The 72,089-nt window shown below is 40.5% G+C and overlaps 1 protein-coding gene and 1 long non-coding RNA gene across 3 annotated transcripts; both read left to right on the top strand.

The window, feature by feature from the left end:
• The first annotated feature begins 42,809 nt into the window (after positions 1–42,809).
• Positions 42,810–56,525, top strand: LOC138882328 (uncharacterized). Of its 2 annotated transcripts, XR_011403885.1 has the most exons (4): positions 42,810–43,341; positions 48,126–48,243; positions 48,758–50,285; positions 56,281–56,525. It is a non-coding gene; the product is annotated as an uncharacterized lncRNA (long non-coding RNA). The 2 variants fall into 2 exon arrangements; XR_011403884.1 differs by lacking the exons at positions 48,758–50,285; positions 56,281–56,525 and having other exon boundaries at positions 48,126–48,477.
• Positions 56,526–67,449: 10,924 nt separating this feature from the next.
• Positions 67,450–69,169, top strand: LOC138880704 (uncharacterized). The gene is made up of 3 exons (XM_070160879.1): positions 67,450–67,983; positions 68,137–68,368; positions 69,120–69,169. The coding sequence occupies exons 1-3, from the start codon at positions 67,450–67,452 to the stop codon at positions 69,167–69,169; spliced, it is 816 nt and encodes a 271-aa protein (XP_070016980.1).
• The last annotated feature ends 2,920 nt before the right edge of the window (positions 69,170–72,089 follow it).

Below are 72,089 nucleotides of genomic sequence, written 5' to 3'. Positions count from 1 at the left end.
GCAAATGCGACATCTACAACTGATCAAAACATCACTTGGATGGGATTTTGAACTCATTTCTCAAATTTCAAACCCTAAGCTCTCATATGCGATTTTCCAAAGGAGAGTTCTTCCCCAAATCATAGGTAAATGATTCTAACTCATTTTATTCAATCTATTCCATCTTTTTACATGATTTCATCTCAAAATATAGAGCTTTTCATGGGAAATTGGTGTTTTTTGGTAGAATTAGGAATTTCAAAATTTGGGGATTTGGACCTCAAATTGAGGTTGTATTTCAAAACTAATTGCATATTTGGATTCGTGGGTGAATGGGTAGTCGGGTTTGTGTTCGAACTTCGAGTTTTGAGCAAGTGGGCCCGGGGTTAGTTTTTGACTTTTTGGGGAAAACATTGGAAAATCTATATGCATGCATTAGAATTGGTTTATTTAGCGTTAATTGATGTTAATTAGTTAATTATGCATAGATTCGGGCGGTTTGGAAGTGGAAATCAAAGGAAAAGTGGTAATTGAGGCTTGACTTTTGGTCGTGGAATCGAGGTAAGTGTTTGGTCTAACCTTAGATTGAGGGAGTATGTGTTGTTGTTTTATTTGATATGTGTTAGTGTTGAGTACGACATATAGGTGTGGTGACGAGTATCATACGTTGGTGTCGAGCATGCAAGTAAGTCTTATATTGTGACTGTTGTAACTCCTATTATGTACTATTTATGCTTAAATTGATGATTATCCTGTTGAACAAGACTTATGATATTTTCCTGGCAATTGACCATTGTTGAGTATTGACTCAAGTCGAGACTTATTTTGTGAAGTTAACCGTTGAAACGAGATTGGTTATAGCTGATTCCCTTGTCGGGATGTTATAGTTTCTATTGTTTATTCCCTTGCCGGGATGTTATTATTTCTATTATTTGGGTGAGGAAGAGTGTAAAGCACGAAGGGTGATACCGTGCACGATATTGTGAGAGAGTGTTAATGCACGAAGGGTGATACCGTGCCATATTTAGTGAGTGTTAATACACGAAGTGTGATGTCGTGCCATATTTTTGTGAGTGTTAATGCACGAAGGGTGATGTCGTGCCATGATTATGAGAGAGTAAAAGCACGAAGGGTGATATCGTGCTGTTTTTTGTTTATTTCTTTAGTGAGGACGAGAGTAAAAGAACGAAGGGTGATGCCGTGCACCTGATACCATGTTGTCACGACCCAAAATCCACTAAGAGTTGTGATGGCTCCGAACTCCACTGTCAGGCAAGCCAACCATAAATTCTTAATTTAATTATTGTTTCAATAATTTTGAAAACTATGATTTTCTTTCAATTCAACTAGTAAAAGATAATCCTTACAAAATAAATAAAAGAATGTTAAGAAGTAAATACGGAATACCCCATAATCATCCCAGAACCTAGTGCCACAAGTGCATGAGCAGTTTCTAGAAAATAAGGTAATACATCAACTGTCCGGAATACAATTTGGATAGAAAAGAAAATACAGTACAATACTCTGAAGGAAACTCTGCTAGCTGCGGGCTGTCTCGAGAAATGTAGCTCACCTAAATCCCCGTATCAACCATGTCGTGGCGCCAAACTAGGCCACAAGACCAACATGTTCCTATGCAACAAAAATGGGTAGCAAGCGTAGTATGAGTACAAAGACATCGTGCACCCAGTAAATATCCCGTCTAACCTCAAAGAAATAGCGACAAGAGGTCGACTTCGACACTTACTAGTGATCCAATAATATAATCAGTCATGGATTTATTAAAACAACAGTAAACTCAAGGGAATAATATGAAATTCTAAATAGACATGTTTTATTGAAATAACAACAAACTCGGAAAATGAACATAGCTGAACAATTCTTTTGTTAATATTAAAGGACACCAAAACACTTTCTTCATCTAAAACGGGTGATCTCTCAACAATGAATTTATACAAGTCATAAGAAGGAATTCTATTTATATTATCACACATAACATCCACCGGGGACGTTCGTCCCGATCCAACATAAATGTAAATTGTGCATTGCCGAGGGTCGAACGACGCGAACCATAGATGCATCTATTTCCCTGCTTGCGAATCATACATGCGACGTAGTCCCCGCTCGCGAATCATACATGCACGGTCAAATATAAAATTATGAAAATACCCCTCTCGCAAATCATACTTGTAACGCGATCAAATATAAATTTAAGAAAATACCCCGCTAGCGAATCATACCTGCGACGCGGTCACATATATATTTAATATTAAAAATCATATCTCTTTCTTAATTCTTTTCAAAATATTGGAAATTCGACTTGGAAATTTGTAAGGAATTTACCCCGCTCGCGAAACGTACATGCGACGCAGTTAAACATAAATTTCTTGAGTTATTATAATATATCTCAATTCTTTCGAAAATACGAAGTTTAATGGAAACCTTTAAAATCTTAAATACCTCAATTCAAACCCCTTTCAACACAATTATTACGCAACCCTGATCTTGTTTCTTCTCAAGGCAAACACTAGCATAATTTAACAATAAGATTAACAAGGCATGGTGTAAGCCTAAAACTACTCGGACATAAGCATGATAGTAGCTACACACGGACTCTCTCCACTTCGTGCGTATGTAGCCCCCACAAATAGTAGCACATAACCAATTATTTTACCTATGGGGACAATTCCCTCTTACAAGGTTAGAAAGGAGACTTACCTCGCTTCGAAGTTCCATAACCGACATTCCACGACCTTTCGAAGACTCAAATCGATGCACAACACTTCAAAACTAGCCAATAATTATGTACACCCATTAATATATGTTCAATTACTCATTATAACCCAATTCATAACAATTCTTAACCCATGATCGAAAAGTTGACAAAATTTCCCTCGGGCCCACTTGCTCGGATTCCGAAATTTTTCGAAGATAAAGTTTACTCATAACCTCACGAACTCAAATATATAATTTACTCTCAATTTCATGCCTCAATTCGTGATAAAAATCCAAAATATAAATTTCTAGGTTTTACCTTTAAAACCCCAAATTTCTACTAATTTTTCTTGACTAAATCCATATATAAACCTTGTATTTACTCAAAACTAGTAGAAATCACTTATCTCATGCTTGGTGGTGAAAGTGGCACTCCAAAGTTGCTCCAAAAATCGGCTCCCATGGAAGAAATGAAGTGAAAATGAGCCAAAACTCCGATTTTAAAAAACACTGCCCAAGCGACCCTTTATCGCGAACGCGGAACATCCCTCGCGTTCGCGAAGCTCCGAAACCTCACGCCCAGAAAATCCTTCTCCGCGTTCGCGACCCGTTGATCGCGTTTGGGAAAGCCAGCTGCCCAGACCCATCGCATTCGTGTTATCCTCTATGCGTTCGCGTAGGCCAAATGGCCTTGGGCCCAGCTCTCCCTTACCTTCTTCGCATTCGCGTAGCCTGGCCGCTTTCGCGAAGGGTTAACCAACTATTGCCTCGTGTTTCCATCTTCTACCTCGTGTTGACGAAGTCCAAACTCACTAGCCCCATTAACTCCTCTTCACAAACGCGGTACTTCCTCCGCTTCGCGAAGAAAGAAACCAGACACTAGCAAAAAATAGTTACAAAACAGCCCGAAATGCTCCGAAACCACCCCGAAACACACACGAAGCCCCAGGGACTCCATCTAATCACACCAACCAGTTCCAAAAAATAATGCGGACCTACTTGAGGTCTCAAATCACATCAAACAACGCCGAATTCATGGATTGCACCCCATTCCGAGCTTAATGAACTTTAGAATTTCCAACTTCTACATTCGATGCCGAAACCTATCAAATCACGTCCGATTGATCTCAAATTTTGCACACAAGTCATATTTGACATTACGAACCTACTCCAACTTCCGGAATCAAATTCTGACCCCAATATCAAAAAGTCCACTTCCGGTCAAACTTCTCAAAAACCTTCAAATTTCTATCTTTAGCCAAATGACTCCAACACGACCCACAGACCTCTGAATTCACTTCCGATCGAGCTCCCAACACCAGAATCACCATACGGAGCTATTCCCAGACTCGGAATCCCAAACGGACATTGATAACACTGAAATGCACTTCAACCCGAACTTATGAAATTCCTCCAAAAATGCTAACTTACACAATATGTGCCGAAACGTTCCCGGATCATCTAAAATCTGATCCGGACATACGCCCAAGTCCAAAATCATCATACGAACCTGTTGAAACCTTAAATTCCTAATTCCGAGGTCGTTTACTCAAAAATCCAATCTTAGTCAATTCGTTCAACTTAAAGCTTCTAAAATGAGTATTCTCTTTCCAAATCAACTCCAAACTTTCCAGAATTCAATTCCGATCGTGCGTTCAAGTCATAATACCTGAAGTGAAGTTACTCATGGACTCAAACTGCTGAACGACCCGCTAGAGCTCAAAATGATTGGTCGGGTTGTTACATTCTCTCCAACTTAAACATACGTTTGTCCTCGAACGTGCTAAGAACTGCGTTGGAGTTGTCCGAAATCACTTTTTAACACCTCGTGCACCTACCCGTGCTACTATAACCCAGTTGAGCACATTAGCTCGATCAATTCTGAAGATATTCCCTTTTTATTCAACAAATAAGCTTAGAGCCCAATTCCAACATCTGGAATTCTCTGCTAGGCCTGCTTCCAATATATGAACACCGTATCAATCACCACACGAGGTACCAGAACATGACTGCATACCTTTGTTGAATTCTCACCATGCACCGCATCATTCACAAGACCATAATGAAATTCTCTGATCATAATAACCAATATTTCCCGAATCTGATGCTCACAATGTACCTCATGATATATATAAGTCTTGTTCCAACTCTCGCAATACCACCACGATGGAAGAGATGTGTAGAAATTTATAACCAACTGTCGAGTCAACAAATCATTGAGTCTATACTTCTGACAAGAACCATCACCTCTTTCTCAACCAACTAATGATCTTTGCTCTCTAATATACTTCATATAATCCGACTGCACTGATCCTAGATCCAATAATCTCGTCTCACCCAGTACGAACTGCTCAGGCAACAAGCCACCCCTTACATGACCAAAAGTCTCATATGATGCCACAATGTGCCAATAGGCTACCAACTTGAATGTGATACATAAAGAAAACAAACTTTGGAAGGGAATACTCAACTCACACAACTAATATGAACTTTCCTCAGAAAATGGGAAACAAAACACACAAAAACAGATATAAGGAACTGTACTCAACATCACACTGTCGCGGCGTGCAACCTGATCCAAACAACATACCCGTGGCGGCGTGCCACCCGATCCATACATGAAATTCACATAAGAGGATACACACCAAGCTAAATTGCTCATTACTACAAAATACCGAATATCGGCCACAAGCACGCTAAGTGCATAATACCATCCCTGGGGAGATAGATAGCGCCATAAGATACAAAACTCAAGCACAACTGAAGTGCGATATGTGATCTGAATCTCAAGAGCCATCTTGCTGACATAATACCATCGCTACGCGGAACCTCAACACATAACAAATTTATCAAGCCGTTTCGCAACTCACACGACATAATATAGATTACATGAAATAGCCGATGACGAAATAACATCCAATGTTCGAATACTCCTCCATAAGGAGCGCTATGCTGAAATGAACACATTTGACCTTATATATTGAGCCCATAACACATAAGAACAACCATCATAACAGGAGCAATCCTCCACAGTCCACAACCCAACAATCGAGTGCCCTCCAAGCATAAATTCTCAAATTAGTGATATTGCCACCATCTTCATACTTGGTTTAAATTTTTAATCAATCACGTGACTGCATGTCACACTTATACAATCTTCCCGTGAGATACACTTCCACGATCTCATGTATTAGGTAACAAGTCTGCACTTCCATACCACCGGCCGCACTAACGCTGAAAAGCGATCAAGAATCTATAACCAGGATGCAAAGCCTTTTTCATAAAACACTTATCTCAGGTGATGCTGGAGACAATGCCAGCTTACTCTAAACATTCAAATCCCTTTCCTGCTCATCCGAGCTCATGACATCCTTGCCAACAACGAACCGCAACCTTGATCCTCACTTTCAAATTCCATACCACTCGCTGCACCTAACATGCCAATATGTGATAGTACAAGATTTTTCATCATACTCTGGAACCACTAATAGATTAATATTTTATCATATATAAGCTTTTCACTTAACTCATTTCAGGAGAACGATAGCAACACACAAGTGAATTCACATAACCGTAGAATATGAAAATCTCAAGTAGTGGTCTAAGCCACCATAGCCCTTCCGGGATCCGCCTACACATAACAGGCCATAACACTAGAATACTTCCGAATAAAATCAATTACAGTGGCCGACAAGCCTCACACGTACCGTCACAAATCACTTGCATAACTTAATCACACTGAAGGAACTGATCACTGCCACCAGTATGACAATTCAACCATGGCTAACCAACCCCATCCTTTTCCGATTTATCCTTAATTGCCTTAGAATAATAATAACTTCATTAAACACATAACACACTCAACCCGCACTCATCCCGAGTGGACTTATAACACGAGATCATGCTGATTCAAATCCCACCAAGCCTTCTTTATGCGCATATTTGCATCTCAACTGGTACATCCATTCTGATAATTCCTCAACAAATCCAAAGTCATTTTCTCTCATTCCCCCCAAATGTTACACTGCAAGCCGAAGATATCATAGAACATTCTCTCCTCTTTTCATAATCTGCTGCAAAAGCTCGATTCTTAACCATACTTATGGCTCGAAATCATTAGGCACCACACTTTAACTTTTGAACCCACTAGGACCGTTTTTGAGAGCCACCCACTCTGACTTGGTCCCGAATATAATCAACTCCATGAATTTTCTAGCACATGAACACCCTCTCGACGAAGCACCCGACCGAACCACTACCTTGAAACCCGCATCTATACAAGGTGTAAATCCTGAATCCTTCCCCAAATCTGAACATGAGTCAATAATGCCAACTACAAAACACCTTTAACAATTCCTCTGCTCAAATTACCTCTTATGTTCCTTTCCTTTAGCTGAAATAACGTATCAATATGATAATAACCGGAAATCTCACAAATAGATGACCATGCAATCCAACCGTAGGTGTGGGACTCTCCCACTTAGCTTGAAGCCACTATTACATAACTCTGGAACCCACCAAGATTCTTTATCTCTTATCGACATGACCTCGCGCAATTAAACTGCCAGATTCCTCGAAATTCGTCTGTTAGCGTTTCACAAACACTCTGAATCTCTAGAAACATTCCCATATTAGACCTCTTACCGAATAGCCAGTAAAATCCTTCGCATGAGCTTCACCATTCACGTGACCACTGACCTGCTCACAGGAGATAACCCACCTGAGCCTGTGCTCATTCACCAACTACACAAGTCCATTCACTCCTTGTGGACATCCACAAAATATGCGACAATATCTTCCAATTCAAAGTTATGTTGTATCCTTCTTTATATCAAGCAGCTCCCTTCCGCCATACCAAATCTCCTGCCATATGCTAGCAAATATCTCAAATTAAGCTCGTAGACCCATTCATCATCCACTAAAATTCCAAAATCACTCCAAACTTTCCTTAAGGGTGTAGTTATCCTGCCACTGAATCCACGTGCTACTCTACCACTCTCTCAGCTTGGCCAAACCCTCTTCTTTAAGCAACTATTCGACTTCCGCTTCTTACACCTGGCTTTCTTAAAAATTTAACCGTTGCATGACACTTCCCACTTGTCCTTCCCCCATCTTTTGCTATCTAGTTGTTGCCATAATTAAATATGTATCTCTGAAACATTTGAACCAACAGATCGTCACTAACTTTAAACATTTTAATCTTTCTCGAGTCGTCCACTTTAGAAACACCGATTCAATCATGAACCACTGCACCCTACGATCTCTAACAATCGCTCCTCCAATACTAATTCATAATATCCTGCCCCATAGGTGAATCATAGAAGATCATAACACCGGCAAACTTAACCCATCCAATCGATGACGACGATACCACGTCACAGATGAAAACCCCACCACACTTACCAAGTCTCGTTACACCATCGATCCAAATCTGGACATTCATGGCCAATTGCTTTTCTCCACCGAAAATGAAATACCAGACCTCTGAATCACGCACTGAGTAGACCTCCTTTCAAGTCATTCACTGCCCCAACACATAGTCAAGTATCATATCATCACGTCAATACCGTGCGACAACCAATCATGAGCAATCATAGCAATCCGCGCATAGCCTCAAGCTCTCAAAAGTGCAGCTACCGAGCTAAGATGACAGAATATCCTTTTGCAAGGCAACGACAATAGCCCAACCAACTATGCCGGGAGAAACATCCCGCACCACATCTATAGTACCATTACAATTCCTCAATTCTCGATTTATAATAAGCGCTTTGCGTTACATAAGATTGAATAGGAAGGAAACAAGGGCATAAGCCTCAAAGGAATCAAACTGCACGATGAGGAATCAAGAAGGGAAGTGCTCCTAACAACCTTGTAGCCTCTCAAAGATAAGTACAGACGTCTCCGTACCGATCCGCAAGACTCTACTAGACTCGCTCAAGACTCGTGAGACCTAAAGGAACCTAGTGCTCTGATACCATGTTGTCACGACCCAAAATCCACTAAGAGTCGTGATGGTGCCGGACTCTACTATCAGGCAAGCCAACCATAATTTCTTAATTTAATTCTTGTTTCAATAATTTTGAAAACTATGATTTTCCTTCAATTCAACTAGTAAAAGATAATCCTTACATAATAAATAAAAGAATATTTAGAAGTAAATACAGAATACCCCATAATCATCCCATAATCCGGTGTCACAAGTGCATGAGCAGTTTCTAGAAAATAAGGTAATATATCAACTGTCCGGAATACAATTTGGACAGAAAAGAAAATACAGTACAATACTCTGGAGGAGACTCTGCTAGATGTGGGCCATCTCGAGATATGCAGCTCACCTAAGTCCCCGTATCAACCATGTTGCAGCACCAAACTAGGCCACAAGACCAATATGTGCCTATGCAACAAAAATGCACAACAAGCGTAGTATGAGTACAAAGACAACATGTACCCAGTAAGTATCTCGTATAGCCTCAAAGAAGTAGTGATAAGAGGTCGACTTCAACACTTACTAGTGGTCCAACAATATGATAATATGAAATTCCAAATAGACATGTTTTATATAAGTAACAACAAACTCGGAATAGGAACATAGATGAACAATTCTTTTGTTAATATTAAAGGACACCAAAACACTTTCTTCATCTAAAACGGGTGATCTCTCAACAATGAATTTATACAAGTCATAAGAAGGATTTCCATTTATATTATCACACATAATTTCCACCGAGGACGTTCGGTCCGATCCAACATAAATGTAAATTGTGCACTACCGAGGGTCGAACGGCGCGAACCATAGATGCTTCTGTTTCCCTGCTCGCGAATCATACATGCAACGCGGTCAAATATAAACTTAAGAAAATACCCCGCTCACGAATCATACCTACGATGTTGTCAAATATAAATTTAAGAAAATACCCCGCTTGCGAATCATACTTGCGACGCGGTCACATACATATTTAATATTAAAAATCATATCTCTTTCTTAATTCTTTTCAAAATATTGGAAATTCGACTAGCAACTTTTTAAGGAATTTACCCCGCTCGCAAAACGTACATGCGGCACGGTTACACATAGATTATTTAAGTTATTATAATATATCTCAATTCTTTCTAAAATACGAAGTTTAATGGAAACCTTTACGATCTTAAATTCCTCAATTCAAACCCCTTTCAACACAATTATTACGCAATCATAGTCTTGCTTCTTCTCAAGTCAAAAAATAACATAATTTAACAATAAGATCAACAAGGCATGATGTAAGCCTAAAACTACTCGGACATAAGCATGATAGTAGCTACGCACAGACTCTCGTCACCTCGTGCGTACGTAGCCCCCACAAATAGTAGCACATAATCAATTATTTCACCTATGGGACAATTCCCTCTTACAAGGTTAGAAATGAGACTTACCTCGCTCCGAAGTTCCATAACAGACATTCCACGCCCTTCCGAAGACTTAAATCGATGCACAACACTCCAAAACTAGCCAATAATTGTGTAAACACATTAATATATGTTCAATTACTCATTATAATCCAATTCATAACAATTCCTAACCCCGATAGAAAAGTTGACAAAATTGCCCTCAGGCCCACGTGCCCGGATCCCGAAATTTTTTGAAGATAAAGTTTACCCATAAACTCACGAACTCAAATATATAATTTACTGTCAATTTCATGCCCCAATTCGTGATAAAAATCCAAAATATCAATTTCTAGGTTTTTCCTTTAAAACCCCAAATTTCTACTATTCTTTCTTGCCTAAATCCATATATAAACCTTGTAATTACTCAAAACTAGTAGAAATCACTTACCTCATGCTTGGTGGTGAAAGTGGCACTCCAAAGTTGCTCCAAAATTGGTTCCCATGGAATAAATGAAGTGAAAATGAGCCAAAACTCCAATTTTAAAAGAACACTGCCCAGGCGACCCTTCATCGCGAAGGCGGAACATCCCTCGCTTTCGCGAAGCTCAGAAATCTCACGCCCATAAAATCCTTATCCACGTTCGCGACCTGTTGATCGCATTCGTGAAAGCCAGCTGCCCAGACCCATCGCGTTCGCGTTATCCTCTAGGTGTTCGCGTTCGCATAGGCCAAATGGCCTTGGGCCCAACACTCCCTTACCTTCTTCGTGTTCGCGTAGCCTTGGCCGCGTTCGCGAAGGATTAACCAACTACTGCCTCGTGTTCGTGTCAGCTGCCTCGCATTCGCGAAGGACAAACTCAATAGCCCCATCCACTCCTCTTCGTGACGCGGTACTTCCTTCGCGTTCGCGAAGAAAGAAACCAGACACCAGCAACTAGCAGTTCCAAAACAGCCCGAAATGCTCCGAAACCACCCCGAAACACACCCGAAGCCCCGGGACCCCGTCTAATCACATTAACCAGTTCCAAAGCATAATACGGACCTACTCGAGGTCTCAAATCACATCAAACAATGTCGAATTCATGGATTGCACCCCATTTCGAGCTTAATGAACTTTAGAATTTCCAACTTCTACATTCGATGCCAAAACCTATCAAATCACGTCCGATTGTCCTCAAATTTTGCACACAAGTTATATTTGACATTACAGACCTACTCCAACTTTCGGAATCAGGTTTCGACCCAGATATCAAAAAGTCCACTTCCGGTCAAACTCCTCAAAAACCTTCAAATTTCTATCTTTAGCCAAATGACTCCAACATGACCCACGAACCTCCGAATTCACTTCCGATCGCGCTCCTAATACCAGAATCACCATACGGAGCTATTCCCAGACTCGGAATCCCAAACGGACATTGATAACACTAAAATGTACTTCAACCCAAACTTATGAAATTCTTCCAAAAATGTTAACTTCCACAATAGGTGTTGAAATGTTCCCGGGTCATCCAAAACCCAATCCGGACATATGCCCAAGTCCAAAATCATCATACAAACCTGTTTGAACCTTTAATTCCCGATTCCGATGTCTTTTACTCAAAAATCCAATCTTAGTCAATTCTTTCAACTTAAAGCTTTCGAAATGAGTACTCTCTTTCCAAATCAACTCCGAACTTCCCGGAATTCAATTTCGACCGTGCGTACAAGTCATAATACCTAAAGTGAAGCTGCTCATAGAGGCAAACTGCTGAACGACATGCTAGAGCTCAAAATAACCGGTCGCGTCGTTACACTGTGTTATCCTTTCCGTTGGTTCAAAGTTGATATTTACCTTGCTTCTTTACTCTATAACTGTCAGAATTTGATATTCCCCTCAGCATGTTCCTATTTCCCATCTTTATTTGTTCAATTCTGTTATTACTATTTCTCGTATATGATTTAACTACATAGGTTTATATGGTTATCGTGTCCTATCCTCGTAACTACTTCACTGAGGTTAGGCTCGACACTTACCAGTATATGGGGTAGGTTGTACTGATACTGCACTCTGCACTTTCTGTGCAAATTTCGGTGTTTGACCATGTGAGTAGTGTTGAGGTTGTTTCCTTCAGCCCACGGGAGACCCAAGGTAGATCTGACGGCATCCGCAGACCCTACAGTCCCCCATCCCTCTATTTTGGATTATCTGTCTCTTTCCATTTCGAGGACAATTTAATTCTTTTAAACCAGTATTTGTAGAACTTCTTAGACGTTTATGAATTGTGACGCCAGATCATAGGGGTAGACATTTATTGGAGTATCTTGAATTGTTATAACACTCCCGCATCTTATATCTGTTTAGCTTTAGTTAATATTTATTTCTATTTGGGTTAATTGTTAATGTGTTAAAAACCGTAATCGTTGGATTTCCTATCATTCAAGAGTTAGGCGCTATCATGATCCCGACGGCGGAAAATTCGGGTCGTGACAGTACAACAGGTACGTGCGGTAATGATCTTTATGCCACAAAAATAATATTTATATCCTCTGTTATTCTACCTCTTCAGGAGGTGAGTTGTGGTATTTACACCGCTTTATAATATTTTCCAGCTTCAGGAGGAAATTTCAATTGTTTACTACTTCAGAGGAAAATTTGAAGTACGAAATATTGAGTATATATTCTCTCAATTGTATTACCTCTTCTGGAGGTGAGTTGTGATATCTTCACAACCAAGAACGCGTTCATATTTACTAACTTTATTAATATTATCATATTCACTTCATGGAATGGATTAATATTTATAAAAAATTCTCATCCTTTAGAAAATCGAACATAATTATCTGAACGCGCATTAATCACAACAAATTGTGATGCTTCAACCTATTTTAAAATATTTGCTACTTCAGGAGCAAATCGAGGTATGCATGTAATATAGAGAATTTTTCTCTAACTTATCTTCAATTGTAATCATAACAACCCTAAATTATCACTTCTGATAGTCATAGGCATATACCACTTTTAGTGGTTACCAAAATTTAGTTACAATGAGATATGCCAATCACTGTCCACTAAAAATTCCCAAATCACTCCAACTTTCCTCAAGGGTGTAGTTATACTTCCACTGAATCCACGTGTTGCTCTACCACTCTCCCTCATATTTAAGCAACTATTCGAGTTTCGCTTCTTACACTTGGCCTTCTAGAAATTTAATCACCGCCCGACACTTCCCAGATGTCTTTCCTCATCCTTTGCTACTAGCTGATGCCTTACATCAAAGTCTAATTCAGTAGCACTTGAACCAATAGACCGCTACTAACTTTTAAACCTTTCTGAAGATCATATTTCTCGAGCCTTCAGCATTAGAAATACACATTAAATCCCGAACCACCACACCCCGCGATCTCTGATAGCCACTTCTCCAATACTATCTTACAATATCTTGCCCCAAAGGCGAATTGTTGAAGGTCTTAACACCCGCGAACTTAGTACATTCAACAAGGACAACGACACCTCATCACAGGTGAAAATTCCACCACACTTGCAAATACCAAGGCTCGTTACTCCATCAACCCAAATCTGAACATCCTTAGCCTGATTTCTTTTCCCCCGCCGGGAATAAAATATCGAATTTCTAAATCATGCACTGAGTAAACCTCTCTTCAAGTCATTCACTGACACGACACATAGGCTAGTATCCTACCATTACATCAACACTGCACGACAATCGTTCATAAGCATCATGGCAGCTTGTGCCTAGCCTCAGAGCTCTCAGAAGTACAGATACTAAGCTGAAATGACAGAATATCCTTCCACGAGGCGACGACAATAGTCAAATCAACTACGCCGGAAGAAGCATCACGTACCACCTCTGTAGTACCTTTAAAATTTCTCAATTCCTAATTTATAATAAGCGTTCCACGTCGCATAAGATTGAATATGAAGGAAATAAAGGCATACGCCTCAAAGGAATCAAACCGCACGATGAGGAATCAAGAAGGGAAGTACTCCTAACAGCCATGTAGCCTCCAGAAGATAAGTACAGACGTCTCCGAACCGATCCACGAGACTCTACTAGGCTTGCTCATGACTCGTGATACCTAAGGGAACCTAGTGCTCTGATACCATGTTGTCACTATCCAAATTCCACTAAGGGTCATGATGGCGCCGGACACCGCTGTCAGGCAAGCCAACCAAAATACTTAATTAAATTCTTATCTTAATAATTTTGAAAATCGAAATTTTCCTTCAACTCAGATAGTAAAAGATAATCTTTACAAAAATAAGTAAAATAATGTTTAGAAGTAAATATAGAATACCCCAAAATCATCCTAGAACCCGGTGTCACAAGCGCATGAGCAATTTCTAGGAAATAATGTTATACAACAACCGTCCGGAATACAATATTGGACAGAAAGTAAATACAGAAATCTGAAAGAGACTCTACTGGTTGCGGGTCGTCTTGAAAAGTGCAGTTCACCTAAGTCTCCATATCAACCATGCTGCTATGCCCACTAGGCCACTAGAGATGCATGTGCCTGTGCAACAAAAATGCACAGCAAGTGTAGTATGAGTACGAAAACAACATGTACCAGTGAGTATCCCGTCTAATCTCGAAGTAGTAGAGACGAGATGTAAACTTCGACACTTACTAGTAGTCCAATAATAATATTTGTAGAAATGGGAGGAGATCATGGATTTTATAAAGCAATTATAAACTCATAAAGCCGGATTACAGGTAAACAACTTCTCAAATAATAATGGATTCTAAGGATTTACTTTTCAGCATCTTTTATTAATTTATCTCCGGCCAGCAAAGGCAAATATCAACATATAAATCTCACGCAAACATTACAAGCATGCGCATATCATGTCGAGGTCGTACGGCCCGATCCAACATAAATGTAAAATGTGCACTGCCGAGGGTCGAACGGTGCGAATCATAGATGCATCTATTACCCCACTCGCGAATCATACATACGACGTGGTCAACATAAATAAACAAACACCCCGCGCGCGAATCATACGAGCAACGCAGACACACATAGATACACACAGTCAAACAGCCAATTAAGAATTTATCGGGGAACATTTATACAAATAAAAGTCAATGCTTTTTTTAATGATTTAAGAAAAAAATATGAAGTTTAGTCCTTTTAGAAATTCATTTACTAATTCGATAGGATTTAAGCAAATCAACTGTCAATAAGATTACAAATATTCCAAGTATAGCATATTTTTGGGTCCTAGACTACCCGAACTTAAACATCATAGTAGCTACGCACGGACTCTCGTCACCTCGTGCATACATAGCCCCCACAAATAGGAGCACATAACCAATTAATTCACCTATGGGGACAATTCCCTCTTACAAGGTTAGAAAGGAGACTCATCTCGCTCCGAAAATCCATAACCGGCATTCCACGCCCTTCCGAAAACTCGAATCGATGCACAATGCTCCAAAACTAGACAATAATTATGCAAATCCATTAATATCTGTTAAATTACTCATTACAATCAAATTTATAACAATTCCTAACCCCGATCGAAAAGTTGACAAAATTACCCTCGGGCCCACGTGCCCGAATTCTGAAATTTTTCGAAGTAACGTTTACCCATAACCTCACGAACTCAAATATATAATTTACTTTCAATTTTATGCCTAAAATCGCGGTCAAAATTCAAAAATATCAAATTTCTAGGTCTTCCTCAAAACCCCAAATTTCTACAAATTTCCTTGACCAAATCCACATACAACCATTGTATTTAGCTTGTAATGAGTAGGAACAACTTAACTTGACATAGATGACGAAAATACCCACTTGAAGCTCTCCAAAGAACGACCCCCATGAAAGATTTGAGATAAAAATGAGCCAAAACCCATTTTAAAACACTTCACTGCCAGGCGATCCTTCTATGCGATCGCATTCCTCTGACCGCGATCGCATAAGCCAAATCCCAGCGGCCTCCAAAATGCACTATGCGATCGCACACTCTTCCCCTCGATCGCATAAGCCAAAAAATCCAGCAACCCCTAAAATGCACTATGCGATCGCACTTCTCTCCATGAGTTCGCATAAGCCAAAACAGCAGCCTCCAGATTTTGCACTATGCGATCGCACTCCTCTCCATGCGATCGCATAGAGTAAAAATCTGCTGCAATAACACTAGAAAACCAGCAATCCCACAAGGCTAAAAATGCCCGTTGAGCATCCGAAACATACCCGAGGCCTCCGGGACCTCAACCAAACCTACCAACCAGTCCCATAACATAATACGGACCTGCTCGAGGCCTCAAATCACATCAAACAATGTCGAATTCATGGATTGCACCGCATTCCAAGCTTAATGAACTTTAGAATTTTCAACTTCTACATTCGATGTCGAAACCTATCAAATCATGTCTGATTGGCCTCAAATTTTACACACAAGTTACATTTGACATTATGGACCTACTCCAACTTCCGGAATTATATTCTGACCCTGATATCAAAAAGTCCACTTCCGGTCAAACTCCTCAAAAACCTTCAAATTTCTATCTTTAACCAAATGACTCCAACATGACCCACGGACCTCCGAATTCACTTCCGATCGCGCTCCCAACACCAGAATCACCTTATGGAGCTATTCCCAGACTCGGAATCCCAAACAGACATTGATAACACTGAAATGCACTTCAACCCAATTTTATGAAATTCTTCCAAATATGTTAACTTCCATATTAGGTGCCGAAACGCTCCCCGGGTCTTCCAAAGCCCGATCCAGACATACGCCCAAGTCCGAAATCATCATACGAACCTGCTGGAACCTTCGAATCCCGAATCCGAGGTCGTTTACTCAAAAATTCAATCTTAGTCAATTCTTCCAACTTAAAGCTTCCAAAATGAGAATTCTCTTTCCAAATCAACTCCGAACTTCCCGGAATTCAGTTCCGACCATGCGTACAAGTCATAATACCTGAAGTGAAGCTGTTCATGGCCTCAAACTGCTGAACGGCACGCTAGAGCTCAAAATGATCGGTCGGGTCATTACAGAACTGAAAACTCTTCTATTTATAAAAGAAAGGAAGCAGCTGCGAGGCTTTTCAGGAAGCAGCTGCGAGGCTTTTCAGGAAGCAGTTGCAAGGCTTTTCAGGAAGCAGCTGCGAGACTTTTCAGGAAGCTGCTTGTAAGCGTCTGCATGAGCTGCTTGCAACCTGCATGTTTAATAAGAAGTTGCTGCAAATCATTTCATTGAGTTGTTTGCAACCTGCCTGCATCAGTTGCTTGTAGATAAACTTCAAGGGAGTACTAAATGGATAATCTTCTTCAGGAAGATTATCTATAACAGAGTATTAAATGAACATCCAATATAATATTTTCATAACACTTGGTGATTTTTTTTTGGCAAAATACAAAATTGGTCGGTCAGTCAAAACTAACCGCATTCGTTAGCCAAAAGGTATATAAAATATGCATATATGTATATATATTATAGTTGTATAACTTACACACACACACTCTCTCTCACACACACACATATATATATATATATATATATATATAGTCAACTATTAATTTTGGGAGTGACTAAAAATTGTATCCAACTCTGAATTAGTCTTCCAATACTATAATACATCTGTCAATTTTTTGTTGTTGTCTACCACTGGTATATTTTTCAGCATTAACAGCCAGAGAATACAAAAGTTTTAAGAAAAGAATATAGAAATAAGAAATTGTTTCTTATAAAATAATTACTAGTAGTATATATCATTTTCCTTTTTTCGCCTCTCATTTCTTTTCTTTTTTTGGGGTCTTTCCAAGTTGAAAACCACTAGAGCACTACGAAAACGGTTAGGCCAAAAGTCTCAAACAAATCCTATTTTAATGCTCTCTCACGAAGATTAATCCTCACAAATCCATTAACCATTTGTCAACCATTTCTCCATTCAATGTCTTTCTACCACTTGTCAAAATTTACACTCTCATTTCCCCACTATTTAAACTCTTAAACATATCCAAAAATCATTATAAATTAAGAAAAATAACTTTTCAATACGTTACGTACTTAAACAAAAATGGTTGGACAAGGAAACGTGAAGTCAGCCGGAGTAAGGGCAGCACCACCACCAGGGCAGCCGCATACCACCATCAAGGCGGGCGGGGTGGCGGCGTCGCCAATGGGGCAACAAGTTTCTGGGGCGGCTACCGCAGCAGCCGCCGGCAACCAGACATCTCCAAAGTTGCCTTCAGCAACCCACATGAACACTGAAGTACTTAACCAGACACGTAAGATGTCGTTTTGCCCGGCAAAAGCCGCCATCGGCGGCTTCGCCGTGGCCATGACTCTTGCATATTTCACGTTGTATTCCAAGAAAAAGCCCGAAGCAACTGCCATGGATGTTGCTAGAGTTGCCACCGGAACTTCTACAACAGAACATACTCGTCCTCGTAATTAATTGGATTTAAGTTATATACGCTGATAATGCATTGAATTAAGTTATATACACTGATAATGCATTGAATTTTTACACTAGTAAATTAAGTTTCTTGATAGGTAATATTCTTGGTGTTACGTACTAGGTTTGTCAGTTACGTGCATGGTAACTGTTTAAGAATTTTTTGCTTTCTTTTGTTTTTTCTTTTAGTTTTTGTTTTAGGATACAATAATTCCCTTTGTATATCGTGCATGGCACGATTTATGATAGTGGATTTAGTGTTAATTATAAATAAATAATGTCTGACCTTGGAATTGTTTATAATCTGTTCCATCTTTTCACGATCAATTTTTCTTCACTTACCATTTCTTGCAAATGTTTAATTAAGTTCTTCTTCTTTAATTTTGTTGTAAATGTCCTTAGTGAAAGGAAAAAAGATCCCGATGGATGGCCAAACAAGTTGCAGAAACAACGATAAAGGGTACCGGCCTCTTGACCAATGACACAATTGCTTTAAAATTTTAGATTTTAGATATTTAATTATTTTTAATTCAAATTCAAAAAGAGTAAGTAATTATTAACTAATCTAACTAATCTTGTCTTAATATTTGACATTTATTAAATTTCTTTTTATAATACTTGGCATCATCACATTGATTTGCTTCTCCTATTCTATATACAGTCATGCCTTTCTATAACTGCATCCCTATATAACATCCATTCACTATAAAACCCAAGTTTTCCTCAGAACCGATTTTTAAAGTTATATTTAACTCTCTATAACACTTTTTTTTACTTATAACAGTAACAACCATATTTATAGCAGAACGCTCTTTGTAAAATTACTCATCTATAATGGTCATATAGAATATTTAAGATTACTATAGTAATTGTAAAATACACACAATTTTTTTCATTAAACAAAGTTTTTATCTTGCATAAGATATAAGATTTGAAGATTTGCACATGATATCTTTCCCGTTGGACAAATTCTAAAAAATATTCAGATAGAAAATTTAACTGATAAGCTCTTAGATTGTCTTCAAGGGAAATCTATTGAATACCTTTTTTCCTGAAAATGTGGACACGAACCTTCACCAATTCAAGTGTTATATCGTTAGTAAGAGAATGAAATCTACGAAACAAGTTACAATTATAAAGTTTTTTCATCAATCTTGAAAGAGTTTCTTTTTCTATGTAGCTTTAAAATGTCTGCCTTAGAGTTTAAATCATTATACATTTAGTTATGAATTTATTAATAATGTATTAGCTTTCTTCAACATTAAACTACTGAAATATACATATATTTTGAGATTTTAAATTTCAATCATTTTCTTATCTATTATATGTAATATTAAAAAAGGAAAAATAATTAATTTTTGAATAATTTTTCTATAACAGCCAAAAAATATTTAAACGTCAAATGTTGTTATAGGTATATAATAACCATTCACTATAAAGCCAAAAGATATCGTAACAAACGAGGTTGTTATAGAAAGGGTTGACTGTAGATAGATTTATGTAGTGATTTTATTAAAATTACTACACAATAAGTTAAACTATATCTTTATATATTTCATTTATTTTTTGAAATTATTGTTTATGATTTTGTCTTAGTTACCGATAATCCTTTTAATGTCCAAATTGGATTCGAAACTTCCTATTCTATTATAATATTTTTAGTTACATGATCTTATCTATATAGCATGGCCATATGAATTATTATTCAAAAACTTTCTCATCTCAAAAGACAAATTAGTCTAATCATTTTATATATATTTAATTATTTTTATTTTTAATTCAACAATAGTAACTAATTATTAACTAACCAATCTAATTTTGTCCTAAAATTTGACATTTGTTGAATTTTTGTTGTCACACTTGGTATCATCACATTAATTTGCTTCTCCTATATGTAGATAGATTTATACATTAGTTTTTGTTCTAAAATATTTTAATTTTTTTATTTAGTATTTATCTACGATACACGAATATTGTTGTACTATTTTTTCTAAATAAATGGTGTTGAATTAGTTCAAAGGTTAAACAGAGAAGTTCTTTTATTATGTGTCATAAAACTACTAATAATTGCAACAGTTATTTTTTTTTTTTTGTATTATTGTCAATAAGGAATTAAATTGAATTTTTCTTCTCGTTTGTATTTTTCTTCTCAGGCCCACGTGCCCGGATTCCAAATTTTTTTTGAAGATAAAGTCTACTCATGACCTCACGAACTCATATATATAATTTATTCTCAATTCCATGCCCAAAATCTTGGTCAAAATCCAAAAATCTCAATTTCTATGTTTTTCTTCAAAATCCCTAAATTTTCACAATTTTACATGTTTAAATCCATATATAATCCTTGCATTTAACCTATAACTAGAGGAAATCACTTACCTCTTTGATGATGGTGGAACCCCTTCTCAAATGCTCTCAAAAATCGCCTAAGACCAAGTGGGAAATGAGGGAAATGGGCTAAGTCTCGGAATAAAAAGTCATTGCACCAGACGCAGAAGTCGCATTTGCGACCTCTGGCTCGCAATTGCGATGATCGCATTTGCGACAAAGGCATCGCAAATACGGAGCCCAGCTTCCCCCTGCCATGGTCGCATTTGCGACAAAAATCCTCACAAATGCGAAGAGGACAACATCGCAAAAGCGATGATCCCCTTGCAAATGCGATCTCCCCTCAGTAGCCCCAGGTTCGCAAATGCGAGCCTACCTTCGCAAAATGAGGTGATCGCATTTGCGACCAATTCCTTGCAAATGCGATCATACCAGAACCAGAAATTCTAACTCCTTCACAAAATACTCTGAAGCTACTCTGAAACTCACCCGAGCCCTCGAGGATCCAAACCAAACACTCGCACAAGTCTAAAAATATAATACGGACTTGCTCGAAGGCTCAAATCACATCAAACAACATCAAAATCATGAATCGCACTCCAATTCAAGCTTAAGGACCTTTAAATTTTCAACCTCTACTTTCGATGTTTAATCCTATCAAATCGCGTCCGATTAACCTCAAATTTTGCACACAAGTCATATTCGACATTACGGACCTACTCCAACTTCCCGAATCGGAATTCGACCCCGATATCAAAAGGTCCACTTCCGGTCAAACTTCTCAAAAACCTTCAAATTTCTATCTTTAGCCAAATGACTCCAAAATGACCCACGAACCTCTGAATTCACTTCCGATTGCGGTCCCAACACCAGAATCACCATACAAAGCTATTATCAGACTCAGAATCCCAAACGGACATTGATAACACTCAAATGAACTTCAACCCAAACTTATGAAATTCTTCCAAAAATACTAACTTCCACAATAGGTGCTGAAACATTCACGGGCCTTACATAACCCGATCTGGATGCACGCCCAAGTCCAAAATCATCATACGAACCTGCTAAAACCTTCAAATCTCGATTCCGAGGTCGTTTGCTTAAAAAGCCAACCTTAGTCAATTCTTTCAACTTAAAGCTTCCGAAATGAGAATTCCCTCTCCAAATCAACTCTGAACTTCCCGGAATTCAATTCCGACCATGTGTACAAGTCATAATACCTGAAATGCAGCTCCTCATGGCCTCAAACTGATGAATGACGTGCTCGAGTCAAAACTACCAGTCGGGTCATTACACCCAATTTACGCTCTCTAATTTCAAGCCCTAATTCCCCAATTTTAGCCTTTAAATCCCACCAAATTCTTGTCTAATTAGGTAGAAATCACCATAGAATCGAGTATTGAGTTCAAAATCTTACCTCCAAATGTTTCCCTTTGATTCCCTCTTCAATCCCTCTCAAAAAGCTTCAAAACCGCTCAACAATGGTGGAAAATAGACTAAAAATCGCGAAGGCAACTATTTAAACATTATGTCCAAGGATTAATTCCTTCCTCGCGAACGGGGTAGCTCCCTCGCTTTCGTGAAGCACAAAATTCCACTGACCAATTATTCCTCCTTCGCGAATGCGGCATCCTCCACGCGAACGCGAAGCTTCAACTGTCCAAGCCTTCGCGAATGCAAAACACAAAACTCCTAGGGTCTCAGCTACTCCAATTACCCTATGTGAACGCGACTCCTCTCATGCATTCGCGATTCACTGGAATCCAAACCTACGCGAATGCGACCCCAAACTCGCGAACGAGAAGAACATTTAATCCTCTTGGCCCAACCCTTCTTTTCGAACGCGAGCCTATCTTCGCGATCGTGAAGAACAAATTCTTCTGCAACAAAAATCAGAAACTCTCCAACTCTCCAAAATCAAGAATTGGTCCGTTAACCACCCGAAACTCACCTGAGGCCCTCGGGACCTCAACCAAACATGCTAACACATCCCATAACATCATTAAAACTTGTTCCATCCTTTGGAACACTCAAAACAACATCAAAACATCAAATCACCCTCAGATTCAAGCCTAAGAATTTCAAAACTTCCAAATTCAGCTTTCGATCAAAAAGTCTATCAAACCTCGTCCGAATGACCTGACATTTTGTACACACGTCTCAAATAACACAACAGACCTACTCCAACTTCCGGAATTCCATTCTGACCCTATATCAAAATTTCCACTACCAACAGGAAAATGCCAAAATTTTAATTTCGCCAATTCAAGTCTAAATCTACCCCGGACCTCTAAAATACATTCTGACCATGCTCCTAAGTCCCAAATCACCTCACAAAGCTATCTGAACCATAAAAATCAAGTTCCGAGATCATTTACTCACAAGTCAACTTCCGGATGACTTTTCCAACGAAAAGGCCAACTTAAGAGACTAAGTGTCTCATTTCTCTACAAAACCACTCCGAACCCAAACTAACCAACAAGATGCGATAAAATACAGTTGAAAAACACATAAAGAAGCATAAATGGGGGAAATGGAGCGGTAACTCATGAAACGACCAGCCGGGTCATTACATCCTCCCCCTCTTAAACAAACGTTTGTCCTCGAACGAGTCAAGAAACATACCTGAAGCCTCAAATAGGTGAGGATATCTGCTCTGCATCTCCGGCTCGGTCTCCCATGAAGCCTCCTCCACGGACCGACCTCTCCATTGCACTTTAACTGAAGCTATATCCTTTGACCTCAACTTTCGAACTTGACGCTCCAAAATAGCTAATGGCTCCACATCATAAGTCAAATCACTATCTAACTGAACCGTCCTGAATACAAAACATGAGACGGATCGCCAATATACGTCCGGAGCATAGAAACATGAAATACTAGATGCACACTCGATAATCTAGGTGGCAAAGAAAGCTCATAAGCCACCTCCCCAATCCTCCGAAGCACCTCAAAAGGCCCAATGAACCAAGGGCTTAATTTACCCTTCTTCCCAAATCTCATAAGACCCTTCATGGGTGAAACCTTCAATAGAACCTTCTCCCCAACCATGTAGGACACATCACGAACCTTCCTGTCAGCATGACTCTTTTGTCTCGACTGCACTGTATGAAGCCACTCCTAGATTACCTTCATCTTGTCCAAAGCTTCCTACACCAAGTCTGTACCCAAAAGCCTAGCCTTACCCGGCTCAAACCAACCAACTGTAAATCTACACTGTCTCCCATACAAAGCCTCATATGGAGCCATTTGAATACTCGACTGAACTGTTGTTATAAGCAAACTCCGTGAGCGGTAGAGACTGATCCCATTAACCACCAAAATCAATGACACAAACGCGCAACATGTCCTCCAATATCTGAATAGTGCACTCGGACTGCCTGTCCGTCTGAGGGTGAAAAGTTATGCTCAACTCAACCTGAGTACCCAACTCTCTCTGAACGACTCTCCAAAACTGCGAAGTAAGTTGAGTACCTCCATCTGAGATGATGTAAACTGGGACACCATGCAAGCGAACTATCTCTCGGATATAGATCTCTTCCAACCGCTCTGAAGAATAGGTAGTACACAGGAATGAAGTGTGCGGATTTGGTCAGTCGATCCACAATCACCCAAATAACATAGAACTTCTTCAAAGTCCATGAGAGTCCAACTAGAAAATCCATGGTGATCCGCTCCCACTTCCACTCTGAAATATCCATCTGCTGAAGCAAGCCACCCGGTCTCTGATGCTTATATTTCATATGCTGATAATTGAGACACCGAGCTACAAATCCCACAATGTCCTTCTTCATTCTCATCCACCAATAATGTTGTCCCAGATCCTGATGCATCTTTGCGGCACTTGGATGGATGGAATACCGCGAGCTATGGGCCTCCTCCAAAATCAACTCTCGAAGCCCGTCTATATTGGGCATGCATATCCGGCCCTGCATCCTCAATACCCATCATCACCAATAGTCACATCTCTAGTATCATCGTGTTAAACTCTGTCCTTAAGGACAAGCAAATGAGGATCATCATACAAGCGCTCTCTGATGCGATCAAACAAGGAAATCCGAGAAACCACACAAGCTAAGATCCGACTGGGCTCCGGAATTTCCAACCTCACAAATTGATTGGCCAAGGCCTGATCATCAATTTCAAGAGGTCTCTCCCCAACCAGAATATTTGCCAAACTGTCCATACTCACTGCCTTCCTACTCAAGGCATCGGCCACTACATTGGCTTTTCCCGGATGGTACAAGATAGTAATATCATAGTCCTTTAGCAGCTCCAACCATCTCTGTTGCCTCAAATTGAGATCCTTCTATTTGAATAAGTGCCTGAGGCTACGATGATCAGTAAACACCTCACAAGACACGCCATAGAGATAATGCCTCCAAATCTTCAATGCGTGAAAAATGGCTGCCAACTCCAAATCATGAACAGGGTAGTTCTTCTCATGGGGCTTCAACTGACGAGAAGCATAAGCAATAACTCTACCCTCCTACATCAACACACACCCAATACTAACTCTTGAAGCATCACAATACACTGTATATGAACCTGAAGTTGATGGAAAAACTAACACTGGAGTTGTGGTCAAGGCAATCTTGAGCTTCTGGAAGCTCACCTCACAATCATCCGACCACCTGAATGGAGCACCCTTTTGAGTCAATTTGGTCAAATGTGATGCTATAGATGAAAATCCCTGAACGAACCGATGGTAATAACCCGCCAACCTAAGACAGCTGCGAATCTCTATGGTTGAGGACGGTCTAGGCCAACTCTGAACTACCTCTATCTTCTTCGGATCAACTTGAATACCCTCATTGGACAACACGTGTCCCAAGAAAGCCACTGAACAAAGCCAAAACTCACACTTGGAGAACTTTGCATAAAGATTCTCCTCCCTCAACCACTGCAACACAACTCTCAAATGCTCTGTGTGCTCCTCCTAACTACGCGAGTACACCAAAATATCATCAATGAAAACTATGAAAAACGAGTCGAGATAAGGTCGAAACATGTTGTTCATCAAATGCATGAACGCTTCTGGGGCATTGGTCACCCCAAAAGACATCACAAGGAACTCATAATGACCATATCGGGTCCTGAAAGTTGTCTTAAGAATATTTGAGTCCCTGATCTTCAGCTGGTGATACCCTGAATAGGGATCAATCTTGGATAACACTCTCGCTCCCTGAAGTTGGTCAAATAAATCATCAATACGAGGCAAAGGATACTTGTTCTTAATTGTAACTTTGTTCAACTGCTTGTAATTAATGCACATCCTCATCGTGTCATCCTTCTTCTTCACAAATAGAACAGGCGTACCCTAAGGCGACATACTTGGCCGAATAAACCCCTTATCAAGGAGTTCTTGAAACTGCTCCTTCAACTCCATTGGTGTCATACAATACGGTGGAATAGAAATGGGCTGAGTGCCCGGCACTAAATCAATACCGAAATCAATATCCTTGTCCGGTGGCATGCCCGACAGGTCTGCAGAAACACATCCGAAAAGTCCCTCACTACCGGGACCGAATCAATGGTAGGAGCCTCTGCACTAACATCCCTCACAAAAGCTAAGTATGAAAGGCAACCTTTCCCAACCATCCGCTAGGCCTTCAAAAATGAAATCACCCTAATGTGAAAAAAATCAGTCGAACCTCGCCACTCAATCTGTGGCATACTCGGCATAGCCAATGTCACTGTATTAGCATGACAGTCCAAAATAGCACGACACTGAGATAGCCAATCCATGCCTAATATCACATCAAAGTCAACCATACAAAGCAACAGAAGGTCCACTCAGGTCTCCAAACCCCCAATAGTCACCACACACGACCAATATACGTGGTCCACAACAATAGTATCGCCCACCATAGTAGATATATGAACAGATGAAACAATAGACTCACGGGGCGTATCCAAATAACGAGCAAAATATGACGACACATATGAAAAAGTGGAACCATGATCAAATAATACAGAGGCATCTTTGTGGCAGACTAAGACAATACTATAATCACAGCATTTGAAGCAATAACATCGGGTCTAGCTGGGAGTGTATAGAAATGGGCCTAACCACCACCTGATCGACCTCCACCTCTGGGCAACCCCTAGTTGACTACCCTTCACCCCTAGTTGGTTGGGTGGGGGTGAAGTAACTGGTGCTGAAGTCGATGGCTGACTCCTCTGCTAAGATGAACCCCCAAGATGACGAGGACACTGCCTCCACATGTGCCCCAACTCTCCACACTCATAATAACCCCCTGGTGCTGGAGACGGGAACTAAAGGGACCCCTAGCACCGGGATGATTAGCAGAAAAACCTGGCATAGAAGAGTCCTGAACTGATGGAGCACGGGACGAACTCTGGGCTGGAAGGGCGCTGAGTGATGAATGTCCCTGATGAGAACTGTGAGAACATGGCTCGATGATTCCCCATGAAAACCTGGGCGAGTTGACTGAGCATGCCTGAAGGATGGCCTCTACCATGCCGAAACTGACCACCATGAGGAGTACCACTGAATCCACCCTGACCATGAGAAGTGTGAGAACCATGGCCCGATGATGCTCCACGATAACCTGGGCGAGCTAACTGAGCATGCCTGAATGAATGACCTCTGCCTGCTAAAACTGACCCCCATGAGGAGTACAACTGAATCCACTCCGACCACTAGGCCACTTAGCCTCCCTCTCAATCCTCTCCTGACTACAAACCATCCCAATCTGTCGAGCTATATAAACAACCTCATCAAAAGTAGCACCAGATACTCTCTCTCTCTATGGTCATAAGCAACCGAAGCTGAAAATCGAGGCCATCTATAAACCTCCCGATCCTCTCTCAATCTGTGAGAACCAACTAGACCGCATAACGAGCCAACTTGGAGAACCGCATCTCATACTGTGTAATAGATCTGTCGCCCTGACAATGCTGCTCGAACTACCTGCGCAGCTCCTCTCGGCGAGACTTAGGTAAAAACTTCTCCAGAAAGAGAACGGAGAACCGCTGCTAAGAAAAGGGCATTGTGCCAACCGGCATATGCCTCTCGTAAGCCTCCTACAACTAATTGCAACCCCGGAGAACTAGAAAGTAGTGAATGAGACCCCATGGTCTCCTGAATACTTGCAATCCAAAGCATCCTCTAACACTTGTCCAAGAAACCCTGGGCATCCTCGCCCTCTACACCATTGAAAGTCGGAGGCTGAAGTCTACCAAATCTCTCCAATCTGCGTTGCTTGTCCTCTAGTATAACAGGAGCTACATAGTCCTGAGCAGTTGCAACCGGCTGGGCTGGAGGTGCCCCTAATGTCTTTAGTCCTTGCACGACCTGCTCACGTGTGCGAGCAGTGGGAATCTGAGTGCCTCCCCTAGCCTGAGAAGTAGCTACGACTGTAATAACTGAGACCGCCTGAGCTAGGCCAGTGCACACTGATAGAATCTGGGCCAAGGCCTCCTAAAGGCCTGGAATCACAATAGGCACAATTGGTGCCTGAGCTAGTATTGCTGGAGCATCCACAACTGGGACCTAATGAACTGGGGTGACTAGTGGATCTGCAAGTGCTGCCCTAGCTGCTGTGAGGGCTATACCCTTACCCCTACTGCGGCCTCGACCGCGTCCTCAGTCTCTGGTGGCCCTAGTTGGTGGTACTGGTAGTTGTCCGTCCTGACTGGTAGCATGTGTCCTCACCATCTGTGAGAGAATACAATAATAGAAGTTTAGTACTAGAATCAACAGATTCGCACGACAGGAATTCAAGAATATGAAGTTTTTCCTAAAGGTTCTGCAACCTCCCGAGGATAAGTACATACGTCTCCGTACCGATCCGTGAGACTCTACTAAACCTGCTCATGACTCGTGAGACCTATGTAACCTAGGCATTGATACCAACTTGTCACAACCCTAAAACTGACCTGATCGTGATGGTGCCTAACGTGAAACTAAGCCAGCCGACACAAACATTAAAACCAACCAGAAATTCATAATAAGTCATTTTAAGCCATTAATTAGCTAAAATCCCATAATATAAGTTTAAACAAGCAGTGCGGAAGTACAACACAAGCCCGACATCGGGGTGTCACCAGTCATGAGCAACTACAAACTCATCTAGAAACAATAAAGGATGACATAGTCCGAAAATAAACTACTAAGACAATCTAAATAAGATAGGAAGGAGAAGCTAATGGTTGCGAACGCCAAACAGCTACCTAGTCAACTCCGGAAAACTGCTGGAAGACTAATCAACACTCACTACTGTGTCCCAAGACTCCTGGATCTGCACACAAGGTGCAGGGAGTAATGTGAGTATGCCAACTCAGTAAGTAATAAAAGTAATAGTGGCAGAGTAGTAAGAAAACAGGAAATTTCACGTCATAGCACTACAACAAAATAGTATATGCCCAGAACAATACAATAAATCAATAAAACTCGTAAAAACAACTTAATTCAATAAAACCTTTTTAAAACATCTTTCAATAGTTTTAAACGAGTGATGAAAAAGGATAGAAACGTAATATCCCCTCGGGCAAAAAAAACATTTACCACAACCGCCTCTTGAGAAAAGTATCAACTGATCAAACCCCTTGGGCTACCTTACAATCACTCGTAATCAGCCCCTCGGGCAACAACATGAAACAACAACAGCCCCTTGGGAAATATCGCATCTCTCACACTAGGTACCCGCACTAACTAGGGGTGTTCAGACTCCGGAGAGGCTCCTACAGCCCAAGCGCTATCACAAGCCATCTCGTGGCATAACAAATCAGGCCCTCGGCCTCTCATATATCACAAGTCAGTACAACTTGCTGCGGTGTGCAACCCGATCCCATAATATTCTCACAACATAGGCCCCCAACCTCAGTTAGTCAGAAATCTCTCAAGCCCCTCGGGCAACAGTAAAACATGAGGGTCAAATTTCAAGCTCTAATTCCCCAATTTTAGGCTTTAAATCCCACTAATTTCATGTCTAATTAGGTAGAAATCACCATAGAATCGAGTATTGAGTTCAAAAATCTTGCCTCCAAATGTTTCCCTTCGATTCCCTCTTCAATCCCTATCAAAAAGCTTCAAAACCTCTCAACAATGGTGGAAAATAGACTAAAAATTGTGAAGGAAACTATTTAAACATTCTGCCCAGGGATTAATTCCTTCTTTGCGAACGCGGTAGCTCCCTCGCATCTGCGAAGAACAAAACTCCACTGACCAATTATTCTTCCTTCGCAAACGCGACATCCTCCATACGAACATGAAGCTTCTACTGTCCAAGCCTTCGCAAATGCGACCTTACCTATGTGTCACGACCCAAACCTCGATCCGGTCGTGATGGTGCCTCTCGTGAATACAAGGCCAACCAACCAACCCATTTCGCCTTTTCAGAATAGTTAATATTAATAAATAGTTTTATCATAGTTAAATAACCACAGTCTAAACAAACGATTTCTTTATTAAGTGCAGAATACAACCCAAACACAGCCCAAACCGGGGTGTCACAAGCCACGAGCATCTATTAGAGCATAAATACAACTACAAGGTCTGAATTATACAAAACAGGATTGATGAACGAAAAGAGAGAGAAGCGGTGCTGCGAACAATGGCAGCCACCTCGCTAAACTCTGCCAACTCTGCCTCCGATCAGCTAAAACCCGCTATTGGATGTATAAATACCTGCATCTGCACACACAGTGCAGGGAGTAAAGTGAGTATTCCAACTCAGTGAGTAATAAAGGTAAATAATAACTGAGCAGTAAGAAATCACGTAAAGCAGCCAACATGCTGTATAGAAGCAGTGTAAAACCCTTTGAGAAAAGCAGTGAAGCTGTGAAATCTTTAGAAATATCTTAGCTCAGTTTAAACCTCTTTTGAGAATGACTTTTTCAACAATTACGCAATGATTGCAAAACAGTTAGTACCGATAAGCACAGAAAATCAGCCCCTCGGGCACAAATACCACAATATAACAGGTAAAATGACGAGTAAATGTCAAAGATGAACACATAAAAGTTCGTCCCTCAGGCAATATCTCATAACAGTACCAGCCCATCGGGCTACCTCACAATCACTCGTATCAGCCCATCGGGCTCACTCTCAGAATAGTATCAGCCCCTCGGGCTCACTCTCAGATCAATATCATATAGTAACCGCTGCGGCATGCAGCCTAATCCATATATCGCTGCGGCGTGCAGCCCGATCCATATATCGTCGACGGCGCTCACTGGGGGTGTGCAGTTTCCAGGAGGGGCCCCTTACGACCCAAGCGTTATATCAAGCCACCCCGTGGCATCATCTCTCGGCACTCGGCCTCACATCACACGACACTTGGCCCCACATCACTCAAGCCACCTCGTAGCGTATAAAAGTTTCTCAGGCCCTCGGCCTCATATCACTCAGCATATCCTCACCAATGGCCCTCGGCCTCACTCAGTCCGAAAATCATCACAAGCCCCTCGGGCATTAGTAAAACAGTAATTCTCAGCCCAAAACATCTTTTAGAAATATCATATAAGTTTCAAATATGAGTAAGAGTGGTTGAGTTTGTAAAACAATAAATATCAACAGGACTGAGTTCAAGTAATAAATCAATACAGTGAGGAAATAGTGATAAAACTCCCCGAAGGGTTCAAATAGTCGGCACGAAGCCCAAATATGGCAATCAGCCCAAATCATGATGATAACAATTAAGTTTCAGTCAAATACGCGGTAAAATCATTGATCGGGACGGACCAAGTCACAATCCCCAGTAGTAAAAGACCCCACGCTTATCATCCAGCGCGTGTCTCACCTCAATATAGCACTACGATATGCAATCCGGGGTTTCAAACCCTCAGGATATCATTTACAATCATTACTCACCTCGAACCGGCAAAATCTCTAGCTCGTGACGCCTTTGCCCCTCAAATTGGCCTCCACGCACGTCGAATCTAACCAAAATCAGAACGAATACATCACAATATGCTAAGGGAGCAAAGCCCAAGCGAAAACAATCGAAAAATATCAACAATGCCGAAATTAGCAAAACCCGAGCCCCGGGCCCACTTCTCGAAACTCAGAAATTTTCACATCATTAGATTCCTCATCTCCCCATGAATTCATACATATCAAAAACACAAGAATCGGAGTTCAATTGACCCCTCAAATCCCCAATTTAAGCTCTCTTAAACTCAAGCCCTAAACCTCCATTTTTAGCCCTTTAAATCTCTTAAATTTCAGTCCCAATCCGTGAAATATTACCATAAAAGTGTGTTTTAGGTCAAAAATCCTTACCTTATCGAAGTTCTCTTGAAATCTCTCTTCAAAATCGCCTAAAAGCCCTCAATCCGAAGTGAAAATGATGAAATCCTTCAAAAATCGCGAAGAAGGAACATATATATACCTTCTGTCCAGGGGTTTTCGCATATGCGACCCCTCCACCGCTTCTGCGGTACCGCTTTTGCGGTCACGCATCCGCTTCTGCGGAACTCACTAAAGGGACCAGGCCCCGTATCTGCGACTCCGCAGATGCGGCTAACCTCACCACTTCTGCGATCCCAGACCATCTCCTCATCTCCTGCTTCTGCGGCCAAAAACACACATATGCGACGCCGCACCTGCGATCCCCAACCTGCAGGTGCGAAAGTACCAGAAGCAGCAAAATCTGAAGCTGCAATTACACCTCAACTCTTCCGTTAACCACCCGAAATCATCCCGGGACCCCAACCAAAATCACAAACATGACTCAATACCTTATTCAAACTTGTTCCAATCATCAAAAATACCTCAAACAATATCAAATTACTCAAAACTCATCGAATTCAAGCCTAAGTTTTCCCAAGGCTTCCGAAACACGCTTTCAATAAAAAAACCCAACCAAACCACCTCCGAATGACATGAAATTTTGCATACACATCCCAAATGACATAAAGAAGCTACAGAAACTCTCGGAATTCCATTCTGATGCCTAGATTAAAATCTCACCTACCAACCGGAAATCGCCAAAATCTCAACTTCGCCAATTCAAGTCTTGTTCTACTCCGGACCTCCAAACCCAATTCTGATCACGCTCCTAAGTCATAAATTACCCAATGAAGCTAACCAAATCATAAAAATTCCATTCCGAGCTCATATACAAATAAGTCAACTCTTGGTCAAACCTTTCAAATTCAAAGCTTTCAACTCAGACTGTTCTTTCAAATTCATTCTGATTTCCCTGAAACCAAGACCAACGAACTACATCAGTCATAATACATCATACGGGGCAAGTCATGCCCGAGGATTGGCAATCAAAGTGCAAAAGCTCAAAATGACCGGTCGGGTCGTTACATTATGCGAATGTGAAGCACAAAACTCCTGGGGTCCCAACTGCTCCAATTACCCTACGCGAACGCGACTCCTCTCATGCGTTTGTGATTCACTGGAATCCAAACCTATGCGAACGCGAAGAACATTTTCTCCTCTAGGCCCAGCCCTTTCTTCGCGAATGCGAGACTATCTTCGCGAACGTGAAGAACAAATTCTTCTACAACAAAACCAAGAATTGATCTGTTAACCACCTAAAACTCACCTTCCCTCGGGACCTCAACCAAACATGCCAATACATCCCATAACATCATTCAAACTTGTTACAACCTTCGGAACACTCAAAAAAACATCAAAACATCAAATCACCCACGGATTCAAGCTTAAGAATTCCAAAACTTCCAAATTCGGCTTTCGATCAAAAAATCTATCAAACCTTATCCGAATGATCTGAAATTTTGCACACACGTCCCAAATGACACAACGGACCTACTCCAACATCTGGAATTCCATTCCGAACCCTATATCAAAATTTCCACTACCAATCGAAAAATGCCAAAATTCCAATTTCGCCAATTCAAGCCTAAATCTACCCCGGACCTACAAAATACATTCCGATCACGCTCCTAAGTCCCAAATCACCTCACGAAGCTATCTGAACCATAAAAACCAAGTTTTGAGACTATTTACTCACAAGTCAACTTTTGGTTGACTTTTCCAACTAAAAGGTCAACTTAAGAGACTAAACGTCTCATTTCTCTACAAAATCACACCGAATCCAAACTAACCAATACGATGCGATGAAATACAGCTGAACAACACAAAAAGAAGCAGAAATAGGGGAAACAGAGCGGTAACTCATGAAACGCCCGGCCGGGTCGTTACACTTCTCTCTCTCCTCCTATTTCCGCCGCCACCCTTCTCCATCGACGGTGCCGCTCGCCACAATTCTCCACCGGCAGCGGCCAACCTCCAATAAACCCCAAAATAACTTCAATCTACTCCTCTTCTCCTCCTCTACCTCACCCTACCAACTAAACCCATAAAAAACCAACACCTCTAAAACCTAAAGGTGGCCAAAAACCCTACACCACCACTACCCCGCCGCCGGAAATCGCCCAAGGTGGCGGCAGAGCTCCAAAACCCCTCAAACTCATACCATATACTCCTATCATCCTCCTAAACATCATACTACCAACCAAATCCCCAAAACTCCGACCAATATCCATGGATCTTAGATCTAAAAAGGCCAAAACCCTAGATCTACACCCTTTTCATTTTCCTAGCCGTTAAAAAAATCCTCCGGCCAAGATCTCCCATCAAGGATCTTAGATCCCGGACGAGAGTCTTGACTTGAGGATTTTTCACGATTAGACCCATTTAATTTTGTTATTTTATTTACGCATTTTTATTTCCGCATTTATTTTATTTCTGTTATTTTTTTTATCCGCATTTTTATTCTGTTTTTTTATTTAAAAATTCTGACATTATTTTATTTTCTGTTATTTTTTTACGCATTGTTCTCTTTTTTTAAATTAATTATTGCTGTTAGTTATACTCCATTATAATTAATTAACTAATTAAAATCGGACTTAATTAAAAATATAGATAAAGTTAGAATAATCATATTCTATTAGTTTTATTATGTATTTGTTATTTCGTTTGTTAGTTAATTATTTAAAACGAATTAATCAAGATAAAAAGTAAAAAAAAATAGTGTTACTTTCTTTCTTTCTGTTTCATTATTATTCCCTTTGCTTATTTTTATTAAAATTAGGCCTGGCTAAATAGACATGCCCATAGCTTTGCTATTATTGTTTATTTATTTTTGTATTAAAATTGGGCCTGACAAACAGGCTCATAGCTTTGTTAAAGTTTAAAGTCCAAGCTCTTTAGGCCAAGAGTCATCTGACTCAGGCCCATAACCAATATGGTTTTGAGGTAATTTCAAGACTCTTAAGGGTCAATTTTGGAAACCAAAATTCTAAATATTATTCAAAAAAGTACTAGAACTTTCTAGAATAGAGAAAATTGTCCCAATATTGAGCAGGAAAAAAAGATAAAATCCAAAAATATCCGAAAATAGGACACTTATCTATTTTCTGAGATAAGGAAGGTACTAGAAATTGGACAGTTGTCCATTTCTGTAAAGAAGATGCCATTTTCCTTAATTTATAGGGAATTCTGACAGATTCTTTGTACCTTAACTCTTATCCTTTTTTACCTCCTCATTCTATAAATACACTCCTTCTTTTCATTATACACAGACCTGGATATACATTTTAGACCTAAAAATATACACTGATATAAAGAAAATATTCTGGAATCATATTGATTTGGCAATGCTTTTGGAGTTTCTTTCTTTCACTCTAAGCAAAGAACTCCTACTGGTTTCATACTTTTTTTCTGGGATTTCTGGGCTTAAATCTGAAGCTGTGTTGGATTTCTTGTTTGGTTATTCTTACTGCAGCTCCTACTCAAATTTTCAGAGACCTATTTTCTTTCTGTTTATTTTCTTGCAGCTATCAAGGTATTTTTCTTAATAAATGTAAAGCTTCATCTTTGCTGAATCATGACTTGAATTTGTTGATAAAGTTGTAATTAGTTTGAATATTGCAAGAATTATGTTAGTTTGAAGTTGTTTATTTAAAAGTTGTGCTGCAAATTCATTTACACTATTTTACGCAAATATATTAGTTTAAAAATATTCTGGAAATTAGAGAATCTACTTAAAGATTCATACATTTATAAAATTTGTATGTTCATATGCAGTAGTATCACATAGGTCATTTTCTAGAAATGTAGCGGCCCGACCGGTCGTTTTGAGCTCTAGCACGCCGTTCAGTAGTTTGGGCCATGAACAGCTTCATTTAAGGTATCATGACTTGCACGTGTAGTCAGAATTGAACTTCGGGAAGTTTGGAATCGATTTAGAAAGAGAAATCTCATTTCGAAAGCTTTAAGTTGAAAGAATTAGCTAAGATCGGAATATTTAGTAAACGACATCAGAATCGGGATTCGAGCATTTCAGCAGGTTCGTATGATAATTTTGTACTTGGGCGTATGCCCAAATCGGGTTTAGGATGAACCGGGAGCGTTTTGGCGCATATTATGGAAGTTAGCATTTTGGAAGAAATTTCATAAGTTTGGGTTGAAGTGCATTTCGGTGTTATCGATGTCCGTTTGGGATTCTGAGTCTGGGAGTAGCTCTGTATGGTGATTCTGGTGTTGGGAATGCGATCAGAAGTGAATTCGGAGGTCCGTGGGTCATTTTGGAATCATTTGGCTAAAGATAGAAATTTGAAGGTTTTTGAGAAGTTTGACCAGAAGTGGACTTTGTGATATCGGGGTCGGAATCTGATTCCGAAAGTTGGATTAGGTCCGTAATGTCGAATATGACTTGTGTGCAAAATTTGAAGTCAATCGGACGTGATTTGATAGGTTTAAACATCGAAAGTAGAAGTTTGAAATTCTAAAGTTCATAAAGCTTGGATTGGAGGTCGATTCATGATTTTAGCGTGGTTTGATATGATTTGAGGCCTCAAGCAAGTGAGTAATATGTTTTTGGACTGGTTGGTGTGATTGGTTGGGGTCACGGGGGCCTCGGGTGGATTCCGGGTGGTTAACGGAACAAAAATGGAATTTGGAGAATTGCTGAAGCATCTGCTTCTGACATAACCGCACCTGCGGTTGGTCGACCGCAGGTGCGAGACCGCAGAAGCGGTCGTAGCCTCGCATATGCGGCCCAGAGCTTTCCAGGCTAAACCACAGAAGCGGCTCCTTAGCCGCAGAAGCGGCTTCGTAGATGCGGCTTCAAGACCACAGAAGCGGTCCCAGCCCTTTTAGCCAATTCCGCAAATGCGGCCTCCCTTCGCAGATGCGGAAACTACTGAAGTAGTCAGCTTCATTTAAGCTGAGCCCCAGCCATTTTTGACCATTTGCCACTCGGGTATTGAGCGATTTTGGAGCTCTTGAGAAGGAATTTCCACATAGCATCGTGAGGTAAGTTCATCCTCCTTATTTCTAAGTTTAACACTCGAGTTTTGGGTAGATTAACACCTAAAGATTTGGAGAAATCAAGGGATTAGAGCTAGACCTAAGGTTTTAATAAAATTTAGATTTTACCACGAATTGGTTATGAAATGGATTAGAAATCATATATTATTGGTCCTTAGGTTATAGAGAACAACTTCCTTCGAAAAATTTCGGAATCCGGGCATGTGGGCCCGGGGATAAATTTTAGGAACCTTGCGTTTGGGGTTGGAAAATTGGTTTAATAAGTAGAATATGAACTTTTGAGCATGTATTGACTAGTTCTTACCCTATTTGAATAGTTTTGGATCGTTCGTCTCCAAATTGGAGGTTTGAGCACGTTCTTGAATTGGAATATAGGCATCGGAGCAAGGTGAGTCTCCTTTCTAATCTTGTAAGAGGGAATTGTCCCCATAGGTGAGTTAATTGGTTATGTGCTTCTATTTGTGGGGGCTACGTACGCACGAGGTGACGAGAGTTCGTGCGTAGCTACTATTATACTATTGTCCGAGTAGTCTAGGACCCAAAAGCATGTTGTACTTGGAAATATTTGTAATCCTATCGATGGTTTGAATTGCTTAAATCACATCGGATTAGTAAGTGAATTTCTAAAAGATTGAACTTCATTTTCTTGAATTTTAAAAAGAGAATTGGATTTTCCTTGGGTAGTCGTTCCCTAATGAAGTCTTGATTAACAATTTGAATATACGATTCTATGTGTACCTGTGTCGCATGTATAATTTGCGAGCAGGGTGTTTGTTTATTTTATATTGACCGCGTCGCATGAATGATTCGCGAGCGGGATAATAGATGCATCTATGGATCGGGCCGTACGACATCGGCATGATATGCGCATGCTTGTATTGTTGCTTGGGATTTATAAATATTCTCATTTGCCTTTCCTCGCTGGAGATAAATTGATAAAGATAATGAAAAGTAAATTCTTTGGAAATTCATTATTATTTGGAAAGTTGATTACCTGCTATCTGGCTTTATGAATTATAATTGTTGTTTTAATAAAATTTCATTGAACTCCTCACATGTTTACTATATTATCGTTGGACCACTAATAAGTGTTGAAGTTGACCTATCGTCTCAACTTCTTCGAGATTAGATGGGATACTCATTGGGTACACGCTATTTTCGTACTCATATTACACTTGTTGTGTATTTTTGTTGCACAGGTTCATATGTGGCTAGTGGCTTAATGGCATAGCGGCATGGTTAATACAGAGACTTAGGTGAGTTGCATTTATCGAGACGTCTGTAGCCAGCAGAGTCTCCTTCAGAGTATTGTATTGTATTGTATTTTCATTTATGTCCACTTATATTCCGGACAGTTACTGTATTTTATTTCATTCCCTAGAAATTGCTCATGTACTTGTGACACCGGGTTCTGGGATAATCACAGGATATTTCAGTAGTTAAATTTTGTAAAGACACCCTATTTTATCCAGTGGAGTTTATTATTTATTATTTATTTGTTTAAAGAAAATAATTTCAAAATAATTTAAAATGAGAGATTGATAGTAAATTGTAGTTGGCTTGCCGACAGAGGTGTCCGGCGCCATCACGACCCTTAGTGGAATTTGGGTTGTGACAAGAAATTCTGTTAGAATAGCAATAGGCAGTTTTATTATTATTATTATTATTCAGTTAGCAAAAAATGTAATAATTTAATTTTTATTGCATTTCCTTGTATGTAAAATCAGCTTTACCATGTTGTTTTTCAATAATTAAATAATTCTAATTATTATTAGCTTAAAGTCATAAAAATCAGATTTTTACAAAGTAACTAAGTGATAATCATAATACATTTCCAGGCCCAAAACCAACTGGGTTTATGAAATTGTGTTATGATTTTTACTAAATAAAATGAGTTGACCAATAGCCTTTACACTGCAAGATTTTGAAATACAAATAAGTTTTAAAAAAACCAGCATTTCGAAAAAACAAAGGATTAGGCAAATCAGTAAGAAGATTGTCCAAAATTTAACGAATTTTGATTTATTCAAAAAACCTTTTTACTTCTGTTTTAAAAGATAAACAAAACATATGCAAAACTTTATAAATGTCATTACAAATTTTATCTCAAACTCTCTCCTTTACACAAATATGCATTGGGCTAGAGTTTACTTGGACTCATTATAATCAGGCCCAAATCTTCCCTTTTAAATTCATTTATTTTCCACAAATAAATATTGGGCCAGAGTTACTTGGACTCATTAGTAGGCCCAAATCTTCCTAAATCCATTATGTTTAAATTGATTGAATGCTCAATAATTTGTTTGGGCCAGGTTCTTCTGGATTTAGTCAAAACCAAGTTCCTTTATATTTAATTTAACTGTTTGAATAATAGACAATATATGTCTTGGTTAGAGTTCATTTGGACTCAATCCTTATCAGGCCCCAAACTTCAAAATCCGGGCATGTTTGACATTTAATAAATAAAGTTGCTCCATTTGATCAAATAAGTGTCTCATATAGTATTAAACTTTTACACCTAGCTAAATGAGGTAGAATACTTAGATACATAATCACAGCTTTAGGTACACCTTTAAAAATAGATTAACTATTACAATTATGTATACACATGCATGACATAGTTGTTATGCCAAGGTATATGTTCGCGTAATCATGGTTAAACGTTTTTTTTAAAACGCCTTAATCAAATATTCGTAGAAATGATTTTGGTGCGAGTTTTGAATTGCTATTATGATTATGTTTCTTTCAAATAAAGTCAAAGTATGTGTTCGCGCAACTTTGACCAAACCTTTTTCTTAAATAAACTAAGTGTTAGGAATTGAGTATACGTACGCGTAACTTATCTTAAGATTAATTCTTTAAATATAGATTATCAAGTGATTAATAGCGGTAAAAGGTAAAATAAGCATAGGTTTTAAAATGAGTAATTAGACGAAATAAGCAAAGTATAAATTGCTAAGCGACCATGCTAAAACCACGGAACCCGAAAATGCCTAACACCTTCTCCCGACTTAACAGAATCCCTTACCTAGTCTTTCTAGTTTCGCAAACTTTAAACGAAGTCAAATTTTCCTCAATTTGGGATTTTAAAAATAAACCGGTGACTTTGGACACCATAAATTATTCCAAATGGCTACTCTAAAATTAAATAAATAATCCCATATCGAATAATGTCACTTAAAGTGGAAAAACTTCCTTATATCCCCCTTTCGGATAAAAAAGGAGGTATGACAGGCATCACCCTTGGAGGTTATATTTTGAAGGAAAATACTTCACGCCAAAGAGGACCTCGATAGGAGAACTTTGTAATGGGCGAAACGTTAAGATGAACTGTGTCCATATAGAATAATCGAGCCCCGATGGCACAACATATATGCATGTATCAATTATTCAAAGAAGCATTCTTTATATATCAAAACACTTTGTGTTTCAAAAAAGTCTATTACCGTACGAGCTCTACACTTATAATTCTACGAGAAACGGCACAAGGTCCAGAATGCAAATACACCCCGAATACTCGGGGACTGTCATCGACTGCCAATACATCCAAGTCATAAAAATCTCGAACTCATAAGACCTCAAAGAGGAATCCCCTCGATATAAAGGTTCAAGGCCATCATACTCGGGGACTAACACTTCGAACAAGTTTGAAGGGTTATCGGGAAACAAGTCCAAGAGATATACCCGAAGGACACGACCATATTAAAGACTACGGTCACATAAAGGCTACGGCTGAAATAATGTGGCTCGAAGATGTCCGACTTCCGCCATAAATCACAGGTTTTCAAACACTTTGAAAATCGGTTAAAGTAGGCTACCCTCATCATAAGCAAATAATAACCCAACGGGTACAAAAAACACATGCTAAGGCATAGAAAAATTTCACTAAGTCTTTTAGCTGAAAAGAGAGTAAACTTTCAAGCCGCTTTAGAGGCCGAGTCGGCCCAACTTAAAGAGCTCAAGGGCCAACCTAAGAGAGCCTAAGGGACGATATAAAAAGAGCCTAAGGGCCAAAATATATAGGGTTCGAGACCTTTTTCTCACCCAACTCGGACTCAAGAGTCCCATCGTCCCGAGCTCGCATCAAATCAATTTAAGCTCAACTCGAGGATTGACAAAAAAACCTTAAGAGATATTGTATTTATCAATAAAAAACCTATGAGTTTATTATGTTCTAAGTTCAGGCCATTACTCGGACGGATCATAAAGGTTATAACATCAAATTTCTTTCAATAAAGACGAGACGGAATTTGATACAAATCAAAGATGAAGCAAAGAAATCCTTTTATATTCATAAGGGGTGTTTACAAAAGATATTTACAACGACCCCAAGGGGCCTTTACACAAAAACAAAGAAGAACCTAATCTATTTTGAGGTTACATCCCCGGAAGCAACATCGTTAGGAACTGCATCCTCGGGAGCTCTATATTCGGGAACCTCCTCCTCGGGGACTCCACCTTTGCCTTCCCCGCCCTCAAAACCACTCACATCATCTTCATCATCTGAAGAAACAAGAAACCTGGCATCGGTTTCCAGCACATTTTCTTGGGCTATTTCTTCAGTGAAGTCAAAACCTCGGGCGTGGATTTCTTCGAGAGTTTCCCTCTAGGCTTGGTACTTGGCCAAATCATTACTATGTTTTTCCCGGTTGGATGCCTCCTTCAGCTTCGCCTAAATAGCTTTGGCATCCTTTAATCATACAGCGATGATCTTATCAGCCATAGCCTTCGTCTTCTCAACTTCAGCCTTGGCCTGTGAAGCTTTTGCCCCGGCTTTGGCAATCTCTGCCTCTAACTCCTCAATTTGCTTGGCCTGAGCCAGGCTCTTCACTTTAATACCTCGGATTTGAGTTTCAGTCGAGTCCAGTTGGGGTGTAACAGCTTCTTTATCGGCAGCAAGTCGGTTCATGCTCTCTTTCCATCGGTAGCAGTCATTCTTAACTTGATCGACCTCGCCCGGAGCTGCCCAATCATCTCCAACTTTTGCTGTAGCTGAGACATCAAAGTGTTAGCCTCCGAAGTAAGGCCAAGAAGACCATACTCTGTTAAAATCACAGTTACCTACTCATCTAGCTCAGCCTCGTTTTTTCAAACTTTAGCCAAATCAGCCCAAAGATCCTTGAGCTCCTCCTCTTTTTGGCTATAAAGGAGCTTCAAGGCCTTCCCTTTATTCGAAGCTTTCTTGATCTCGGCATCACATTGGCTTAACTCAGCCCTGAACTTGGTAATGGCCTACGGGAAAAACAAATAGATGTCAATTAACACATATGGAGAAGAAAACAAAGAAATTTTGCAAACTACAAGGATTAGTGCTTACCCGGGAGAAGAGACGCTGAGCCTCTTCAAAAAGGGTAGATGCATCATTAAGGTCGGAGGCATTATCAACCCCAGCAAAACAATCCTGAAAGGGATCTTCTTCGAGGACATTGCTCGGATCGGGTACGTAGAGCATTAATTAAATTTGGTAGTGTTTTTATTTAGTATATTCTGGTAGTGTTTTTATTTTTTTTATTGAAAAAGAATTAAATTTGGGCCAATTGGTAGCTCATTTTTAGATTTTAGTGGCCCAGTAAGACAAAGGTCCATTCTTATCAATCCCTTTTAGCCCAAAAACTTTTCTCACCCATCAAACCCCTCATTTAATCATAGTCATTGATCTACTTTCATCCAAGGGCCAATATTAATTCCCCATCCCAAATAAAACCTAACTATTCTCCCAAACCAAAAGACCTAATCTTTAGGAGCTAGCGGCAGCACCCCAAAAAATACACACGCCTCTGTCGCCCCCATTTCCAAAAACCCATTTTTCCACCAAACCTTTGAACTTTCTCCACCACACCTTCTTCACAAGCTCTTTTGCATAGAAAACTAAAATAGAAGAGGTGCTCTCTTACTTGTAACCGAAGATGACCAAAGAAAAAATGGAGAATTCACTAGTAGAATAAGGAATTATGCAAGGACTCATCACTAGCAGTAGCAATTAGCGGCGCTTGTCGTCGTCGTTCTACCCAAAGAAGTTCCTTCAAAATCCACTTCTACTTCAACAATTTAATCAGCTAAAGACGACGAATCTTCTCGTCTCCTCTTCGATAATTTGATTGAGACTTGAGATGCCGTCGAGTTGAAGTTTCCTTTCGTTGGTTTCGATCTAAGGTTATTGTTGCCGTCCATTTTTCCGGTTATGTCCGCGTTGCCGGGATTTGACGTTTGCTGTAAACAAATTGAAGGTTCTCCTTGTTAATTGAAGAAAGTTTTTTTGAGGTATATTCTTCTTACTTTACTACTAAGTTCATGGGTTTAGATCTCAGTCCATAATTCTAATCTTTCCCTACTTCTTTCATTTTTTTTTTCTCATATGAATAGTCTAATTTGTTTGTTCACCTTGCTTTAATTGTTGCTCTGTGATTAAGTTTTAATTCCTTTTGATTTCTGTTATCTAAGATTTGTTTGGGTTGGGATCCTTATTTGAATTTTTAATTGAGAATAATTTGTGGATTTTTGTCTTATGATTGTTGAGCCATTAGTCCACCAATATTTTTTTTAAAGAAAAATAATGCACTAAGGATTTTGGGATTGAGCGAGTCATGGAATCTCAAGTGGCTTTTTTTTTTGTTTTGATCCATGTTAGCTATATATTTTAGGCTTCTTTGTTTATATGGTTTATTTGTCTTGGATATTTTGTGGATGTAGTAATTATTTGAAAGATATAGCGTTATGCAAAGGCAAAGAAAATTATCATCTTCGTTGTTTTGAACGTGGGGTGGACAACAAGAATGAAGATTCAATTTATCATGTTAATTATTTTACTTTATTTGTTTTGATCACTAGTAGCATGTTTAGGCCGACCACAACTGGGTTGGCAATCTTAAGATCTTTTTTTATTTATTTGTTTTTGGTTTCGAGGTGAGAGGTTGCCCTTTTAGTTAGTTTATATTTAGAGGAATCCCCCGTAGAATTTGTATATATTATTATTCGGGGTATGCCCCAAAGTGAATGTAAACGGAGGCCATGATGAACACCGTGGAAGAAGTATAGTGTAGGTTATCTAAGGATTTTAATTTTCATTTATTAGGAGGGAAAAACCTTGAGCCTTTTCTGTTTTTTTTTTGTATGTTTTTGCCTCGATCTGAGTATTCTTTAAAGCCACCTTGATCATGTACGCAACTATGACCTTCACGAGACTTGGAAAATGCCTAACAACTTCTCTTCGAGTCAAACAAACCCCTTTATTCAGGATCTCTGGTACAGTCAGTTTTGGAGTCTAAACGTGTTTCAAAAGAACAAATAATTTCTAAAAATGGTGACTTGACACACCGAAAGCAAATGTCAGGTGACGACTATGAAAAATCTTTTAAACATAAATTTTGGTCACTTTCAATTTGAAAATTCTTTTAAGCTTTAAAGTCCACTTTACATCTTTTAAAGGGGTAACTGAGGTGAAAAAAAGGGTGTGACAGCTGATGGTTTAGCAATTTAACCTTTAGTTAAGAGTCACATTTTGAATGACATACACTTATTCCTTCTAGAATTTCTTCGTGATCACGCCCAACTATGCCTTATAAAAAAGACTAAGGGGTCGTTGCAAATATAATCCAGTTTACAACTCCGGAGTCGAATCCCACAGAGAATTAAGGCTTAACTACAGTTGTTCAATATCGCTAAGAAATACAAGTCCAAACAATTTCCTAATTATAATAATTACAATGTTTATTTTTATCTAATTAACTAACAAATACTAGAAAGCAGTTAAACTATCAATTAACAAGGATAACGATTGGAGACAAGATTACGGAGGTCTAGAGTTGTGATTTCCCCTATTGTCGGAATCTTTTCCGCTATGTTTTTTTATAAATTTTCCTAAGTCTTCTCCATCGATCATGAGCGCTTTGAGTGTTATAATTCTCTCCTGAGTAACTACCACAATTTACTAGATATATTCTCCTAAATTACGCTGGCTGCCATTAAGTATGGCTCACTCGGATCGCACCAAGATTTCATTATCCTAATCACACCTTTAAACCCTCCGTATTGATCCCTCATATACGTTAAGAGTGACGTTGTTCAACAACTACCTGAATATGCACTCTCTCCCGAGTAATACACACTAAATAGCCACAGTCGATTGAGAGCTCTTCAACCAACCATAATAATAACGTAGTTGAACAAATAGAGATAATATTACAGTAAATCTATATTAATATAACAGGAAAATTATCCTCCAATAGGATCTATCAAAACCTTAGATAATGAATTAGCTATTCATAATAGTATGCATAACTACAATACTAGAATTCATAAGCAATAATGGAAATAGAAAGAAGAAAGTGCAAAAACTCGTAGAAGAATTCACCACCTTGTTCCTAGTGTGTTCTTGCCTCCTTAGGTCGAATCCGCTCTCAAATCTGTCCAATCTCGATCTCTTGTCTGTCTCTCGTCTCCAATTTCCCCTAAAATTGGCATTTTTAGGTCTATTTATATGTGTAACGATCCGGTCGGTCGTTTCATGAGTTACCGCTCCGTTTTCCCATTTCTACTTATTATTACCTTGTTCAGCTGTATTGTGCATTATCAGGTTGGTTGGCTCGGGTTTAGAAAGGTTTTGGTAAGGTTTGAGATACTTAGTCTCTTTTGAGGAAACTTTAGTTGGAAAAGTTAACCGGATGTTGACTCATGTGTCAAAGGGCTCAGATGTGAGTTCCAATGGTTCGGATAGCTTCGGGAGGTGATTTGGGACTTAGGAGCGTGATCGAAATGTGTTTTGGAGGTCCGAAGCAGATTTAGGCTTGAATTCGCGAAATTAGAATTTTGGCGTTTTCCGATTGATAGGTGAGATTTTGATATAGGGGTTGGAATGGAATTCCAGAAGTTGCGGTAGGTTCGTTGTGTCATTTGGGATGTGTGCGCAAAATTACAGGTCATTCGGACGTGGTTGGTAGACGTTTTGATCGAAAACGGAATTTAGAAGATATTGGAATTCTTAGGCTTGAGTCCGATGCGAATTTGGTGTTTTGATGTTGTTTTCAGCATTCCTAAGGTTGGAACAAGTTTGAATGATGTTATGGGATATGATGGCATGTTTGGTTGGGGTCTCAAGGGCCTCGGGTGAGTTTCGGGTGCTCAAACGGACTATTTCATGTTGTGGAAAGTTGTAGAAAACTGTCGTGTGTGCTTTGCAGACAATTGGCCTTCGCGTTTGCAAGTAGGCTCTCGCATTCGCGAAGGGTTAGATTGAGAGGCTGTGAAGTTAGCCTTCGCATTCGCGAAGGGGGTCCCTCGATCACGAAGGGTTGAGGCTCGTGGTCATCGCGTTCGCGAGGTTCATGCCGTGTTCGCATAGAAGTAAGGTGAGCAGCTGGGTCCAATTTGGTTTGTTCTTCGCGTTTGCGGATGGAGTGTCGCATTCGCGGTGAGTAAGAAAGTTAAGCTTTCGCGTTAGCGAGGGGTGGTCGCGTTCGCATAAGAGGGAATTTTGGTCAACTTAAGTTTGTGTTTCGCGAATGCGAGGCTTTGACCGAGTTCACGAAGAAGGATTTAAATGTCTGGGTAGAATGTTTTAAAAGCTCATTTCTGCAATTTTGAACACAAGTTCCTCCATTTTTGGGCGATTTTGAAGCTTTTTGAAGGAGATTGAAGAGGGAATAAAGGGGAAACACTTGGAGGTAAGATTTATGGACTTAATACTCAATCCTAATATTTTTTCGACCTAATTAATCATGGAATTTAAGCCTAATATTGAAGAACTACGGCTTGTAATTGGAGACCTAGAATTTGGGATTTGAGGGGTCGTTTGTTGTTGGATTTTGGTGATTTTGATGTGAATAAACTCGGGGAGTGATAAGGAGTCTATTGATGTAATTTTTATCAGAATCCGAGATGTGAGCCCGGGGGTCGGGTTTGGTTAATTTCGGGATTTGTGTTGTAATTTGATTTCTTCCGAGTGGGCTTTGTTCCCTTAGCATATTTTGATAGTTTTGCACTGATTTTGGTTAGATTTGGAGCATCCGGAGGCCGATTCGATAGGCAAAGGATCGCGGACTAGAGTTTGGATCGGATAGAGGTGAGTAATGATTGTAAATGTTCTCCTAAGGGTATGAAACCCCAGATTTTACATCATTGTGCTATATTGAGGTGACGCACACGCTAGATGGCGAGCGTGGGGCTGTGCACCGTTGGGGATTGTGACTTAGTCCATCCCGAATGACTGTTTTACCGCGTATTTGATTGAAAACTATTTTCTATCATCATGTTTTGGGTTGAATGCCATATTTAGGCCTTGTGCCAACTATTTGGACCCTTAGGGGATTTTTACTGCTATTTCCTCACTATTTTGATTTTATATCTGTGCTCAGTCATGCTATAGTATATTGTTTTCATAACTCAGCTATGTTTACTCTTTTTTAACACTTTAAATGATATTTTGAGCTGAGCATCATATTTACTATGCCCGAGTGGCTTTTAGAGATTTCTGACTGAGTAGGGTCGAGGGCCTGTGTTGTGAGGATTATTATGGGATCGGGCTTCACGCCGCAGTAGAGCTGTACTGATTATAATTATGAGGCTGAGGGATTGAGTTGTACGCCACGAGGTGGCTTGATATGAGGCTGAGAGCCTGTTGATTATGCCACGAGATGGCTTGATATTGCGCTTGGGCCATAAGGGGCCCCTCTCACAGTCTGTATACCCCCAGTGAGCGTGAGTCCCTATTTTAATATGAGATATAGCCCGAGGGGTGGTGTTGTCCTATGTTATTGCCCGATGGGCTGATTTTGTTGACATTGTGCCCGAGGGGAAGATTTTATGTGTTTATCTTTTCTAGCTGCTTCTCATTTACTTGTTTAACTGTTAAAAAGGTGTTTTAAAGAAGCTTATTCGGAACTAAAGTGTTTTCATAATATTTCACCGTATCATTGCCTTTTATTTGTTTTGCACTGCTTCTTTATAGCATGTTGTTATGATTTACGTGATTTCTTATCGCTCAGTCTTCATTTGTTATTATTACTCATTGAGTTGGAGTACTCACTTTACTCCCCGCACCATATGTGCAGATTCAGCAGTGAGGGTTGATTGCTCAGCAGGCTATTCGGAGTCCACTAGGTAGCTGCTCGACGATTGCAGCCCATTGTTTCTCCCTCCTATCTCAGCAGGCTATTCGGAGTCCACTAGGTAGCTGCTCGACTATTGCAGCCCAGTGTTTCTCCCTCCTATCTTACTTCCTATTTTTAGTTCTATAATAGACTGTATAAACTCTTTCAGACTTGTAGACTTATGCTAGATGCTCATGACTGGTGACACTCTGATGTCGGGCTATGTTTATTCCGCAAATTGTACTGTTTCACTATTTTCTTTGGGATTTAATCATGTTAATGACTTAAATTGTGTTAGTTGAATTGCTTAAAATGAATTGGATGTAGTGTCGGCTGGCCTTGTCTTCATGAGAGGCGCCATCACGATCGGGTATGGGTTTAGGGTCATGACAAGGTTGTATCAGAGCCTAGGTTACATAGGTCTTACGAGTCATGAGCAGGTTTAGTAGAGTCTCTCGGATCGGTACAGAGACGTCTGTATTTATCCTCGAGAGGCTATAGAACCTTTAGGAAAACCTTTATATTCTTGAAATTCTTGTCGTGCGAATCTGCTGATCCGAGTACTAAACTTTTGTTATTCTATTCTCTCACAGATAGTGAGGACACGTACTACTGGTTAGGATGGACGACCACCAGTACCATCAACTGTGACCACTAGAGGTTGAGGACGCGGTCATGGTCACGGTAGGGGTAGGTGTAGGGGTGTGTCCCGTACAGCAGCTAGGGCAGCACTTGTAGATCTACCAGTTGCCCTAGTTTTGGATCAGGTCCCAGTTGTGGATGCTCTAGCAGCACCAGCTCAGGCACCAGTTGTGCCCATTTGATTCTAGGTCTTCAGGAGGCATTGGCTTAGATTCTATCAGTATGCACTGGCCTAGCTCAGGCGATTTCAGTTACTACAGCCGCAGCTACTTCTTAGGCCGGGGGAGGCACTCAGACTCCCGCCGCTCGCATACCTGAGTAGGCCGTACAGGGACTTCAGACACTAGGGGCACATCCAGCCCAACCAGTTGTAGCTGCTCAGGACTATGTAGCTCCTGCCATGCCAGAGGACGAGCAGCGCATGTTGGAGAGGTTTGGTAGACTTCAGCCTCCGACTTTTAGTGGAGCAGAGGGAGAGGATGCCCAGGGTTTCTTGGACAAGTATTAGAGGATTCTTCGTACAACGGGTATTCTGGGGACCAGCGGGGTCGCTTTCATTACTTTTTAGTTTTCTGGAGCCGCCTTCACTTGGTGGGAGGCTTATGAGAGGCGTAGGCCTGTTGGTGCAGCACCCCTTACTTGGCAACAGTTCTCTGTTCTCTTTTTGGAGAAATATGTGCCACAGTCTCGTAGAGAGGAGCTGCGCATGCAGTTCGAGTGGTTGCGTCAGGGAGAGATAACTGTGTTGCAGTATAAGATGAGGTTCTTAGAGTTAGCTCGTCATGCTATTTGGTTGGTTGCGACAGATATAGAGAGGATTAGGAGGTTTGTTGATGGACTCACATATCAGCTTCATATTCTCATGACCAGGGAGAGGGTGTCTGGTGCTACTTTTGAGGAAGTTGTAGACATTGTTCGCGAGATTGAGTCAGTTCGTCGCCAGGAGCGAGATGAGAGGGAGGCCAAGAGGCCTCGAGGATCTGGTAGTTATGGTGGTACTCCTTCGAGAGGCCAGTTTCAGCACGGCAGAGGCCGTCCATTCAGGCATGCTCAGCCAGCTCGCCTAGGTTATCATGGGGCGTCATCGGGTCATGGTTCTCACAGTTCTCATTAGGGCCAGTCATCAGTCAGTGCCCTTCTAGCTCAGAGTTCATCCCGTGTTCTATCAATTCAGGGCTTTTCTATGCTAGATGCATCTACTAGTCATTCCGGTGCTAGGGGTTCCCTTCAGTCCCCATCTCCAGCACCCGGGAGTTGCTATGAGTGTGGAGAGATGGGTCTTATATGGAGGCAGTATCCTCGTTGTCTTGCGGGTTCATCTCAGCAGAGGAGTCAGCCATCGGCTTCAGTGCCACTTACTTCACCACCTACCCACTAGGGGTCTCCCTTGAGGGGGAGGTCGATCAGGTGGCGGTCATGCCTGTTTCTATGCACTTCCATCTAGACCCGATGCTATTTCTTTCGATGTTGTCATTACAGGTATTGTCTCAGTCTGCCACAGAGATGCCTCTATATTATTTGATTCTGGTTCCACTTATTCTTATGTGTTATCATACTTTGCTCATTATTTAGATATGCCCCGTGAGTCCCTTGTTTCACCTGTTCATGTATCTACTCCGGTGGGCAATACTGTTATTATAGACCGTGTATACCGGTTGAGTGTGGTGACTATTGGGGGTCTGGAGACTCGAGTGGATCTTTTGTTGTTATGTATGGTGGATTTCGATGTTATATTGGGCATGGATTGGCTATCTCCGTGTCGTGCTATTTTGGACTGTCATGCTAAGATAGTGACATTGGCTATGCCGGGTGTGCCACAGATTGAGTGGCAAGGTTCAACTGATTATGTTCCCAATAGGGTAATTTCGTTCTTGAAGACCCAACATATGGTTGAGAAGGGTTGTCTTTCGTATTTAGCCTTTGTGAGTGATGTCGGTGCAGAGACTCCTAGTATTGATTTTGTTCCAGTTGTGAGAGAGTTTCCCGATGTGTTTCATGCAGACCTGTCGGGCATGCCACCGAACAGGGATATTGATTTTGGTATTGACCTGGTGCTGGGCACTCAGCCCATTTCTATTCCACTGTATCGTATGGCACCAATAGAGTTAAAGGAGTTGAAGGAGCAGGTTCAGGAACTTCTTGATAAGGGATTCATTCGGCCTAGTGTGTCGCCTTGGGGTGTGCCGGTTCTATTTGTGAAGAAGAAGGATGGCACTATGAGAATGTGCATTGATTACATGCAGTTGAACAAAGTAACAATTAAGAACAAGTATCATTTGCCTCACATTGATGATTTGTTTGACCAGCTTCAGGGAGCGAGAGTGTTCTCCAAGATTGATCTCCATTCAGGTTATCACCAGTTGAAGATCAGGGACTCTGATATTCTTAAGACGGCTTTCAGGACCCGATATGGTCATTATGAGTTCTTAGTGATGTCTTTTGGGCTGACCAATGCCCCAGCATCATTCATGCATTTGATGAATAGCGTGTTCTGGCCTTATCTCGACTCGTTTATCATAGTTTTCATTGATGATATTTTGGTTTTTTCGCGTAGTAAGGAGGAGCACGCGGAGCATCTGAGAGATGTGTTGCAGAGATTGAGGGAGGAGAAGCTTTATGCAAAGTTCTCCAAGTGTGAGTTTTGGCTTAGTTTAGTGGCTTTCTTAGGGCACGTGGTGTCCAGTGAGGGTATTCAAGTTGATCTGAAGAAGATAGAGGCGGTTCAGAGTTGGCCCAGATCGTCCTCAGTCATAGAGATTCGTAGCTTTCTTGGTTTGGCGGGTTATTATCGCCGGTTTGTTCAGGGATTCTCATCGATCGCATTGCCCTTGACCAAGTTGACTCAAAAGGGTACTCTATTCAGGTGGTCAGATGAGTGTGAGGAGAGCTTTCAGAAGCTCAAGACTGCCTTGACCACAACTCTAGTGTTAGTTTTGCCATCAGCTTCAGGTTCATATACTGTGTATTGTGATGCTTCGAGAATTGGTATTGGGTGTGTGTTGATGCATGAGGGTAGAGTTATTGCTTATGATTCACGCCAGTTGAAGCCCCATGATAAGAACTACCATGTTTATGATTTGGAGTTGGCTGACATTGTTCACGCATTGAAGATTTGGAGGCATTATTTGTATGGTGTGTCTTGTGAGGTGTTTACTGATTATCGTAGCCTTCAGCACTTGTTTAAGCAGAAGGATATCAATTTAAGGTAGCGGAGATGGTTGGACTTGCTAAAGGATTATGATATTACTATATTGTACCATCCGGGAAAGGCCAATGTGGTGGCTGATGCCTTGAGTAGGAAGGCGGTGAGTATGAGGAGTCTGGCATATATTCCAATTGGGGAGAAACCTCTTGCAGTTGATGTTCAGGACTTGGCCAATCGGTTCGTGAGGTTAGATATTTCGGAGCCTAGTCGAGTATGGGCTTGTGTGATTTATCGGTCTTCCTTATATGATCGTATCAGAGAGCGCCAGTATGATGATCCCCATTTGCTTGTCCTTAAGGACAGAGTTCAGCACGATGATGCCAGAGTTGTGACTATTGATGATGATGGGGTGCTAAGGATGCAGGGTCGGATATTTGTGCCCAATGTAGAGGGGCTTCAGGGGTTGATTCTGGAGGAGGCCCATAGCTCGCGGTATTCCATTCATCCGGGTGCCGCGAAGATGTATCAAGATCTGAGACAACATTATTGGTGGAGGAGAATGAAGAAGGACATTGTGGGATTTGTAGCTCGGTGTCTCAATTATCAGCAAGTAAAATATGAGCATCAGAGACCGGGTGGCTTGCTTCAGCCGATGGATATTCCAGAGTGTAAGTGGGAGGGGATCACCATGGACTTTGTAGTTGGGCTCCCACGGACTTTGAAGAAGTTCGATGCTATTTGGGTAATTGTGGATCGGCTGACCAAGTCCATGCAGTTCATTCCTGTGTGTACTACCTATTCTTCAGAGCGGTTGGCAGAGATCTATATCCGGGAGATTGTTTGTTTGCATGGTATCCCAGTTTCCATCATTTCAGATAGGGGCACTCAGTTTACTTCGCCGTTTTGGAGGTCTATGCAGCGAGAGTTGGGTACTCAGGTTGAGTTGAGCACAACTTTTCACCCTCAGACGGGCGGACAGTTCGAGCGCACAATTTAGATATTGGAGGACATGTTGCGTGCTTGTGTCATTGATTTCGGAGGGTCGTGAGATCAATTTCTACTGCTTGCAGAGTTTGCTTATAAAAACAGTCAGTCGAGTATTCAGATGTCTCCATATGAGGCTTTGTATGGGAGGCGATGTAGATTTTCAGTTGGTTGGTTTGAGCCGGGTGAGGATAGTCTATTGGGGACAGACTTGGTGCAGGATGCTTTAGAAAAGGTGAAGGTAATTCAAGAGAGGCTTCGTACAGCGCAGTCGAGACAAAAGAGTTATGCTGACAGGAAGGTTCGGGATGTGTCCTACATGGTCGGTGAGAAGGTTTTGTTAAAGGTTTCACCCATGAAGGGTGTTATGAGATTTGGGAAGAAAGGTAAATTGAGTCCTCGGTTCATTGAGGTGCTTCGGAGGATTGAGGAGGTGGCTTATGAGCTTGTTTTGCCACCCAGCTTGTCGAGTGTGCATCTGGGATTTCATGTTTCTATGCTCCGGAAGTATATTGGGGATCCGTCTCATATTCTGTATTTCAGCACGGTTCAGTTAGATGATGATTTGACTTATGATGTGGAGCTAGTAGCTATTTTGGAGTGTCAGGTTCGAAAGTTGAGATCAAAGGATATAGCTTCAGTGAATGTGCAGTGGAGAGGTCGGCCCGTAAAGGAGGTTACCTGGGAGACCGAGTGGGAGATACAGAGCAGATATCCTCACCTGTTTGAGGCTTTAGGTATGTTTCTTGACTCGTTCGAGGACGAACGTTTATTTAAGAGGGGGCAGATGTAATGACTCGGCCGGTCATTTCATGAGTTACTGCTCGGTTTCCCCCATTTTTGCTTATTATTGCCTTGTTCGGCTGTATTATGCATTATCGGGTTGGTTGGCTCGGGTTCGGAAAGGTTTTGGTAAGGTTTGAGACACTTAGTCTCTTTTGAGGAAGCTTAAGTTGGAAAAGTTAACCGGATGTTGACTTATGTGTCAAAGGGCTCGGATGTGACCGATGGTTCGGATAGCTTCGGGAGGTGATTTGTGACTTAGGAGCATGATCGGAATGTGTTTTGGAGGTCCGGAGTAGATGTAGGCTTGAATTAGCGAAATTGGAATTTTGGCGTTTTTCGGTTGATAGGTGAGATTTTGATATAGGGGTCGGAATAGAATTACGGAAGTTGCGGTAGGTCTGTTGTGTCATTTAGGATGTGTGTGTAAAATTTCAGGTCATTCAAACGTAGTTTGATAGACTTTTTGATCGAAAGAGGAATTTAAAAGATTTTGGAATTCTTAGGCTTGAATCCGATGCGAATTTGGTATCTTGATATTGTTTTGAGTGTTCTGAAGGTTGGAAAAAGTTTGAATGATGTTATGGATATGTTGGCATGTTTGGTTGAGGTCCCGAGGGCCTCAGGTGAGTTTCGAGTGGTCAAACGGACTATTTCATGTTGTGGAAAGTCACAGAAAACTGATGTGTGTGTGTTGCAGACAATTGGCCTTCGCATTCGCGAGTAGGCCCTCGCGTTCGTGAAGGGTTAGGTTGGGAGGCTGTGAAGTTGGCCTTCGCATTCGTGATAGGGGTCTCGTGATCGCGAAGGGTTGAGGCTCATGGTCATCGTGTTTGCGAGGTTCATGCCGTGTTCGCGTAGAAGTAAGGTAAGCAGCTGGGTCCACATTGGTTTGTTCTTTGCATACGCAAATAGAGTGTCGCGTTCGCGGTGAGTAAGAAAGTTAAGCTTTCGCGTTCGCGAGGGGTGGTCGCATTCGTGTAAGAATGAATTTTGGTCAACTTAAGTTTGTGCTTCGCGAATGCGAGGCTTTAACGGCGTTCGCGAAGAAGGATTTGAATGCCTGGGCAGAATGTTTTAAAAGCTCATTTCTGCAATTTTGAGCACAAGTTTCTCCATTTTTGGGCGATTTTGAAACTTTTTGAAGGGGATTAAAGTGGGAATCAATGGGGAACACTCGAAGGTAAGATTTATGGACTTAATACTCAATCCTAATGTATTTTCTACCTAATTAATCATGGAATTTAAGCCTAATATTGAAGAACTAGGGCTTGTAATTGGAGACATAGAATTTGGGATTTGAGGGGTTGTTTGTGGTTGGATTTTGGTGATGTTGATATGAATGAACTCGGGGAGTGATAAGGAGTCCATTGATCTAAATTTTATCGGAATTCGAGACGTGGGCCCGGGGGTCGGGTTTGGCCAATTTCGGGATTTGTGTTGTAATTTGATTTCTTTCGAGTGGGCTTTGTTGCCTTAGCATATTTTGATGGTTTTGCACTGATTTTGGTTAGATTTAGAGCATCTGAAGGCCGATTCGAGAGGCAAAAGCATCGTGGACTGGAGTTTGGACCGGATAGAGGTGAGCAATGATTGTAAATGTTGTCCTGGGGGCATGAAACCCCGGACTTCATATCGTTGGGCTATATTGAGGTGACACACACGCTAGATGGCGAGCATGGGGCTGTGCACCATTGGGGATTGTGACTTAGTCCATCCCGAATGACTGTTTTACCGCGTATTTGATTGAAAATTGTTTGATATCATCATGTTTTGGGCCGAATGTCATATTTGGGCCTCGTGCTAACTATTGGACCCATAGGGGATTTTTACTGTTATTTCCTCACTGTTTTGATTTTATATCTGTACTCAGTCATGCTATAGTATACTATTTTTATAACTCAACCATGTTTTAACACTTTAAATGATATTTTAGGCTGAGCATCATATTTTACTGTGCATGCGTGGCTTTTAGAGATTTCTGACTGAGTAGGGCCGAGGGCCTGTGTTGTGAGGATTATTATGGGATCGGGTTGCACGCCGCAGCAGAGCTGTACTGATTATGATTATGAGGCCGAGGGCCTGAGTTATATGCCACGAGGTGGCTTGATATGAGGCCAAGATCCTATTGATTATGCCATGAGATGGCTTGATATTGCGCTTGGGTCGTAAGGGGCCCTCCCGGAGTCTGTACACCCCTAGTGAGCGCGGGTACCCATTGTAATATGAGATATAGCCCGAGGGGTTGGTGTTGTCCTATGTTATTGCCCGAGGAGATGATTCTTTTGACATTGTCCCTGAGGGACGGATTTTATGTGTTTATATTTTCTAGTTGCTTCTCATTTACTTGTTTAACTGTTAAAAAGGTGTTTTAAAGAAGCTTATTCGGAACTAAGGTGTTTTCATAAGATTTCACTGTATCATTGCCTTTTATTTTTTTTTGCATTGCTTCTTTATAGCATGTTGTTGTGCTTTACGTGATTTCTTATCGCTCAGTTTTCATTTATTATTATTACTCACTGAGTTGGAGTACTCACTTTACTTCTTGCACCCTGTGTGCAGATTCAAGAGCTTCAGGTCCCGTCAGTGAGGGTTGATTGCTCAGCAGGCTATTCGGAGTCCACTAGGTAGCTGCTCGGCGTTCGCAGCCCAACGTTTCTCCCTCCTATCTTACTTCCTGTTCTTAGTTCTGTAATAGACTGTATAAACTCTTTCAGACTTGTAGACTTATGCTAGATGCTCATGACTGGTGATACCCCGATGTCAGGCTTTGTTTATTTCGCAAATTGTACTGTTTCACTATTTTCTTTGGGATTTAATCATGTTAATGACTTAAATTGTGTTAGTTGAATTGCTTAAAATGAATTGGGTGTAGTGTCGGATGGCCTTGTCTTCACGATAGGCGCCATCATGACCAGGTCTGGGTTTAGGGTCGTGACAATATGTGTAGGAAAAGTCCTAAATGTGTAGGTCAAGTTCTAGTCAAACCGGGAGACGAGCTTGGCCTTTGCCTGGCCTCACCAGGTTTCTCCTTTTCACTGTTCTTAGCACGCTTTCAACATTTAAGTATCCCTTTTTCTCTACTTTCATCTTCAATTCATCTACACACAAAATAAACTCCATTATGCGTAAATAAAGAGTAATTTATCATTAAAGCATATAAAATGCAAGGCAAATAATGTACGAAACTATGGAATTATAGCCACACATCAATACCCCACACTTAAACATTGCTCGTCCTCGAGAAATCAAACTATACTTATAGACACAACCTTGAGCACTTTGTTTTTACACAATTGAGGTACACTACACTAATGACCATGGTTTTTAGCAACAATTAAACTCTAGCATATGCAATCACATACACTTCCCTTTTCTTATGCCATGCTTCACGAATATTCACAACAAAGACAACATGCTCATAACAATCCTAGCCTCAAACACCAACTCAATGTCACAATGCACTCATGGCTTGAACACCCAACATCATAGAGAGAAGTCTAAAAACGTTACCTATCTCTCGTGGAACCATGTGCCCTCACCACAAGAATAATAGAGTAAGTTGAATCCACATATTCAAATTAAATGCTCAAATATATTTTAAGGACTCATATATATCAAAGAATCGCTCACTCTCACAAAAGAAGTCACATGCATACAATTGGTACCATAGGCTTGCCCATAATGTAAATCTCTACTAATGTAAGCTCACTCGATCTAAAATCAATTAGAATTTTTTCAAGCTTGTAATGTGGGATAAGGAATGGGTAGGACATATTTAGGAATAGTGGTTCACCATCCTAAGCACTTTACACATCAGTTAATAATCTTTATGCGCAAATTCCTCAATCCCCTTCAATTTCACAAACAAAATCATCCCTAACAACGTACCCTTCTTCTTTAAGCACTACTTTAATTCATACCCACTAGCAAGAACAAGACAACAATTTATTAATCTCTATTTTTCTTTCTTTTATTTTCTTCAGATTTTTCTCTTTTTTTATTTTTTTATTCCTTTGTAGTTTTCGCTAGTGATGTATTACTTTACAGAACAAGTGCACCTTTCTTTCTTTCATTGGTCCCACTCAAATCCCACCACATACTTGGTCCCTTCTTACTTCTTTTAGCACTCATTTCACAATTAACAGGGTTAAGAGGCAAAAGGAACAAAAATATCAATTAAGAACAAAAAGGGTATATGCTTGTAATGTGGGTGCCAAATAAAAGTCTATAGTCTCAAAAGGGTTAGCTAGGGACAAATTTTATTTGTGATAACAATAATGCTCGAAAAGACATCAAAGGAAGTCTAAAATCATTTTTCACACCGAGCTTCACCTAAATTTTCGCTTCAAATCACATACCGGGCAAGTTCTAGACACAAGTACAATACATGAACTACACAAAATCTCACCACACCTGGCACATGATTCACTAAGGACGGTCTCATTCCGATTCTCAAACTAATGCAAGTATTACAGAGCCACAAGATATTAACCATTAATCGCAAAGTGAATATAAGCCAAGAAAATGAGATGTAGGCGTCACAAAACATGCTATCTAAATAACCAAGGCATCATAAGCAATTTTAGCTCATAGGGAAGATACTACATATGCCAAAGCCTAAATATGCTACTATTAAACAAGTCAAGGGCGCCTAGGAATATCATCTTTCTTCCTCTATTTATTTCCTAATTCTAATCTACTCTAAAAATAAAAAAATAAAAGGAAAAACTACTACTCTGTTCAAGCAAAACCCTTAGAAAAGAACCGCGACACAAAATAAACCAAGAGGGAATTACTACACTACCTACCAAAAATTCTTTTTTTAGAATTAAATCACTCAAGAAAATTATCTAATAGATCCATCGTCGGGCAAATCCAATCATTTTAAAAAAAGTATTATTCAATTAAACTAACACAGCTAAAGTAGCATAAAAAGTCACCCGGACAATCTCCTCACCCCCCACTTAAAATTGTGTATTGTCCCCAATGCACACCATACTAATAAGAGGGTAAAAGAAACTCTCTGGTAGGCCAAAGGCCGAAACACTAGCAGCTTATGGGGTAATCAGACTTCTCCTAGGCTTGGTCTTTCGTGCGGGTACCTCACACTTAGTTCCAACCATCTAGTTTATTGTTGCATCCTTCCAATAGCTTTGCTTTTCATGCTCCTAGAAAATCAAAAATCAACACTACAAAAATAACAAAAAAAAAATAAAAGAAAGCAGTAAAGCTGGGTTGCCTCCCAACAAGCGCTTGATTTAACGTCGCAACACGAGGCGAATCACTTTCTGCCTCCACTTTGAACTTATGAATTGGAACCCAAGTTTTGATTTTGCTCTATGATCATGCTCCTGGGGTGGTGGAACGAATCTGACTGGCCCAATAAAACAATGTAGTATTCTGCACTTCTTGGCCTTTAGATGAGGTGTGTACTCCCGACTTTCTAGCAAGAAGAATTTCAGAATGTAGGCATCTTGTTCCTTATTCCTTGACTTCTCAAGTGGCTCGGATGGCTCTATTTCTATATCATCATCAAAACACAATGTGAAAAAATACTTGGAGTGTGGACCTGTAACGACCCGACCGGTCATTTTGAGCATTTGTACTTCGCTCGGTTGTTTGAGGGCATGAGTAACTCCGTAGAAAGTATATGACTTATGTGAATCGTCTGTTTTGGTTTACAGATTATTCGGAATTGATTTGGAAGAATGATTCTCAGCTATAAGCTTTAAATTTGATAGATTTGACCAAATTTTGACCTTTTAGAATTTGACCTCGGATTGGAATTTTGATGGTTCTGTTAGCTCTATTGGGTGATTTTGGACTTAGGAGCGCGTCCGGATTGTAATTTGGAGGTCCATAGTAGAATTTGGCTTGAAATGGTGAAAGTTGCAATTTTAAAAAGTTTAATCGGGAGTGGACTTTTTGATATCAAGGTCGGATTGCGATTCCGGAAGTTCGAGCAGGTCCATAATGTCAAATGTGACTTGCATGCAAAATTTGAGGTCAATCGGACATGATTTGATAGGTTTCGACATCGGTTGTGGAAGCTTCAAGTTTCAGTTCATTGATTTCGAATTGAGGTGTGATTTATTGTTTCGATGTTGTTATGTATGTTTTGAGGCCTCAAGTAGGTCCGTGTTATGGTATGAGACTTTGGGTATGTTCGAACAAGGTCCCGAGGGGCTCGGGTGAGTTTCGAATATGATTGGGTTGTGTTGTGCTCGTTTTTTATGTTTCGACGTCGTTTTTCAAGCATAAATGGTACTACATTAAGCAAATGAGCTCTCACTTCTGTTTTTATTGAAGCATTAGATTCGTATCGTAATTACAAATTCATAGCAAAAATAATCGTTGAATTTGGACATCGTATGAGGATTTTATGGCCATTTTACTAAGAATTGGATTGCCAGATCTTTCAGATTAATTACGCAATTGCCACTGAATTCGTATTTAAAAATCAGCACTATTTTTAAATATTGAAACCAACATATCTCCTTTAATATAAGGTCAAATGGAGTGATTCAAGAGCCAACTTGACTAAAATTTTACAAGGAATCCATTGGAGGCATCAAAAGCGAGTTTCGGGATTATTTGGCATGAGAATCGAGGCGGAATATCTGACAGAAAAATACATAAAACAAGGGTTTGTTCATTTGGTCATATTTTTGAGTTAGGGAGCTAGGATTTGGGCGATTTTGGATGTGATTTTCACCATATGTATTGGAGTAAGTTTTCTCTACTCCGTTTTGGTTATATTTCATGAATCCATCTTCGTTTTTGGCATTTGATTGATGATCTCAAAAGTGAATTTTGGGGGGTTTTGCCTAAACTTTCATAAAGTAATTTTTTAAGTTTTGAACATCGATTCGGAGTCGGAATTGGATAAAACTAGTATGGTTGGACTCATAATTGAATATATTGTCGGATTTTATGAGTTTTGTCGGGCTTAGATATGCAGGCCCGGGTTGGGCTTTTTGGCCGATTTTGGGCTTTTGATTAAAGATTCGACCTTTGTCAATTGTGATTGGTTGCTTTAGCATTGTTTGATGTATTTAAGTTGTTTTTGTTAGTTTTGAGCCGTTCGGAGGTTGGAACACGCGAGATGGCATTTGGAGCATCGCTTGGCTTGCTCAGTATTGGAATTGGCTTGTTTGAGGTAAGTAATGATTGTAAATCTAGTCCTGAGGGTATGAACCCCCGGATTTCACACTGCTTTAATATTTTGAGGTGACGCACATGCTAGGTGACAGGCGTATGGGCATGCACCATTGGGAATTATAACTTGGTCCGTCCTGTAGCAACTATAAAGCTGTGTATTTGATTTAAATTATATGATACTTATGTGTTTTAGAAAGAATTTCCTATAAATTGGGTTGAATGACATATTTGGGCCTTGTTCCAGAGCTGTTTGGACCCTTAGGGCCTTTTTCTTATTAACCTCTCACTATTTTTGATTTAAGATCTATACTCAGTCATGTTGTGTTTACTGATTTCATAACTCAATCTTTATTATTCCGCTTTGATGCATAAAATGACATATTTTTGGGCTGAGCACCCTATTTTACTGATAGCCCGAGTGGCTTGAGAGGTTTCTGACTGAGTGAGACTGAGGGCCTGTGTTGTGCAGATATTATGGGATCGGGTTGCACGCCGCATCATGTTGTTATTGATTCATGATTTTTTGTGAGGTCGTGCGCCAGATTGATTTATGCCACGAGGTGGCTTGTTATGAGGCTGAGGGACAAATTGATTTATGCCACGAGGTGTCTTGTTATAGCGTTTGGGATGTAGGAGCCCCTCCTAAGTCTGTACACCTCCAGTGAACGCGGGTACCCTGAGTGAGTGATATGATGGTTTGCCCGAAGGGCTGTTCTTGATTTATATTGTGCTCGAGGGGCTGTTTACGAGTGATTGTGAGGTAATGCCCGAGGGGCTGTATATGAGTGACTATGAGATTTGCCCGAGGGCTGTTTATGATTCATGTTTTCCCGAGGGGGCTGTTCATGAGTGATATTCGCCGAGGGGCTGTTCTTGATTTATGTTGCCCGAGGGGCTGTATACTAGTGAGTTTTGCCTGAGGGGTAGGGATTCTAGTTCATTTTACACTCCTTTTTACTTGAGTTTTGGATTAAAAATGTATATAAATAGTTCCAAAGGCTTACATGTTGTACTTGTTTGTAGGGTTTGGTAAAAAAAAGGGACAAATAGTTGAAACCAGCTCAAAAGGAGTGAACCATGCACAAGTACCAAGAACAAGTCAAGGCACTGCTACAACATAAAATCCACTATAGCCGCAACAGACCCACCGCGGCGGCAGACCATTTAGTGCGGTCCGCGGTGGATGAGTTCAGAGAGGTGCACTTTTGGAGCTTAAAGTAGTGCGGTGCGCGGAGGATTTTTCACGGCCACAGTAGCCTCTTCGAGGCCGCTATCTATTTTATATGGTCAGCGGAGAGGGGATTCAGAGAGATGGGAGTTTGGACAATTGAAGCCAGCACGGTCTGCGGAGCATTTTGTGTGGACCACAATGAATCCACCTCGGCCGCAGAGCATTTTATGCGGTCCGTGGCGGCCAGATTCAAAGGGTGAAAAGTCAAGCCAAAAAGCCTCATCGCGGTCGCGGTGTATTTTCCATTTCCGCAATACCTCGGTCAAGGGTATTTTTGTCCAAAAAATTTGGCCTAGTATAAATACTTTCTTTTCACATTTTTAGGGTATCTATTAGAATCCAGAGCACGTGAACGGCAATTTTGTTCCATTTTGAGTAATTTGTAGCTAGTTTAACACTGAATCTTCAATTTCTTAGTTTGTAATCAAATTATATAGGTTATTCTTCATCTATTTATCTATTTTCTTCCATTATTATGAGTAGCTAGACCCATTAGCTAGGGGTGTGGCTCAACCCTAGTGTGGGTATTTGATGGGTCTTTTAATTTAAGGTTTAGATGTTTATGGGTAGTTGATATTTGGACTGATTTGTGTTTTCCATGTTGAATTAGTGGTTGCAAACACTAATTTGTGCCTATTTGACTTGGACTCTTCTTGAGAAAGAGAGCTTGAGTCTAGGAAAATCAGTCCAACAAGGAATTGGGATGTAATCAAGAGATTGATAGCCCCAATTAAAGGGTTAAATCTAGAGATAGTAATACCCGACTTGAGCCTATATTGCTTGTACAATTTTGACACCCAATTGGTCTTGAGAAAGTCAATTAGGGCAAAGTCACTCAAACTACCGAGAGGTATAGAGTGAGTAGTTTTGTACATTGGCTATATTGCAATCCCCAACATAACAACTTTGTCTTAGGCTTTAGATCCCGTCAAGTATTCACCTAGGAGAAAGTCACTTCCCTCGTCCCTCTTTAACTATTTAGAAAACCTTACAAGCATTTACTCTTAGTTTAATTTAGCATCTCTTTAGTATAAAATTAGAAGTAACAAACAACAATTATGATTGGAAGTGTAATTAAGAGCACTATGCACTGCTAGTTTAGATAGGAATCCAAATCTCAAACAATCTATCTCCATGTGGATTCGATCCCGACCATCTTAGATAAAAGCTGCATCGACCGCTCTTGCCACTTTGTAGTGGTGTAGAGTTGGACCCGATCACTTTTTGGCGTCGTTGCCGGGGGGCTAACGGTTGTCTATCTATCTAAATAGTTTTGTGTATTGTTTTTCTTTCCTTCTATGTTACTAATTTGTGTGTGTCGCAAACTTAGGTACAAAATGGCGGCAAACAATGCACCTTTTGGAGACCTTCCACCTGGAGAGGAGGTAGATGACAATATTGATGATGAGGTTCCTATAGTACCTCAAGCTCAAAGGAGAGGCCGCCACGCCACCTCTAAGAGTGGCTCCTCGGATGCTTCCAAATAAAGGATATGCTAGTGCAATTGTCCCACCCCGGATCTCGGCCGGCAATTTCCAAATTACAAATGTGATGCTGACTTTGTTGGAGCAGCTAGAGTATTTCACGAGTGCTTCCCATCAGAACGCATATAAACATCTCAAGGGTTTTGTGGATACGTGTTGGGGAAGCAAGCAAACAAATATGTGAGAGGATGCATTGTGACTGAGATTATTCCCTTTCTCACTTAGAGGGAAAGCTTTGGACTGGCTCAAGAGGCTTCTCAACCATTCTATCACTACATAGGATGAGTTGGACGATAAGTCCATAGCCAAAATTTTCTCAGTGGGACATATGGCAGCTTTGAGGGATGAAATCTTAGCTTTCAAATAGGAACCAAATGAGCCCCTTCACGAAATATGGGATCGATATAGAACTATGGTCAAGGAATGCCCCAACAATGATATGATTGAAGCAATGATTCAACAGACATTTTATCGAGGTATAGACACGACCAATCAGTGTGTGGTGTACCAGTTAGCAGGGGGTAATTTCATAAAGTTGCCTTATGCTGAGGCTTGTGACATTCTTGATTAGATGACTAACATGTCCTCCGCTTGGCAAAGTAGAGCCAATGTGCCATAGAGTGACCCCACGATCATTCACTTGCACAAAGAGCTCCATGATCATGGGCAGGCAATAGCAGAGCTGACAATAATAATGAACCAGCTAGCAAAGGCACAGTAACAACAGGTTCAAAATCCACGACAGGTAAATGTTATGGAGGGTGTCAACATGTTAGTGAACAAAAGAAGACAAAGAGGTCAACAGAACCAAAGGAGTTCGGATCAATATGACAATGATAGTGGTGGATTCCAAGATGGTGGTTATGATGAGCAAAATGAAGAAGTGCAATATGTGAACAATTATCAGGGCCAAAGGGGAAATTCTTCCAACCAACAACAATGGATACCCCAAGGAAATTGGGGGAATCAACAACAAGGGAATAGTAATTGGGGGAACAACAACCAAAATGCAAATTGGGGCAATCAGAGTAATAACCAGAACAATCAGGGTAATTGGAATGGCAACAACAACAACTGGGGTGGAAATAACAATCAGGGTGGTTGGAACAATGGCAATCAAGGAAATCGGGGGCAAGGCTTTGAAAGTCCCCAATGTATCAACAACCGAACAATCCACCCCCATTTCCATCCCAAGGTCCTAGTTCTTCCAACAATGAAATGGGGAGAATTAAAATGATGTTTGAACAGATCATGAAAAAGAATGATGACTCTGATGCCCAGTTGGCATCCCACAATACTTCAATCAGAAACTTGGAGGTTCAATTAGGTCAAATCTCACAATCATTGAATACTCGCCCTAAGGGGGATCTACCTAGTGATACGATAGTCAACCCGAAGGGTGGAACAATTTTGGGCATGTAATGGCGGTAACTACAAGAAGTGGACGAGGCGGTGATGTGAATACCTCCAAACAAAAAGAAAGTTTGAGTGATAAAGTTGAGTCGCAAGAGGATGAGATCCTTTTGTTGGTTTACAATGTGATTGATGAGAACGTGAATGAGGGAGTGAGGATTGATATCCATGATGCCAAGGTGGAAACTCAGAATGACGTGAACCTATCTAGGAAACACGTAATAGACATGCCAGAAACGGTTGTGCCTAAATCCAAGGTTCCTTTGCCAAGGCCCCCTCCACCTTATCCTCAAAGGCTCGCGAAGCAGAAAAATGAAAACCAGTTTAAGAAGTTTATTGACATGATGAAGAGCTTGTCCATCAATATGCCTTTAGTAGAGGCTCTAGAGCAAATGCCGGGTTAGGCTAATTCATGAAAGACTTGGTGACAAAGAAAAGATCCATGAATTATGAGACTATCAAGATTACCCACCAAGTTAGTGCAATAGTACACTCAATGACTCTGAACCTAGAAGATCACGGTGCTTTCACCATTCCTTGCACCATTGGGAGTGCGGACTTTGCAAAAGCTCTATGTGATTTGGGGGCAAGTATCAACTTGATGCCATACTCAATTTTCAAAACTTTGGGTATTGGGCAACCGAGGCTGACTTCCATGAGATTACAAATGGCGGATAGAACAATGAAGAGACTTTTGGGCATAATTGATGATGTTCTTGTCCGGGTGGATAAATTTATCTTGCTAGCTGATTTTGTGATCTTGGATTGTGAGGTAAATTATGAGGTTCCGATCATATTGGGAAGACCTTTACTTGCTACTGGGAAGGCCTTAGTTGATGTGAAAGTAGGGGAACTCACCTTCCGGGTGGGTGATGAGAAAGTGGTCTTTCATGTGTGCAAGTCAATGAAGCAACCCAATAGTTCTGAAGTGTGCTCTTTTGTGGATCTAGTCACGGCAGTGATAGTTAATAATACTAGTGCAATGATCAATGTGAAGGACCCTCTTGAGGTGGTATTGTTGAATCTTGATGTAAATGAGCATGAAGGCCGAGTAGAGTGTGTCAATGCTTTACATGGAATGGGCTCTTATTCTTATGAGCCTCAGAAACTCTCTTTGGATCATGAGAATAGGAAGACTCCACCAACAAAGCCCTCATTCGAGGAACCTTCGGTGTTAGAGTTGAAGTCGTTGCCTCCATACCTCAGGTATGAATTCTTAGGCCCTAGTTCAACTTTGCCAGTTATTCTTTTCTCTTATCTTACTAACATGTAGGTAGATGCCACATTGGTGGTGCTCCAAAAACGGAAGAAGGCTATTGGATGGACCTTAGCTTATATTCAAGGAATAAGCCCCGCCTTTTGTATGCACAAGATTATTCTTGAAGATGATTCAAAGCCCTCCTTGGAACATCAACGGAGGTTGAATGAGGAAATGCAAGAAGTTGTGAAAAATGAGGTGATCAAGTGGTTGGATGTCGGGGTTGTGTACCCCATATCTGATAGCTCTTGGACTTCATCGGTGCAATATGTACCGAAGAAGGGTGGTATGACTGTGGTTACCAATGCACAAAATGAGTTGATTCCTACCAGGACTGTCACCGGATTGAGGGTGTGCATAGACTACCGCAAGTTGAATAAAGTGACCTACAAGGATCACTTTCCATTGCCCTTCCTTGATCAGATGCTAGACAGACTTGCTAGGATGTCTTCTACTGTTTCTTGGATGGGTATTCTGGGTAAAACCAAATTTTGATTGCTCCGGAAGATTAGTAGAAGACCACATTTACTTGTCCGTATGGTAAATTTGCCTTTTCTAGGATGCCATTTGGGTTGTGTAATACACCGGCTACATTCCAACGGTGTATGATGGTCATATTCACCGACATGGTGGAGGACATTTTGGAGGTGTTCATGGATGACTTTAGTGTTGTGGGTGACTCATTTGATGAATGTTTGAAAAATCTTGATAGATTGTTGGCTTGTTGTGAAGAAACCAATCTTGTGCTTAATTGGGAGAAATGCCACTTCATGGTTGAGGAGGGCATAGTCCTTGGCCATAAAATTTCAAAGCATGGTATAGAGGTAGACAAAACAAAAATTGAAGTGATTTCAAGGCTCCCTCCCCCTACTTTGGTCAAGGGAGTTAGAAGTTTTCTTGGGCATGCGGGGTTCTACCGGAGATTTATCAAGGATTTTTCGAAGGTAGTTAATCCCTTGTGCAAGTTATTAGAAAAAGATGCCAAGTTCGTGTTCAATGAGGGATGTATGCAAGCTTTTGAACTTCTCAAGCACAAGTTGACCACCACTCCTATTATTACCGCACCCAATTGGATCTTGCCTTTCGAGCTTATGTGTGACGCGAGTGATGTTGCGATTGGGGCGGTCTTGGGTCAAAGAGTGAATAAAATATTTCATCCGGTGTATTATGCGAGCAAGACAATGAATGATGATCAAGTTAACTACACGGTGACTGAGAAAGAGCTTTTGGCTATTGTGTTTGCACTCCGGTACTTGATGATGAAGAAGGATTCCAAGGCTAGGCTGATACGATGGGTCTTGTTACTTCAAGAGTTTGATTTGGAGATTGTGGACTGGAAGGGTAGTGAAAACCAAGTGGCGGACCACTTGTCCTGCTTTGAGGAGGAGGGGAGGCCTCGTGATGGACTAGAGATCAATGATTCATTTTCCGATGAGAAACTTCTGTCTGTGTCGGTGAATGGTATGTCATGGTTTACGGACGTTGCTAATTTCCTTGTGACTAGTATAATCCCGTGTGATCTCTCTTCTAACCAAAGGAATAAGCTCAAACGGGACAATTTGGACTTCTATTGGGATGAGTCGTACTTGTTCAAGATTTGCACGGATGGTGTGATCCGACGGTGTGTCCCGAAAGAGGAGCAATTGAGTATCTTAGAGGCTTGTTATTCCTCCCCCTGTGGTGGTCATCACGGTGGGGCAAGGACCGCTTCAAAGGTTCTTAGTTGTGGGTTTTACTAGCCAACTTTGTACAAAGATTCAAGTGAACTTGTGAAGAGATGCGACGAATGTCAAAGAGCGGGTGGAATTTCGAAAAAAGATGAGATGCCTCTCAATACCATTCTTGAAGTTGATATATTTTATGTGTAGGGCATTGATTTCATGGACCCATTTTTTAGTTCGTATGGGAACACATACATGCTAATGGCAGTTGACTATGTTTCAAAGTGGGTTGAAGTCGTGGATTTGCCCAACAATGAGGCCCGGAGTGTTATTGCATTTCTCAAGAAGAGCATTTTTACTAGGTTTGGCACTCTTCGAGCAATCATAAGTGATGGGGGTCTCAGTTTTGTAATCGAGCTTTTGACACTTTGCTTGCAAAGTATGGTGTCAATCACAAAGTTTCTACTCCTTATCATCCTCAGGCGAGTGGCCAAGTTGAAGTCTCAAACAGGGAAATCAAGAGTATATTGTCAAAGATGGTCAATGCAAATAGGACCGATTGGTCAAAGAAATTGGATGATGCTCTATGGGCTTATAGGACTGCTTACAAGACTCCGATTGGTATGTCTCCGTACCGGTTGGTATTTGGTAAAGCTTGCCATCTACCGGTTGAGTTAGAGCACAAGGCCATATGGGCTTTGAGGAAGCTGAATCTTGAATAGGATGTGGCAGCAAATCTTCGTGTGGAGCAGCTTAAGGAACTTGATGAATTCCGATACCATGCCTACTCCAGTTCGTCCTTGTATAAGGACAAGATGAATTACCTTCATGATAAATATGCTCGTGGCAAGGATTTCAAAGTGGGTGATTTGGTTCTCTTGTTCAATTCTCGGTTACGTCTGTTTCCGGGAAAGCTTAAGTCGAAATGGAGTGGACCTTTTGAAGTGGTGTTTGTGACTCTGTTTGGTGCACTTGACTTGAAAAACAAAAATGGAGAGGTCTTCATAGTTAATGGGCACAGAGTCAAGCACTACCTTGGCAAGATTGATAACGGCCACGTGGTGGCACTACTCCATCTAAAGTGATTTGATAGTAACCTGCGTCGTGCCGCAACGTTAAATCAGGCGCTTCTTGGGAGGTAACCCATGTGTCTTTCTTTTTGTTTTTCTTTGATTTTCTTTTTAGTATAGGATTTGCTTTTGGTCTAACTGGTTGTGAGATATGTGTAGGATTGTTTTGATGCAGTGCAGGACTAAACTGGAAAAATGATGCACTCTCTGAAGTTTGGACTACTGCCGCAATGCATTTTTCGCGGCCACAATGGCCTTGCTGTGGAGCCGCAGAGCATTTCTTACGATCAACAGTGAATGCCTCCCCAGTGCTTCATATGTTTGAGTACCGCGGACCACGGTGCATTTTGTGCGGTCCGCGGTGGGTAGGTATAGTCGGTCCCAGGTTCATTTTCTATAAATAGGACCTCAGGCCTTCATTTAAAACTACTCGCTCATTTGCTCACTAAATAGAAAAAAAGCATTGTTCATCACGCCTAACTGCACGAATTCAGTCACTGATTCACTTTCATCTGTGTTGCATCTCATTACTGGTACTTTTAATCTTTCCCTAGTCTTTAATTGTGTAATTTTCTTTTAATTTGTTAGTTCTACGTCTTCTTCTTCCATTTTTCTTTAAATTTAACAAGGAATCCATTGGAGGCATCAAAAGCAAGTTTTGGGATCATTTGGCACGAGAATCGAGATAGAAAAATATACTCCCTCCATTCCAGTTTATGTGAACCTATTTCTTTTTGGTCCGTTCCAAAAAGAATAACCTCTTTCTAAATTTGGAAATAATTTAGCTTAAACTTACGATTCTACCCTTAATGAGAAGCTTTTATAATCACACAAATACTCTGGGTCCATTTTTGACTTGTTTAGGACCACACATTTCAAAAGTCTTCATTTTTTCTTAAACTTCGTGCCTAGTCAAACAAGTTCACATAACTTGGAACGGAGGGAGTATAAAATAAGGGTTTGTTCATTTGGTCATATTTTGAGTTGGGGAGCTCGGATTTGGGCGATTTTGGAAGTGATTTTCACCATATGTATTGGGGTAAGTGTTCTTTACTCGGTTTTGGTTATATTTTATGAATCCATCTTCGTTCATTTGATTGATGATTTCAAAGTGAAATTTGGGGGGGGGGGGGTTTACCTAAAGTTTCATAAAGTGAATTTTTAAGTTTTGAACATTGATTCGGAGTCGGAATTGGATGAAACTAGTATGGTTGGACTCATAATTGAATGGGTTGTCGGATTTTATAAGTTTTGTCGGGTTCCGAGATGCGAGCCCGGGTTGGACTTTTTGGCCGATTTTGGGCTTTTGAGTAAAGATTCGACCTTTTTCAATTGTGCCCGATGGGCTGTTTACGAGTAATTGTGATGTAATGCCCGAGGGGTTGTATATGAGTGACTGTGAGGTTTGCCTGAGGGATGTTTATGATTCATGTGTGCCCGAGGGGGTTGTTCATGAGTGATGTTCGCCGAGGGACTGTTCTTGATTTATGTTGCCCGAGGGGCTGTATACGAGTGAGTTTTGCATGATGGGTTGTCTATGTTTTCATCATTTTTACTCATTGTTTCATCACTTCGTTGAAAACTGTTAAAAGATGTTTTAAATGGTTTTACTGAAACTGGATTTAAATTAGCTAAGTTGATTCAAAACCCTGATTTTAAAAGCCTGTTGTATTTTACTAAGATTTCATGATATGAACTGTATATGTTTTATTGCTTGTCACTACTGCTCAGTCTCTATTTACTTTTATTACTTACTGAGTTGGCGTACTCACATTACTCCCTTCACCTTGTGTGCAGATCCAGGTATTTTTGAACCCAGTTGCAGGTGTTGATTCCATCGGAGTTAGTAAGGTAGTTGCCTGGCGATCGCAGCCCTGCTTTTCTCCCTCCTTATCCTCCCTTAGTTGTATTCAGTTATTTCCAGGCTATGTTAGTCTTGATGTTGTCAGACGGTTGTAGTAGATGCTCATGACTAGTGACACCCCGATGTCGGGTTTTCTTTCTGCACTGTTGTGTTGATTTAAACTCCTTATACATGTTTATTGTTAAATAGCTTTGGTTTTGTCTTAAAAATGAAAATATTGATTTGTTTTGGTAGTGTATCGGCTTGCTTAGTACCACATTAGACGCCATCACGACTCGATTAGTTTTGGGTCGTGACAGGACCAATGCGCTCAACTACACAAACACTGGGATTGTCAACATCCTCAACATTAATGACACCAGAGTCAACTAAATATGTATCATCAATATCCTTGGTTGACTCTAGTATCTCTTCTACAACATCGGTATCCTCAAAATCTAGTTCGATTGATTGTTGGTATTCTACTATGCCATTCTCCACTAGCACCTCCTCGTATGTTTTTAAACCCTCTATTATAATGGTAATTTCTTCAGTCAATTCATGCTCTTCTTGGATACTATCCACAATGTAAGCTTGTTGCGCTTTGCAATGTTCAATTAGTTTAATCACTTGAGCCTCCAAGTGGTGAATAGTTGCCTCTTGCCTTTGTTTCTGCCATGGTTTCTCGTCATATTGTTCCACATGGCACTTTAACCTATCTTTGATTTCCTTCAGGTCAGCTTCTCTAGGTTCTTTGTTCCTGTTATCCTCATAAAAAAAAGAGTAGAACCATCATAATAAGGGTTTAGGGGAGGATAAGACATATAATCACAACCATGAAAGTGATCATCTTGACTACCAAACATATCACACACATTCCACACATAAGATTGAGTTGGTGCACAAAACTCGCTCTCGGAAATATTTTGATAATTTTGCAATGAGTGGTTTCCTCCACAATATGCATAAGAAGGATCAAAAGTAGAATTACCAGCATCAAAACTCTCATAATTCCAAGATGTCATGTCTCTCAAGTCAAAAATACAAATTAAAAAAAATCAAATACAAGAAAACAAAAATAAAAGTTCAAACTTGCAACCTAGAAATATGTACACATATAGATACACCGTTAGTTCTTCAGCAACGGCTCCAAAATTTGATCACACCCAACTATACCTTATAAAAAGGACTAAGCGGTCGTTGCAAATATAATACGGTTTACAAGTCCAGAGTCGAATCCCACATAG

This window comes from Nicotiana sylvestris, chromosome 11 (genome assembly GCF_000393655.2).
Source record: "Nicotiana sylvestris chromosome 11, ASM39365v2, whole genome shotgun sequence".
In the NCBI taxonomy this organism is placed as follows: Eukaryota; Viridiplantae; Streptophyta; class Magnoliopsida; order Solanales; family Solanaceae; genus Nicotiana; species Nicotiana sylvestris.
Note: the sequence above shows the minus strand (reverse complement) of the source record. Positions and strands in the feature narration are given on the sequence as shown.

Bases quoted from the DNA above. Each gene is read 5' to 3' on its own strand.
- LOC138880704 (XM_070160879.1), top strand. From the start codon at position 67,450: ATGAATGATGATCAAGTTAACTACACGGTGACTGAGAAAGAGCTTTTG. The intron at 67,984-68,136 runs GTTCTTAGTTGT...TTTTATGTGTAG, and splicing joins GGGCAAGGACCGCTTCAAAG to GGCATTGATTTCATGGACCC. The intron at 68,369-69,119 runs GTATGGTGTCAA...TTTTTAGTATAG, and splicing joins TTTGACACTTTGCTTGCAAA to GATTTGCTTTTGGTCTAACT.